At 47.8% G+C, this 55,000-nt stretch overlaps 1 protein-coding gene across 1 annotated transcript; it reads left to right on the top strand.

Annotated features, from left to right (window-relative positions):
- Positions 1 to 22,116: 22,116 nt before the first annotated feature.
- Positions 22,117 to 52,342, top strand: LOC124027243 (RNA-binding motif, single-stranded-interacting protein 3-like; the record flags this gene model as incomplete). The annotated part of the gene is made up of 3 exons (XM_046339705.1): positions 22,117 to 22,285; positions 32,103 to 32,161; positions 52,245 to 52,342. Coding segments are annotated over exons 1-3 (306 nt in total), but the record flags the coding sequence as incomplete, so codon positions are not given.
- Between the last annotated feature and the right edge of the window lie 2,658 nt (positions 52,343 to 55,000).

Genomic DNA, 55,000 nt, shown 5'->3' on the forward strand with positions numbered 1-55,000 from the left:
GTGTGATGTGTTGGTCCAGCAGACTCTCTATTGGTTAATGAAGGTGTGATGTGTTGGTCTCAGCAGACTCTCTATTGGTTAATGAAGGTGTGATGTGTTGGTCCAGCAGACTCTCTATTGGTTAATGAAGGTGTGATGTGTTGGTCCAGCAGACTCTCTATTGGTTAATGAAGGTGTGATGTGTTGGTCCCAGCAGACTCTCTATTGGTTAATGAAGGTGTGATGTGTTGGTCCCAGCAGACTCTCTATTGGTTAATGAAGGTGTGATGTGTTGGTCCCAGCAGACTCTCTATTGGTTAATGAAGGTGTGATGTGTTGGTCCCAGCAGACTCTCTATTGGTTAATGAAGGTGTGATGTGTTGGTCCAGCAGACTCTTTCTCTATTGGTTAATGAAGGTGTGATGTGTTGGTCCAGCAGACTCTCTATTGGTTAATGAAGGTGTGATGTGTTGGTCCAGCAGACTCTCTCTCTATTGGTTAATGAAGGTGTGATGTGTTGGTCCAGCAGACTCTCTCTCTATTGGTTAATGAAGGTGTGATGTGTTGGTCCAGCAGACTCTCTCTCTATTGGTTAATGAAGGTGTGATGTGTTGGTCCCAGCAGACTCTCTATTGGTTAATGAAGGTGTGATGTGTTGGTCCCAGCAGACTCTCTCTCTATTGGTTAATGAAGGTGTGATGTGTTGGTCCAGCACTGATAGACTGGTATAGGGATTGATTGAATATGTCCGTAAACACACTCTCTATTGGCCAGCTGGTCTGCGGTCCCAGAGACTCTGAGGCGCGGCTGGGGATGCCGTCTGGGCCTGCAGCCTTGCGAGAGTTGACACGTTTAAATGTTTTCCTCTCGTCGGCTGCAGTGAAAGAGAGTCCGCATGTTTTGGTTGCAGACCGTGTCAGTGGCACTGTATTGTCCTCAAAGCGGGCAAAGAAGTTATTTTAGTCTGCCTGGGACGGTGCTGGTTTCCTTTTTGTAATCCGTGATTGACTGTAGACCCTGCCACATACCTCTTGTGTCTGAGCCCGTTGAATTGAGATTCTACTTTGTCTCTGTACTGACGCTTAGCTTGTTTGATAGCCTTGCGGAGGAATAGCTGCACTGTTTATATTCAGTCATGTTGCCAGACACCTTGCCCTGATTAAAAGCAGTGGTTCGCAGACTTTCAGTTTCAAGGTGAATGCTGCCATCAATCCACGGTTTCTGGTTTGGGAATGTTTTAATGGTTGATGTGTTGGAAGCGACTCTCTTCAATGAAGGTGTGATGTGTTGGTCCAGCAGTTCTAATGAAGGTGTGATGTGTTGGTCCAATCAGACTCTCTATTGGTCAATGAAGGTGTGTGTGTCTGTCAGCAGACTCTCGGAACATATCCCAGTCTCTATTGGTTATGGAAGGTGTGATGTCTTGGAGTCTCTGTGGAATCAGATTGATGTCGGACCAGCAGTTGGACAGACTTGTGATGTGTTGGTTCAGCCTCTTGTTTTAGTTTCTGTCTGTAGGCAGGGATCAACAAAATGGAGTCAAGGTCAGCTTTTCCGAAAGGAGGGCGGGCAGGGCCTTATATGCGTTAATATTTGAAGTTAGAATAACAATGATCTCAAGATTTTTCCACCTGGTTGCGAATCGATATGCTGATACAATTTAGGGAGTCTTGTTTTCAGATTAGCCTTGTTAAAATCCCCAGCTCTCTATTGGTTAATGAATGCAGCCTCCGGTTATATGGATTCCATGTTTGCAAAGAGTCAAATAAAGTTCGTTCAGAGCCCCTCGATGTCTGCTTAATGAAGGGGAATATATCCCACGGCTGTGATTATAATGAAGAGAATTCCCTTGGTAGATAATGTGGTCTAAATTTGATTGTGAGGAATTCTAAATCAGGTGAACAGAAGGACTTTGAGTTCTCTGTTATGTTGATTGTTGGCCACACCACGTCACGTTAACCATAAAGCATTGGTCCCAGCCCCTCTTCTACCAGAAAGATGTTTGTTTCTGTAGGCGCGGTATGCGTGGAGAAACCCCGGCTGGCTGCACCCGCCTCCGATAGCGTCTCTCAGTGAGCCATGTTTCCGTGAAGCAAAGAACGTTACAGTCTCTGATGTCCTCTGGAATGCTACCCTTGCTCGGTTTTCATCAACCTTGATTGTCTAGAGACTGGACATTGGCGAGGAGAATGCTAGGGAGTGGTGCACGGTGTGCCCGTCTCCCAGAGTCTGACTAGAAGACCGCGTTTTCCCCTTTTTCAAAGTAATTTTTCGTCTGGTGTGTGTGTGATGAGATGTGTGTGATGAGATGTGTGTTGGTGTGTGTGTGATGAGATGTGTGTGTTTTGGTGTGTGTGTGATGAGATGTGTGTGATAAGATGTGTGTGTTGGTGTGTGTGTGATGAGATGTGTGTGTGATGAGATGTGTGTGTTAGTGTGTGTGTGATGAGATGTGTGTGTGATGAGATGTGTGTGATGAGATGTGTGTGTGATAGATGGCTGTGTGTGATGAGATGTGTGTGTGATGAGATGTGTGTGTGATGAGATGTGTGTGTGATGAGATGTGTGTGATGAGATGTGTGTGATGAGATGTGTCTGTTGGTGTGTGTGTGATGAGATGTGTGTGTGATGAGATGTGTGTGATGAGATGTGTGTGTGATGAGATGTGTGTGTGATGAGATGTGTGTGTGATGAGATGTGTGTGTGATGAGATGTGTGTGATGAGATGTGTGTGATGAGATGTGTGTGATGAGATGTGTGTGTGATGAGATGTGTGTGATTAGAGGTGTGTGATGAGATGTGTTTGTGATGAGACGTGTGTGATGAGACGTGTGTGATGAGATGTGGGTGATGAGATGTGTGTGTTGGTGTGTGTGTGATGAGATGTGTGTGTGATGAGATGTGTGTGATGAGATGTGTGTGTGATTAGAGGTGTGTGATGAGATGTGTGTGTGATTAGAGGTGTGTGATGAGATGTGTTTGTGATGAGACGTGTGTGATGAGATGTGTCTGTTGGTGTGTGTGTGATGAGATGTGTGTGATGAGATGTGTCTGTTGGTGTGTGTGTGATGAGATGTGTGTGATGAGATGTGTGTGATGAGATGTGTCTGTTGGTGTGTGTGTGATGAGATGTGTGTGATGAGACGTGTGTGTGTGTGTGTGTGTGTGTGTGTGATGAGATGTGTGTGATGAGATGTGGGTGTGATGAGATGTGTCTGTTGGTGTGTGTGTGATGAGATGTGTATGATGAGACGTGTGTGTGTGTGATGAGATGTGTGTGATGAGATGTGTGTGATGAGATGTGGGTGATGAGATGTGGGTGATGAGATGTGTGTGATGAGATGTGGGTGATGAGATGTGGGTGATGAGATGTGGGTGTGTGTATGATGAGTTTTGTGTGTGTATTGAGATATGTCTTTGGGTGTGTTTGATGAGAAGTGGGTGTGTGTGATGAGATCTGTGTGTGGCACCGGGGTGTTTATAGTCCCTTCCTCAGTTCCTTCCTCAGTCTCTTCCTCAGTCCCTTCCTCAGTTCCTTCCTCAGTCCCTTCCTCAGTTCATTCCTTGGTCTCTTCCTCGGTCCCTTCCCCGGTCCCTTCCTCGGTCCCTTCCTCTGTCTCTTCCTCGGTCCCTTCCTCGGTCCCTTCCTCGGTCCCTTCCTCGGTCCCTTCCTCAGTCCCTTCCTCAGTCACTTCCTCAGTTTCGGCCTCAGTCTGTTCCTCAGTCCCTTCCTCAGTTCCTTCCTCAGTCCTTTCCTCAGTCCCTTACTCAGTTCCTTTCTCAGTCCCTTCCTCAGTTCCTTACTCAGTCTCTTCCTCATTCTCTTCCTCATTTCCTTCCTCAGTCCCTTCCTCAGTACTTTCCTCAGTCTCTTCCTCAGTCTCTTCCTCAGTCTCTTCCTCAGTCTCTTCCTCTGCCTCAGTCCCTTTCTCAACTGTTCCTCTGAGAGAAAGGAAAGGATTGCAGCTCAGATCCTAAAATAGACTCAATTATTTCCTCAGCCTTTCTTCAGGAAGCTGTGGACATGTCCAGAACAGCTCTCTCTCTCTCTCTCTCTCTCTCTCTCTCTCTCTCTCTCTCTCTCTCTCTCTCTCTCTCTCTCTCTCTCTCTCTCTCTCTCTCTCTCTCTCGCTCATTCTTCCTCTCTCTCTCTCTCTCTCTCTCTCTCTCTCTCTCTCTCTCTCTCTCTCTCTCTCTCTCTCTCTCTCGCTCATTCTTCCTCTCTCTCAATGCATGCCGGGAGTGCTTGTAGTTGAGAGGTTGTGTGGAGGTTTCTGTCCTTACTTAATTTCTTTATTCTTTCCTTGGTCTTTTCTTTCAATGTAATTTTCTATGGTGTAGATTCAACGTACTGTCAGTTAGCGGTACCCTCTGTTTCCGTTCAAAGTTAAGGAGGAAGAGGAAGGAGTTTTAGTTTCCTGGGGTTTGAACGGTGTGGTGTGCACGAGGGCTTTGCAGCATAGCACGGAGGAGATGCTGTCTCCTGAGAATGGAGTTAAGGTGGAGGAGGCTCTGCTCGCGGTCGGTGAAAAGGTGGGAGCTGAATTTATAAATTCTGCTTTCAGAATGAACAAAGCAGTTGTTGTGTTCATGGAGAGAGTATGTTTAGTGGGCAGGCTGATTGCTAGTGGAATATTTGTAAGGGATGTGTTGGTGCCGATTTCTCCTCTTTCAACTCCTTAGATTAGGTGGTAGTTGACAAATCTACTTCTGTTCATTGCGGATGATCAGATGGTTTGGTAGGTTTGGTAAGTTTGGTAGGTTTGGTAAGTTTGGTAGGTTTGGGGACAGGTGAAGGGAGAGGCAGGGGGAGAGATGAAGGGAGAGGGAGGAGGTGAGAGGTGAAGGGAGAGGAGGAGGGGAGAGATGAAGGGAGAGGAGGAGGAGAGGTGAAGGGAGGGGTGAAGGGAGAGTGAAGGGAGAGGAGGGAGGGGAGAGATGAAGGGAGAGGAGGAGGGGAGAGATGGAGGAGAGGAGGGGAGAGATGAAGGGAGGGAGGGGGGAGAGATGAAGGGAGAGGAGGAGGGGAGAGATGCAGGGAGAGGAGGAGGGGAGAGATGAAGGGAGGGGAGGAGGGGAGAGGTGAAGGGAGGGGTAAAGGGAGAGGAGGAGGTGAGAGATGAAGGGAGAGGAGGAGGGGAGGGCAGGGCAGTTGAGGAGGGAGGTGACTGTCAACAAACAAGTGACCTGTGTGCTCAGTTGGCAGGGTAGCCTAGTGGTTAGAGCGTTGGACTAGTAACCGAAAGGTTGCAAGTTCAATCCCCGGAGCTGACAAGGTACAAATCCCCTGTTACCCCTCCATACTATATCCTCCCCTGTTACGCCTCCATACTATATCCTCCCCTGTTACCCCTCCATACTATATCCTCCCCTGTTACCCCTCCATACTATATCCTGTTACCCCTCCATACTATATCCTGTTACCCCTCCATACTATATCCTCCCTGTAACCCCTCCATACTATATCCTGTTACCCCTCCATACTATATCCTCCCTGTTACCCCTCCATACTATATCCTGTTACCCCTCCATACTATATCCTCCCCTGTTACCCCTCCATACTATATCCTCCCCTGTTACCCCTCCATACTATATCCTCCCCTGTTACCCCTCCATGCTATATCCTCCCTGTTACCCCTCCATACTATATCCTCCCCTGTTACCCCTCCATGCTATATCCTCCCCTGTTACCCCTCCATACTATATCCTCCCCTGTTACCCCTCCATACTATATCCTCCCTGTTACCCCTCCATACTATATCCTCCCCTGTTACCCCTCCATACTATATCCTCCCCTGTTACCCCTCCATACTATATCCTCCCCTGTTACCCCTCCATACTATATCCTGTTACCCCTCCATACTATATCCTCCCCTGTTACCCCTCCATACTATATCCTGTTACCCCTCCATACTATATCCTGTTACCCCTCCATACTATATCCTGTTACCCCTCCATACTATATCCTGTTACCCCTCCATACTATATCCTGTTACCCCTCCATACTATATCCTCCCCTGTTACCCCTCCATGCTATATCCTGTTACCCCTCCATACTATATCCTGTTACCCCTCCATACTATATCCTGTTACCCCTCCATACTATATCCTCCCCTGTTACCCCTCCATACTATATCCTCCCCTGTTACCCTTCCATACTATATCCTCCCCTGTTACCCCTCCATACTATATCCTCCCTGTTACCCCTCCATACTATATCCTCCCCTGTTACCCTCCATACTATATCCTGTTACCCCTCCATACTATATCCTCCCCTGTTACCCCTCCATACTATATCCTGTTACCCCTCCATACTATATCCTGTTACCCCTCCATACTATATCCTGTTACCCCTCCATACTATATCCTCCCCTGTTACCCTCCATGCTATATCCTGTTACCCCTCCATACTATATCCTGTTACCCCTCCATACTATATCCTGTTACCCCTCCATACTATATCCTCCCCTGTTACCCCTCCATACTATATCCTCCCCCTGTTACCCCTCCATGCTATATCCTCCCTGTTACCCCTCCATACTATATCCTGTTACCCTCCATACTATATCCTGTTACCCCTCCATACTATATCCTGTTACCCCTCCATACTATATCCTCCCCTGTTACCCCTCCATACTATATCCTCCCCTGTTACCCCTCCATGCTATATCCTGTTACCCCTCCATACTATATCCTGTTACCCCTCCATACTATATCCTGTTACCCCTCCATACTATATCCTCCCCTGTTACCCCTCCATACTATATCCTCCCCTGTTACCCCTCCATACTATATCCTGTTACCCCTCCATACTATATCCTCCCCTGTTACCCTCCATACTATATCCTCCCCTGTTACCCCTCCATACTATATCCTGTTACCCCTCTATACTATATCCTCCCTGTTACCCTCCATACTATATCCTCCCCTGTTACCCCTCCATACTATATCCTGTTACCCCTCCATACTATATCCTGTTACCCCTCCATACTATATCCTGTTACCCCCTCCATACTATATCCTGTTACCCCTCCATACTATATCCTGTTACCCCTCCTTACTATATCCTGTTACCCCTCCATACTATATCCTCCCCCCTGTTACCCCTCCATACTATATCCTGTTACCCCTCCATACTATATCCTGTTACCCCTCCATACTATATCCTGTTACCCCTCCATACTATATCCTCCCCTGTTACCCCTCCATACTATATCCTGTTACCCCTCCATACTATATCCTCCCCTGTTACCCCTCCATACTATATCCTCCCCTGTTACCCCTCCATACTATATCCTGTTACCCCTCCATACTATATCCTCCCCTGTTACCCCTCCATACTATATCCTCCCCTGTTACCCCTCCATACTATATCCTCCCCTGTTACCCCTCATGCTATATCCTCCCCTGTTACCCCTCCATACTATATCCTCCCTGTTACCCCTCCATACTATATCCTCCCCTGTTACCCCTCCATACTATATCCTCCCCTGTTACCCCTCCATACTATATCCTGTTACCCCTCCATACTATATCCTCCCCTGTTACCCCTCCATACTATATCCTCCCCTGTTACCCCTCCATACTATATCCTGTTACCCCTCCATACTATATCCTCCCCTGTTACCCCTCCATACTATATCCTCCCCTGTTACCCCTCCATACTATATCCTCCCCTGTTACCCCTCCATACTATATCCTCCCCTGTTACCCCTTCATGCTATATCCTCCCCTGTTATTGCTCATTGAGGACATATTTGTTAGAGGGGATGGAATGTTGTTCAGTCTCTGCTCTTACTGTTCTGGGTCGTACTGCTGAGAACTTAATCCATTCTGTTATAGTACTACCATCGAAGCCTCAGGCACACTGGCGAGTGTGTGTGTGTGTTTGGTCTGTCTGGGACAGTAATTGTATGGTTGGGTAAGTACAGGCAATAAATTAATATCAGGGCTCAGCCTCTCTGCAGAGAGTGGTGACAACTAGTCCATTATCACACACACACACACACACACACACACACACACACACACACACACACACACACACACACACACACACACACACACACACACACACACACACACACACACACACACACACACACACACACACACACACACACACACATAACCACTCTGTCTCTGAGAGGAGGGAGTCAGTGTAGTGCTCCCCTGTATAACCACTCTGTTTCTGAGAGGGAGTCAGTGTAGTGCTCCCTCTCTATAACCACTCTGTCTCTGAGAGTCAGTGTAGTGCTCCCCTCTATAACCACTCTGTCTCTGAGAGGAGTCAGTGTAGTGCTCCCCTCTATAACCACTCTGTCTCTGAGAGGGAGTCAGTGTAGTGCTCCCCTCTATAACCACTCTGTCTCTGAGAGGGAGTCAGTGTAGTGCTCCCCTCTATAACCACTCTGTCTCTGAGAGGGAGTCAGTGTAGTGCTCCCCTCTATAACCACTCTGTCTCTGAGAGTCAGTGTAGTGCTCCCCTCTATAACCACTCTGTCTCTGAGAGGGAGTCAGTGTAGTGCTCCCTCTATAACCACTCTGTCTCTGAGAGTCAGTGTAGTGCTCCCCTCTATAACCACTCTGTCTCTGAGAGTCAGTGTAGTGCTCCCCTCTATAACCACTCTGTCTCTGAGAGGGAGTCAGTGTAGTGCTCCCCTCTATAACCACTCTGTCTCTGAGAGTCAGTGTAGTGCTCCCCTCTATAACCACTCTGTCTCTGAGAGGAGTCAGTGTAGTGCTCCCCTCTATAACCACTCTGTCTCTGAGAGTCAGTGTAGTGCTCCCCTCTATAACCACTCTGTCTCTGAGAGTCAGTGTAGTGCTCCCCTCTATAACCACTCTGTCTCTGAGAGTCAGTGTAGTGCTCCCCCTATAACCTCTGTCTCTGAGAGGGAGTCAGTGTAGTGCTCCCCTCTATAACCACTCTGTCTCTGAGAGTCAGTGTAGTGCTCCCCTCTATAACCACTCTGTCTCTGAGAGTCAGTGTAGTGCTCCCCTCTATAACCACTCTGTCTCTGAGAGTCAGTGTAGTGCTCCCCTCTATAACCACTCTGTCTCTGAGAGTCAGTGTAGTGCTCCCCTCTATAACCACTCTGTCTCTGAGAGTCAGTGTAGTGCTCCCCCTCTATAACCACTCTGTCTCTGAGAGGGAGTCAGTGTAGTGCTCCCCTCTATAACCACTCTGTCTCTGAGAGGGAGTCAGTGTAGTGCTCCCCTCTATAACCACTCTGTCTCTGAGAGTCAGTGTAGTGCTCCCCTCTATAACCACTCTGTCTCTGAGAGTCAGTGTAGTGCTCCCTCTATAACCACTCTGTCTCTGAGAGTCAGTGTAGTGCTCCCCTCTATAACCACTCTGTCTCTGAGAGTCAGTGTAGTGCTCCCCTCTATAACCACTCTGTCTCTGAGAGGAGTCAGTGTAGTGCTCCCCTCTATAACCACTCTGTCTCTGAGAGTCAGTGTAGTGCTCCCCTCTATAACCACTCTGTCTCTGAGAGTCAGTGTAGTGCTCCCCTCTATAACCACTCTGTCTCTGAGAGTCAGTGTAGTGCTCCCCTCTATAACCACTCTGTCTCTGAGAGGGAGTCAGTGTAGTGCTCCCCTCTATAACCACTCTGTCTCTGAGAGGGAGTCAGTGTAGTGCTCCCCTCTATAACCACTCTGTCTCTGAGAGGGAGTCAGTGTAGTGCTCCCCTCTATAACCACTCTGTCTCTGAGAGTCAGTGTAGTGCTCCCCTCTATAACCACTCTGTCTCTGAGAGTCAGTGTAGTGCTCCCCTCTATAACCACTCTGTCTCTGAGAGTCAGTGTAGTGCTCCCCTCTATAACCACTCTGTCTCTGAGAGGGAGTCAGTGTAGTGCTCCCCTCTATAACCACTCTGTCTCTGAGAGTCAGTGTAGTGCTCCCTCTATAACCACTCTGTCTCTGAGAGTCAGTGTAGTGCTCCCCTCTATAACCACTCTGTCTCTGAGAGTCAGTGTAGTGCTCCCCTCTATAACCACTCTGTCTCTGAGAGTCAGTGTAGTGCTCCCCTCTATAACCACTCTGTCTCTGAGAGGGAGTCAGTGTAGTGCTCCCCTCTATAACCACTCTGTCTCTGAGAGGGAGTCAGTGTAGTGCTCCCCTCTATAACCACTCTGTCTCTGAGAGTCAGTGTAGTGCTCCCCTCTATAACCACTCTGTCTCTGAGAGTCAGTGTAGTGCTCCCCTGTCTATAACCACTCTGTCTCTGAGAGTCAGTGTAGTGCTCCCCTCTATAACCACTCTGTCTCTGAGAGTCAGTGTAGTGCTCCCCTCTATAACCACTCTGTCTCTGAGAGTCAGTGTAGTGCTCCCTCTATAACCACTCTGTCTCTGAGAGTCAGTGTAGTGCTCCCCTCTATAACCACTCTGTCTCTGAGAGTCAGTGTAGTGCTCCCCTCTATAACCACTCTGTCTCTGAGAGTCAGTGTAGTGCTCCCCTCTATAACCACTCTGTCTCTGAGAGTCAGTGTAGTGCTCCCCTCTATAACCACTCTGTCTCTGAGAGTCAGTGTAGTGCTCCCTCTATAACCACTCTGTCTCTGAGAGTCAGTGTAGTGCTCCCCTCTATAACCACTCTGTCTCTGAGAGTCAGTGTAGTGCTCCCCTCTATAACCACTCTGTCTCTGAGAGGAGTCAGTGTAGTGCTCCCTCTATAACCACTCTGTCTCTGAGAGGGAGTCAGTGTAGTGCTCCCCTCTATAACCACTCTGTCTCTGAGAGTCAGTGTAGTGCTCCCCTCTATAACCACTCTGTCTCTGAGAGGGAGTCAGTGTAGTGCCCCCTCTATAACCACTCTGTCTCTGAGAGGGAGTCAGTGTAGTGCTCCCCTCTATAACCACTCTGTCTCTGAGAGTCAGTGTAGTGCTCCCCTCTATAACCACTCTGTCTCTGAGAGGAGTCAGTGTAGTGCTCCCCTCTATAACCACTCTGTCTCTGAGAGGAGTCAGTGTAGTGCTCCCTCTATAACCACTCTGTCTCTGAGAGTCAGTGTAGTGCTCCCCTCTATAACCACTCTGTCTCTGAGAGGGAGTCAGTGTAGTGCTCCCCTCTATAACCACTCTGTCTCTGAGAGGAGTCAGTGTAGTGCTCCCCTCTATAACCACTCTGTCTCTGAGAGTCAGTGTAGTGCTCCCCTCTATAACCACTCTGTCTCTGAGAGTCAGTGTAGTGCTCCCCTCTATAACCACTCTGTCTCTGAGAGGGAGTCAGTGTAGTGCTCCCCTCTATAACCACTCTGTCTCTGAGAGGGAGTCAGTGTAGTGCTCCCCTCTATAACCACTCTGTCTCTGAGAGTCAGTGTAGTGCTCCCTCTATAACCACTCTGTCTCTGAGAGGGAGTCAGTGTAGTGCTCCCCTCTATAACCACTCTGTCTCTGAGAGGGAGTCAGTGTAGTGCTCCCCTCTATAACCACTCTGTCTCTGAGAGGGAGTCAGTGTAGTGCTCCCCTCTATAACCACTCTGTCTCTGAGAGTCAGTGTAGTGCTCCCCTCTATAACCACTCTGTCTCTGAGAGTCAGTGTAGTGCTCCCCTCTATAACCACTCTGTCTCTGAGAGGGAGTCAGTGTAGTGCTCCCCTCTATAACCACTCTGTCTCTGAGAGTCAGTGTAGTGCTCCCCTCTATAACCACTCTGTCTCTGAGAGTCAGTGTAGTGCTCCCCTCTATAACCACTCTGTCTCTGAGAGTCAGTGTAGTGCTCCCCTCTATAACCACTCTGTCTCTGAGAGTCAGTGTAGTCATAACCACTCTGTCTCTGAGAGTCAGTGCTCCCCTCTATAACCACTCTGTCTCTGAGAGGGAGTCAGTGTAGTGCTCCCCTCTATAACCACTCTGTCTCTGAGAGTCAGTGTAGTGCTCCCCTCTATAACCACTCTGTCTCTGAGAGTCAGTGTAGTGCTCCCCTCTATAACCACTCTGTCTCTGAGAGTCAGTGTAGTGCTCCCCTCTATAACCACTCTGTCTCTGAGAGTCAGTGTAGTGCTCCCCTCTATAACCACTCTGTCTCTGAGAGTCAGTGTAGTGCTCCCCTCTATAACCACTCTGTCTCTGAGAGTCAGTGTAGTGCTCCCCTCTATAACCACTCTGTCTCTGAGAGTCAGTGTAGTGCTCCCCTCTATAACCACTCTGTCTCTGAGAGGAGTCAGTGTAGTGCTCCCCTCTATAACCACTCTGTCTCTGAGAGTCAGTGTAGTGCTCCCCTCTATAACCACTCTGTCTCTGAGAGTCAGTGTAGTGCTCCCCTCTATAACCACTCTGTCTCTGAGAGGAGTCAGTGTAGTGCTCCCCTCTATAACCACTCTGTCTCTGAGAGTCAGTGTAGTGCTCCCCTCTATAACCACTCTGTCTCTGAGAGTCAGTGTAGTGCTCCCCTCTATAACCACTCTGTCTCTGAGAGGTCAGTGTAGTGCTCCCCTCTATAACCACTCTGTCTCTGAGAGGAGTCAGTGTAGTGCTCCCCTCTATAACCACTCTGTCTCTGAGAGTCAGTGTAGTGCTCCCCTCTATAACCACTCTGTCTCTGAGAGGGAGTCAGTGTAGTGCTCCCCTCTATAACCACTCTGTCTCTGAGAGGAGTCAGTGTAGTGCTCCCCTCTATAACCACTCTGTCTCTGAGAGTCAGTGTAGTGCTCCCCTCTATAACCACTCTGTCTCTGAGAGGGAGTCAGTGTAGTGCTCCCCTCTATAACCACTCTGTCTCTGAGAGGAGTCAGTGTAGTGCTCCCCTCTATAACCACTCTGTCTCTGAGAGTCAGTGTAGTGCTCCCCTCTATAACCACTCTGTCTCTGAGAGTCAGTGTAGTGCTCCCTCTATAACCACTCTGTCTCTGAGAGTCAGTGTAGTGCTCCCCTCTATAACCACTCTGTCTCTGAGAGTCAGTGTAGTGCTCCCCTCTATAACCACTCTGTCTCTGAGAGGGAGTCAGTGTAGTGCTCCCCTCTATAACCACTCTGTCTCTGAGAGTCAGTGTAGTGCTCCCCTCTATAACCACTCTGTCTCTGAGAGTCAGTGTAGTGCTCCCCTCTATAACCACTCTGTCTCTGAGAGTCAGTGTAGTGCTCCCCTCTATAACCACTCTGTCTCTGAGAGTCAGTGTAGTGCTCCCCTCTATAACCACTCTGTCTCTGAGAGTCAGTGTAGTGCTCCCCTCTATAACCACTCTGTCTCTGAGAGTCAGTGTAGTGCTCCCCTCTATAACCACTCTGTCTCTGAGAGTCAGTGTAGTGCTCCCCTCTATAACCACTCTGTCTCTGAGAGGGAGTCAGTGTAGTGCTCCCCTCTATAACCACTCTGTCTCTGAGAGGGAGTCAGTGTAGTGCTCCCCTCTATAACCACTCTGTCTCTGAGAGTCAGTGTAGTGCTCCCCTCTATAACCACTCTGTCTCTGAGAGGGAGTCAGTGTAGTGCTCCCCTCTATAACCACTCTGTCTCTGAGAGTCAGTGTAGTGCTCCCCTCTATAACCACTCTGTCTCTGAGAGTCAGTGTAGTGCTCCCTCTATAACCACTCTGTCTCTGAGAGTCAGTGTAGTGCTCCCCTCTATAACCACTCTGTCTCTGAGAGTCAGTGTAGTGCTCCCCTCTATAACCACTCTGTCTCTGAGAGTCAGTGTAGTGCTCCCCTCTATAACCACTCTGTCTCTGAGAGTCAGTGTAGTGCTCCCCTCTATAACCACTCTGTCTCTGAGAGTCAGTGTAGTGCTCCCCTCTATAACCACTCTGTCTCTGAGAGGGAGTCAGTGTAGTGCTCCCCTCTATAACCACTCTGTCTCTGAGAGTCAGTGTAGTGCTCCCCTCTATAACCACTCTGTCTCTGAGAGGGAGTCAGTGTAGTGCTCCCTCTCTATAACCACTCTGTCTCTGAGAGGGAGTCAGTGTAGTGCTCCCCTCTATAACCACTCTGTCTCTGAGAGTCAGTGTAGTGCTCCCCTCTATAACCACTCTGTCTCTGAGAGGGAGTCAGTGTCAGTGCTCCCCTCTATAACCACTCTGTCTCTGAGAGGGAGTCAGTGTAGTGCTCCCCTCTATAACCACTCTGTCTCTGAGAGGGAGTCAGTGTAGTGCTCCCCTCTATAACCACTCTGTCTCTGAGAGGGAGTCAGTGTAGTGCTCCCCTCTATAACCACTCTGTCTCTGAGAGGGAGTCAGTGTAGTGCTCCCCTCTATAACCACTCTGTCTCTGAGAGTCAGTGTAGTGCTCCCCTCTATAACCACTCTGTCTCTGAGAGTCAGTGTAGTGCTCCCTCTATAACCACTCTGTCTCTGAGAGGGAGTCAGTGTAGTGCTCCCCTCTATAACCACTCTGTCTCTGAGAGTCAGTGTAGTGCTCCCCTCTATAACCACTCTGTCTCTGAGAGTCAGTGTAGTGCTCCCCTCTATAACCACTCTGTCTCTGAGAGGGAGTCAGTGTAGTGCTCCCTCTATAACCACTCTGTCTCTGAGAGGGAGTCAGTGTAGTGCTCCCCTCTATAACCACTCTGTCTCTGAGAGGGAGTCAGTGTAGTGCTCCCCTCTATAACCACTCTGTCTCTGAGAGGGAGTCAGTGTAGTGCTCCCCTCTATAACCACTCTGTCTCTGAGAGTCAGTGTAGTGCTCCCCTCTATAACCACTCTGTCTCTGAGAGTCAGTGTAGTGCTCCCCTCTATAACCACTCTGTCTCTGAGAGGGAGTCAGTGTAGTGCTCCCCTCTATAACCACTCTGTCTCTGAGAGTCAGTGTAGTGCTCCCCTCTATAACCACTCTGTCTCTGAGAGTCAGTGTAGTGCTCCCCTCTATAACCACTCTGTCTCTGAGAGTCAGTGTAGTGCTCCCCTCTATAACCACTCTGTCTCTGAGAGTCAGTGTAGTGCTCCCCTCTATAACCACTCTGTCTCTGAGAGTCAGTGTAGTGCTCCCCTCTATAACCACTCTGTCTCTGAGAGTCAGTGTAGTGCTCCCCTCCACTATAACCACTCTGTCTCTGAGAGTCAGTGTAGTGCTCCCCTCTATAACCACTCTGTCTCTGAGAGTCAGTGTAGTGCTCCCCTCTATAACCACTCTGTCTCTGAGAGTCAGTGTAGTGCTCCCCTCTATAACCACTCTGTCTCTGAGAGTCAGTGTAGTGCTCCCCTCTATAACCACTCTGTCTCTGAGAGTCAGTGTAGTGCTCCCCTCTATAACCACTCTGTCTCTGAGAGTCAGTGTAGTGCTCCCCTCTATAACCACTCTGTCTCTGAGAGTCAGTGTAGTGCTCCCCTCTATAACCACTCTGTCTCTGAGAGGGAGTCAGTGTAGTGCTCCCCTCTATAACCACTCTGTCTCTGAGAGTCAGTGTAGTGCTCCCCTCTATAACCACTCTGTCTCTGAGAGTCAGTGTAGTGCTCCCCTCTATAACCACTCTGTCTCTGAGAGTCAGTGTAGTGCTCCCCTCTATAACCACTCTGTCTCTGAGAGGGAGTCAGTGTAGTGCTCCCCTCTATAACCACTCTGTCTCTGAGAGTCAGTGTAGTGCTCCCTCTATAACCACTCTGTCTCTGAGAGGGAGTCAGTGTAGTGCTCCCCTCTATAACCACTCTGTCTCTGAGAGTCAGTGTAGTGCTCCCCTCTATAACCACTCTGTCTCTGAGAGTCAGTGTAGTGCTCCCCTCTATAACCACTCTGTCTCTGAGAGGGAGTCAGTGTAGTGCTCCCCTCTATAACCACTCTGTCTCTGAGAGGGAGTCAGTGTAGTGCTCCCCTCTATAACCACTCTGTCTCTGAGAGTCAGTGTAGTGCTCCCCTCTATAACCACTCTGTCTCTGAGAGGGAGTCAGTGTAGTGCTCCCCTCTATAACCACTCTGTCTCTGAGAGTCAGTGTAGTGCTCCCCTCTATAACCACTCTGTCTCTGAGAGTCAGTGTAGTGCTCCCCTCTATAACCACTCTGTCTCTGAGAGTCAGTGTAGTGCTCCCCTCTATAACCACTCTGTCTCTGAGAGTCAGTGTAGTGCTCCCCTCTATAACCACTCTGTCTCTGAGAGTCAGTGTAGTGCTCCCCTCTATAACCACTCTGTCTCTGAGAGTCAGTGTAGTGCTCCCCTCTATAACCACTCTGTCTCTGAGAGTCAGTGTAGTGCTCCCCTCTATAACCACTCTGTCTCTGAGAGTCAGTGTAGTGCTCCCCTCTATAACCACTCTGTCTCTGAGAGTCAGTGTAGTGCTCCCCTCTATAACCACTCTGTCTCTGAGAGTCAGTGTAGTGCTCCCCTCTATAACCACTCTGTCTCTGAGAGTCAGTGTAGTGCTCCCCTCTATAACCACTCTGTCTCTGAGAGTCAGTCAGTGTAGTGCTCCCCTCTATAACCACTCTGTCTCTGAGAGTCAGTGTAGTGCTCCCCTCTATAACCACTCTGTCTCTGAGAGTCAGTGTAGTGCTCCCCTCTATAACCACTCTGTCTCTGAGAGTCAGTGTAGTGCTCCCCTCTATAACCACTCTGTCTCTGAGAGGGAGTCAGTGTAGTGCTCCCCTCTATAACCACTCTGTCTCTGAGAGGGAGTCAGTGTAGTGCTCCCCTCTATAACCACTCTGTCTCTGAGAGTCAGTGTAGTGCTCCCCTCTATAACCACTCTGTCTCTGAGAGTCAGTGTAGTGCTCCCCTCTATAACCACTCTGTCTCTGAGAGTCAGTGTAGTGCTCCCCTCTATAACCACTCTGTCTCTGAGAGTCAGTGTAGTGCTCCCCTCTATAACCACTCTGTCTCTGAGAGTCAGTGTAGTGCTCCCCTATAACCACTCTATAACCACTCTGTCTCTGAGAGTCAGTGTAGTGCTCCCCTCTATAACCACTCTGTCTCTGAGAGTCAGTGTAGTGCTCCCCTCTATAACCACTCTGTCTCTGAGAGTCAGTGTAGTGCTCCCCTCTATAACCACTCTGTCTCTGAGAGTCAGTGTAGTGCTCCCCTCTATAACCACTCTGTCTCTGAGAGTCAGTGTAGTGCTCCCCTCTATAACCACTCTGTCTCTGAGAGTCAGTGTAGTGCTCCCCTCTATAACCACTCTGTCTCTGAGAGTCAGTGTAGTGCTCCCCTCTATAACCACTCTGTCTCTGAGAGTCAGTGTAGTGCTCCCCTCTATAACCACTCTGTCTCTGAGAGTCAGTGTAGTGCTCCCCTCTATAACCACTCTGTCTCTGAGAGTCAGTGTAGTGCTCCCCTCTATAACCACTCTGTCTCTGAGAGTCAGTGTAGTGCTCCCTATAACCACTCTCTATAACCACTCTGTCTCTGAGAGGGAGTCAGTGTAGTGCTCCCCTCTATAACCACTCTGTCTCTGAGAGTCAGTGTAGTGCTCCCCTCTATAACCACTCTGTCTCTGAGAGTCAGTGTAGTGCTCCCCTCTATAACCACTCTGTCTCTGAGAGTCAGTGTAGTGCTCCCCTCTATAACCACTCTGTCTCTGAGAGGGAGTCAGTGTAGTGCTCCCCTCTATAACCACTCTGTCTCTGAGAGTCAGTGTAGTGCTCCCCTCTATAACCACTCTGTCTCTGAGAGGGAGTCAGTGTAGTGCTCCCCTCTATAACCACTCTGTCTCTGAGAGTCAGTGTAGTGCTCCCCTCTATAACCACTCTGTCTCTGAGAGTCAGTGTAGTGCTCCCCTCTATAACCACTCTGTCTCTGAGAGGGAGTCAGTGTAGTGCTCCCCTCTATAACCACTCTGTCTCTGAGAGGGAGTCAGTGTAGTGCTCCCCTCTATAACCACTCTGTCTCTGAGAGTCAGTGTAGTGCTCCCCTCTATAACCACTCTGTCTCTGAGAGGGAGTCAGTGTAGTGCTCCCCTCTATAACCACTCTGTCTCTGAGAGTCAGTGTAGTGCTCCCCTCTATAACCACTCTGTCTCTGAGAGTCAGTGTAGTGCTCCCCTCTATAACCACTCTGTCTCTGAGAGTCAGTGTAGTGCTCCCCTCTATAACCACTCTGTCTCTGAGAGTCAGTGTAGTGCTCCCCTCTATAACCACTCTGTCTCTGAGAGTCAGTGTAGTGCTCCCCTCTATAACCACTCTGTCTCTGAGAGTCAGTGTAGTGCTCCCCTCTATAACCACTCTGTCTCTGAGAGGGAGTCAGTGTAGTGCTCCCCTCTATAACCACTCTGTCTCTGAGAGTCAGTGTAGTGCTCCCCTCTATAACCACTCTGTCTCTGAGAGTCAGTGTAGTGCTCCCCTCTATAACCACTCTGTCTCTGAGAGTCAGTGTAGTGCTCCCCTCTATAACCACTCTGTCTCTGAGAGTCAGTGTAGTGCTCCCCTCTATAACCACTCTGTCTCTGAGAGGGAGTCAGTGTAGTGCTCCCCTCTATAACCACTCTGTCTCTGAGAGTCAGTGTAGTGCTCCCCTCTATAACCACTCTGTCTCTGAGAGGGAGTCAGTGTAGTGCTCCCCTCTATAACCACTCTGTCTCTGAGAGTCAGTGTAGTGCTCCCCTCTATAACCACTCTGTCTCTGAGAGGGAGTCAGTGTAGTGCTCCCCTCTATAACCACTCTGTCTCTGAGAGGGAGTCAGTGTAGTGCTCCCCTCTATAACCACTCTGTCTCTGAGAGTCAGTGTAGTGCTCCCCTCTATAACCACTCTGTCTCTGAGAGTCAGTGTAGTGCTCCCCTCTATAACCACTCTGTCTCTGAGAGTCAGTCAGTGTATTGTCATGGATAGTTCCTGGAGTAATCAGGAGTATCTCAATGATAGACGGTGTGTTTTAACAATAGAACATCAGAATATCCTTCTGTAGGTGGTCCTTCTGTAGCTCAGTTGGTAGAGCATGGCGCTTGTAACGCCAGGGTAGTGGGTTCGATCCCCGGGACCACCCATACGTAGAATGTATGCACACATGACTGTAAGTCGCTTTGGATAAAAGCGTCTGCTAAATGGCATATATTATTATTATTATTAATTCCCCTCATTTGTACAACGGATGGGTCTAATGCTGAATGCTGATTGGTTAAAACCGCATTCCAGCCGGTGTCTATTCCATTTTTTTTTCACCTTTATTTAACCTAGTTGAGAACAAGTTCTCATTTATATCTCATATATATCACTAGCCACTTTAAACAATGCTACCTTATATAATGTTACTTACCCTACATTATTCATCTCATATGTATACGTATATACTGTACTCTACAACATCGACTGCATCCTTATGTAATACATGTATCACTAGCCACTTTAACTATGCCACTTTGTTTACTTTGTCTACACACTCATCTCATATGTATACACTGTACTCGATACCATCTACTGCATCTTGCCTATGCCGTTCTGTACCATCACTCATTCATATATCTTTATGTACATATTCTTTACCCCCTTACACTGTGTATAAGACAGTAGTTTTGGAATTGTTAGTTAGATTACTCTGTGGTTATTACTGCATTGTCGGAACTCGAAGCACAAGCATTTCGCTACACTCACATTAACATCTGCTAACCATGTGCATGTGACAAATACAACATGATTTGATTTGATTTACAACTGCAACCTGGCCAAGATAAAGCATAGCAGTGTGAACAGACAACACAGAGTTACACATGGAGTAAACAATTAACAAGTCAATAACACAGAGAAAAAAAGGGGAGTCTATATACAATGTGTGCAAAAGGCATGAGGAGGTAGGCGAATAATTACAATATTGCAGATTAACACTGGAGTGATAAATGATCAGATGGTCATGTACAGGCAGAGATATTGGTGTGCAAAAGAGCAGAAAAGTAAATAAATAAAAACAGTATGGGGATGAGGTAGGTGAAAATGGATGTGCTATTTACCAATAGATTATGTACAGCTGCAGCGATCGGTTAGCTGCTCAGATAGCTGATGTTTGAAGTTGGTGAGGGAGATTTTTGCAATTCGTTCCAGTCACAGGCAGCAGAGAACTGGAACGAAAGGCGGCCAAATGAGGTGTTGGCTTTAGGGATGATCAATGAGATACACCTGCTGGAGCGCGTGCTACGGGTGGGTGTTGCCATCGTGACCAGTGAACTGAGATAAGGCGGAGCTTTACCTAGCATGGACTTGTAGATGACCTGGAGCCAGTGGGTCTGGCGACGAATATGTAGCGAGGGCCAGCCGACTAGAGTTACCATAAGTTACCACCCGCTAAATCTATGATGTTATAATGCCTATTTACTCTGTTCCATCTGACTGCTGCAATCAACTGTCTCATCAGCCCAGCCAGGCAATTTATAAACATTGATCTCCACTATAAAAATAATCTAGACATTATCTCACATTTCTTTTTAGACTAACATTTTGTTTTCATCAGTGGAGATTTGTATAAACCTTGCTGTCTGTCTCCCAGACATTTGACCACATTGTTTAAATATTCAGATTCTATCTCCATAGTAACGAACGTGGATATATATACAATGAAATGTCAATTTGGAAGAGAAAAAGGTCAAACGAAACGGTGCAGCTGGTTTTGCAGTCTTTCCAGGTTCAGTTTGAAGTGATTGTGTGAGCTGTGTTGTTGTCTAGCTCCTATTAAACAACCGTGTCCCGATGAGAAGGCACCTTTTCTACGACAGGTGAAATCACACCTCGTTAGCTCATTGTTATGGATGTTTCCAAATAAGTGTCGCTAGAAAAAGAGCTGAAATTAACGCAAATGTGGCTATTCTGCTCTTATTCTGACAGCGCTGTTTGATCTGACTGTAAGTTAGCCGTAGTTGGCTAGCTAGCAAGGGATAAGAACGTTGCTAACCAGTACGGCAATGGAACATGAAGAAGGAACGACTGGGTCTCGTCACTAGTAACCAGAACCAATAGATCAAACGACTGGGTCGCATCTCTAGTAACTGAACCAATAGATCAAACGACTGGGTCGCATCTCTAGTAACCAGAACCAATAGAGCAAACGTCTCTAGTAACCGAACGAATAGATCAAACGACTGGGTCGTGTCTCTAGTAACCAGAACCAATAGAACAAACGTCTCTAGTAACCAGAACCAATAGAGCAAACGTCTCTAGTAACCAGAACCAATAGAACGAACGACTGGGTCGCATCTCTAGTAACCGGAACCAATAGAATGAACGACTGGGTCGCGTCTCTAGTAACCGAACCAATAGAACGAACGACTGGGTCGTGTCTCTAGTAACCGGAACCAATAGAACGAATGACTGGGTCGTGTCTCTAGTAACCGAACCAATAGATCAAACGACTGGGTCGCATCTCTAGTAACCAGAACCAATAGAGCAAACGTCTCTAGTAACCGGAACGAATAGATCAAACGACTGGGTCGTGTCTCTAGTAACCAGAACCAATAGAACAAACGACTGGGTCGCATCTCTAGTAACCAGAACCAATAGAACAAACGTCTCTAGTAACCAGAACCAATAGAACAAACGTCTCTAGTAACCAGAACCAATAGACTGAACGAGCAGCCAGCTTGGGTAGCAACCCTAGATTTGTGTCGGGACTATATTGATGAAATAGTAAGACAAAATTCATTAAAAGAACAGTTTTAATAAAATATGTCAATAATTATTATTTGAATATTATTATTTAGATTTATTGGAATATTATTATTTGAATATAATTATTATTTGAATATTATTATTTGATATTATTTGAACATGTTGGTAATGCCCTCGAAGCCGGCGTTTGGAGGACTGCAGTGACCTTTTGGTTACTGGCCCAACGCTCTAACCACTACGCTGCCTGCTGCCCCTGTTATATGTTACTGTGTATTATTCTGTATTGTAATCACCATCTCTCTCTCTCTCTCTCTCTCTCTCTCTCTCTCTCTCTCTCTCTCTCTCTCTCTCTCTCTCTCTCTCTCTCTCTCTCTCTCTCTCTCTCTCTCTCTCTCTCTCTCTCTCTCTGTCTCTCTCTCTTCCTGTCTCTCTCTCTCTCTCTCTCTCTCTCTCTCTCTCTCTCTCTCTGTCTCTCTCTCTCTGTCTCTCTCTCTCTCTCTGTCTCTCTGTCTCTCTCTGTCTCTCTGCCTCTCTGTCTCTCTCTGTCTCTCTGTCTCTCTCTTTCTGTCTCTCGCTCTCTGTCTCTCTCTCTCTCTCTCTCTGTCTCTCTGCCTCTCTGTCTCTCTCTGTCTCTCTGTCTCTCTCTTTCTGTCTCTCGCTCTCTGTCTCTGTCTCTCTCTCTTAGCAGTCCTATGCCCCTCCCCCGTCCACCATGGTCCCTCCCAGTCCCATCCCTAACAACAGTCACCACAGAGGAGGAGGAGGAGGCTGTAGTATGGAGCAGCTCAGTCAAACTAACCTGTACATCAGAGGACTGCCCTCTGGGACCAGTGACCAGGACCTCATCAAACTATGTCAACCGTAAGTGGAGATTTCACTCTATTAGTGAACTGGACATATCATTACTTTACTACCACCACTGACTGGACTAAACAGGTGAATCCAGGTGAGAGCTATGATCGCTTATTGATGTCACCTGTTAATTCCACATCAATCAGTGTAGATGAAGGTGTTCCCAAACTGGGGTAGGCAGGGGTATGCGCAATGCAGTCGGGGTTATGCCAAAAAAAATGTATTTAAACATATATATATAAATCAAAAAACAGTCCATTTATATTTTCCAACGGGGCTTTACGTTTGGGTTTTTCTCCTCGCAGGAGTAGCCTTGTTTCACTGCCAAAAATACAATTCAACCATCTAGTGTTCAGCGAAAAAACATCAAAATATCAAATACAGGTGGCCTAGTCAAATAATGAACATCCAATCACATTAACCGTTACTCTCTGCTAGGACATTATACTGCTACTACTAGTAGGACATCATACTGCTACTACCAGCAGTACTACACCTGCACCTGTCGACCACACAAGTTGTTCTGCGTCCGCGAGCACATCCAATGCTGGCATCAGTAATTCTACATTTGTTGTTAGCCCAGCTAGCATGGACACTGACAGGTGTGAATCTGATGCAGCCGAAGAGCTAACACCCCTTACCCGGAAAGCCCCAAGCTACTGCCCCTCACCGGAAAGCCCCAAGCTACTGCCCCCTTACCAAGGAAAGCACCAAGCTACTGTCCCCTTAACCGGGAAAGCCCCAAGCTACTGCCCCTTACCGGGAAAGCCCCAAGATACTGCCCTTTAACTGGGAAAGCACCAAACTACTGCCCCCTTACCCGGGAAAGCACCAAGCTACTGTCCCCTTACCCGGGAAAGCACCAAACTACTGCCCCTTACCATGGAAAGCACCAAGCTACTGCCCCTTATCCAGGAAAGCCCCAAGTTACTGCCCCCTTACCAAGGAAAGCACCAAGCTACTGTTCCCTTACCCGGGAAAGCCCCAGGCTACTGCCCCTTACCCGGGAAAGCCTCAAGCTACTGCCCCCTCACCCGGGAAAGCCCCAAGCTACTGCCCTTTACCTGGGAAAGCACCAAACTACTGCCCCTTACCCGGGAAAGCACCAAACTACTGCCCCTTACCCGGGAAAGCACCAAGCTACTGTCCCTTACCCGGGAAAGCACCAAACTACTGCCCCTTACCCGGGAAAGCACCAAGCTACTGCCCCTTACCCGGGCAAAGCACTGCCCCTTAAGCTACTGCCCCTTACCCGGGAAAGCACCAAGCTACTGCCCCTTACCCGGGAAAGCACCAAACTACTGCCCCTTACCCGGGAAAGCACCAAGCTACTGTCCCTTACCCGGGAAAGCACCAAACTACTGCCCCTTACCCGGGAAAGCACCAAGCTACTGCCCCTTACCCGGGAAAGCACCAAGCTACTGCCCCTTACCCGGAAAGCACCAAGCTACTGCCCCTTACCCGGGAAAGCACCGAACAACAGACAGGGACGTTGGACCATCGAAGAGGCGCACTCAGCCACAGTGTGTTATATGTGCAAAGGTACTATCTCACAACTCAATGAAACCTTCACCCTTGAGCAGACACTTAGAAACAAAACATGCCAATTTGAAAAACTAAGCTACAGGAGTTGTTTTTTTTTTTTTTTAAACAACTTTCGAGTAGTAAGACAAGTATAAAAACAACAGATACCCTTAATATGAAGAGGCTAGAAGCGTTTTATATTTACATTTACATTTAAGTCATTTAGCAGACGCTCTTATCCAGAGCGACTTACGGTCATCAAACAACACTGTTTCACGAACATCTCAAACTGTAAATACAAAATCAAATCTAATGTATTTATATAGCCCTTCGTAGATCAGCTGATATCTCAAAGTGTTATACAGAAACCCAGCCTAAAACCCCAAACAGCAAGCAACGCAGGTGTAGAAGCACGGTGGCTAGGACTATGTGGGGTGACCAGTCCTCTTCTGGCTGTGCCGGGTGGAGATTATAAACCTAGAGAGGAACCAGACTCTGTGGGGTGACCAGTCCTCTTCTGGCTGTGCTGGGTGGAGATTATAAACCTAGAGAGGAACCAGACTCTGTGGGGTGACCAGTCCTCTTCTGGCTGTGCCGGGTGGAGATTATAAACCTAGAGAGGAACCAGGCTATGAGGGGTGGCCAGTCCTCTTCTGGCTGCCGGGTGGAGATTATAACAGAACAAATGTTCAGAAATGACCAGCATGGTCCAATAATAATAATCACAGTGGTTGTCGAGGGTGCAGCAAGTCAGCACCTCAGGAGTAAATGTCACAGCTATGATACTACGTAGCCTGACTCGGTGTGTTGGTGTTTCCTCCTCCATCTCTCTGTGAACTAGCAGCTATGATACTACGTAGCAGCTATGATACTACATAGCAGCTATGATACTACGTAGCCTGACTCAGTGTGTTGGTGTTTCCTCCTCCATCACTCTGTGAACTAGCAGCTATGATACTACGTAGCAGCTATAGATGATACTACGTAGCCTGACTCAGTCTGTTGGTGTTTCCTCCTCCATCTCTCTGTGAACTAGCAGCTATGATACTACGTAGCAGCTATGATACTACGTAGCAGCTATGATGTGTGTAGGTGTTTTCTGTGTGGGTAGTAGGCTCTGTGAAGCCATGTTATGGTTTATACTGAGTGGGTAGTAGGATCTGTGTAGCCATGTTATGGTTTATACTGAGTGGGTCGTAGGCTCTGTGATGCCATGTTATGGTTTATACTGAGTGGGTCGTATCTCTGTGATGCCATGTTATGGTTTATACTGATTGGGTAGTAGGCTCTGTGAAGCCATGTTATGGTTTATACTGAGTGGGTAGTAGGATCTGTGAAGCCATGTTATGGTTTATACTGAGTGGGTAGTAGGCTCTGTGAAGCCATGTGGGTATGGCTCTGTGAAGCCATGTGGGTAGTAGGCTCTGTGAAGCCATGTTATAATTCATACTGAGTGGGTCGTAGGCTGTGTGTAATGGTTCATGCTGCGTATGTTATCATAGCTGTGTTCTTGACCTCTCTCTGTCACCCCTCCTTTTCCTGTGTAGAGAAGAGAGGAGACACCCCTCCCAGTCAGCCAGCCAGCCCTATCCCATCCACTTGTTCCCACCGCCAGTTCCTTTCCAGAACCTTCCTCACCGACGAACCGCATGGCGGGCTGCTTTGGGGTCCATGACATCATCGATTTGTTTTTAAATGTTTTTAAATGTAATAACTCCTTTTGACAGTAACCCTCCAAAAAGTAATTCCCTAAACATATTTTATTTCCATTTGTACTAGGAAGCTAAGGGTTAGATCAGGAAGGGTAAAAAATGAACAAGACAAAACATATGGATTGAAGGTATGATATGGGGTCAAGGCTATGCGCCGGTGAAATGACCGGCGTTGACTCAGTGTTCGAACGAACATATCAGACCGAGAGTCGAATGCTTCAGGTCGTTATAGTTTTATTTAGAAAAACCACCTACTCAGCAGAAGAGACAGTTACAGGATGGTAAAAAAACAGCGGGATTACCATAGCAACGCAGGGAAACTGGGCGGAAGGGAGGAGGGCTTCAAATGAGCAGTTCTAGAATATCTTTCATTGAGTTTCTCGTTCTCCTTAATTGCTGAAGAGATTAACCGTACAGGAAGCTCTGGGGACAGGTCGTCTGTATACTGGACAGACACGCTACAGGAAGAGATGAACCGTACAGGAAGCTCTGGGAACAGGTCGCCTGGATACTGGACAGACACGTTACAGGAAGAGATGAACCGTACAGGAAGCCCAGTCAGGATACTGGACAGCCGGCCCTAGATGAACCCAGGAAGCCCTGGGAACAGGTCGTCTCCTGGACAGACACGGTACAGGAAGAGATGAACCTTTCCAGAACCTCTCCTCTGGATACTGGTCAGACACGCACAGGAAGAGATGAACCGTACAGGAAGCTCTGGGAACAGGTCGTCTGGATACTTTCAACACGTTCCAGGGGTCCATCTGGGGACAGGTCCTGTCTGGACAGACACGGTACGGGAGAGATGAACCGTCAGGAAGCTCTGGGAACAGGTCGTTGGATTGGACAGAACGCTGGAAGAGATGAAAACGTACAGGAAGCTCTGGGGACAGGTCGTCTGGATACTGGACAGAACGCTACAGGAAGAGATGAACCGTACAGGAAGCTCTGGGAACAGGTCGTCTGGATACTGGACAGAAACGGTATTGAACCTTATCTGGGGACAGGTTTGGATACTGGAAGACTAAGGAAGCTCTGGGGACAGGTCGTCTGGATAATGGACAGACAATACATGTCCAGATGCAATCAGATTATCAAAACAAAAACATTTTATTGAGGGCTTTGAACAACAAACAAAAGAAAAAGTGTTTTGGGATTTTGTTGATAGTGGTGAACCAGCATATGAGTTCTGTGGTTGAATATCAACAGTCCCTTATCTCTCTGGTAAACGTTGGTCCCTTATCTCTGGTATTCGTCCTTATCTCTCTGGTAAACGTTGGTCCCTTATATCAGGTATTCGTTGGTCCCTTAGTCTCTGGTATACATTGGTCCCTTATCTCTCTGGTAAACGTTGGTCCCTTATCTCTCTGGTAAACGTTGGTCCCTTATCTCTCTGGTATAAAACGTTGGTCCCTTATCTCTCTGGTAAACGCCGGTCCTTTATCTCTCTGGTATAGTTGGTCCCTTATCTCTCTGGTAAAATCTCTCTGGTAGTTGGTCCCTTATTACTCTGGTAAACGTTGGTCCCTTATCTCTCTGGTAAACGTTGGTCCCTTATCTCTCTGGTATACGTTGGTCCCTTATCTCTCTGGTATTTGTTGGTATGTATCATTCCAGACCACTTTTAAATCGTGTCCAGTGCAATGGGCATCTAATGTATAATGTCTGGAAAGACGGTCTGGGTTTGCGAAAGTCAGTATAGAAAACAGTCAGGCCGACAACCTGGACCTCAAAGCCTTGGTGAAAACAGTCAGGCCCACAGTCTGGACCTCAAAGCCTTGGTGAAAACAGTCAGGCCGACAACCTGGACCTCAAAGCCTTGGTGAAAACAGTCAGGCCCACAGTCTGGACCTCAAAGCCTTGGTGAAAACAGTCAGGCCCTCAACCTGGACTTCTAGGCCTTGGTGAAAACAGTCAGGCCCACAGTCTGGACCTCAAAGCCTTGGTGAAAACAGTCAGGCCCACAACCTGGACTTCAAAGCCTTGGTGAAAACAGTCAGGCCCCCAACGTCTGACCTCAGGCCTTGGTGAAAACAGTCAGGCCCACAGTCTGGACCTCAAAACCTTGGTGAAAACAGTCAGGCCCCCAACCTGGACATCCAGGTCTTGGTGAAAACAGTCAGGCCCACAGTCTGGACCACAAAGCCTTGGTGAAAACAGTCAGGCCCACAACCTGGACGTCCAGGCCTAGTCTGGACCACAAAGCCTTGGTGAAAACATTTGCACACAAAAAAAAGGACTTCAGGACACCAGGGGAGTCTCTCAAGTTGGATTTAATTGAATTCACCTTGAATACTGCAGTTCATTGTGTAGGCTTTTAGCCAGACAAAAACCCTGCTGAGTTCAACAAGAAATAGTGTCTGGATTTATCTTCAAGCTGACTACTTGCTTCCTCATTGTTTGGCTATTTGATTAATGTTTATCAAAACAAGGGTTTGATTAATGCATCATGAAACAATATCAAAACATACTGTATTTTTTTTGCAATAGACTGGTATTCTATCCAGGCTAGAGATAGTACATTGCATAATGAAACAATCAATAAACATAAACATTCAACAGTCAATAAACATTTATCCATTTAGCTAAATCAATGCTAAGCCTTGGCGCCAGGTAGCCTATCATTGATTCGAAAGGCATACAGTCGCATAGACATGTCGCGATTTCAGCACCATGGACAGCAATCGGTAGAGAAAATGCGTTACGCCAGTGCCCGTAGTCCCTCGTGGTCTCCCTGGCTGGTCCCAGGTCCTTTCTAGTCCCGTAGTCCATCGTTTCCCTGGCTGGTCCCAGGTCCTTTCTAGTCCCGTAGTCCCTCGTCTCCCTGGCTGGTCCCAGGTCCTTTCTAGTCCCGTAGTCCCTCGTCTCCCTGGCTGGTCCCAGGTCCTTTCTAGTCCCGTAGTCCCTCGTCTCCCTGGCTGGTCCCAGGTCCCAGGTCCTTCTAGTCCCGTAGTCCCTCGTCTCCCTGGCTGGTCCCAGGTCCTTTCTAGTCCTAGAGAGTCCCTCGAGAGAGGCTGGTCCCTCGTAGAGAGGCTGGTCCCAGGTCCTTTCTAGTCCCATAGTCCCTCGACTCCCTGGCTGGTCCAAACAGAGTAACACAAACAGAGAGAGAGAGGGAGAGAGGCTGGTCACAGAGAGAGAGAGGCTGGTCCACAGAGAGAGAGAGGCTGGTCCCAGGAGAGAGAGACTCCCGTAGTCCCTCGAGAGGTCCCAGGGAGAGTCCCTCGTCTCCCTGGCTGGTCCCAGGTCCTTTCTAGAGAGAGAGGCTGGTCCCAGAGAGAGAGAGACTAACACAGAGAGAGAGAGGGAGAGGCTGGTCCCAGGAGAGACTAACACAGAGAGAGAGAGGGAGAGGGAGAGAGAGAGAGAGACTAACACAGAGAGAGAGAGGGAGAGGGAGAGAGAGAGAGAGAGACTAACACAGAGAGAGAGAGAGAGAGAGAGAGAGAGAGAGAGAGACTAACACAAACAGAGACAGAACAGAGAGAGAGAGAGAGAGAGAGAGAGAGAGAGAGACTAACACAAACAGAGAGAGAGAGAGAGAGAGAGAGACTAACACAAACAGAGAGAGAGAGAGAGGAGAGAGAGAACACAAAGAGAGAGAGAGGGAGAGAGAGAGAGAGAGAACACAAACAGAGAGAGAGAGAGAGAGAGAGACTAACACAGAGAGAGAGAGGGAGAGGGAGAGAGAGAGAGAGAGACTAACACAGAGAGAGAGAGGGAGAGGGAGAGAGAGAGAGAGAGACTAACACAGAGAGAGAGAGGGAGAGGGAGAGAGAGAGAGAGAGACTAACACAAACAGAGAGAGAGGGAGAGAGAGAGAGAGAGAGAGAGAGAGAGAGAGAGAGAGAGAGAGAGAGAGAGAGAGAGAGAGAGAGAGAGAGAGAGAGAGAGAGAGAGAGAGAGAGAGAGAGAGAGAGAGAGAGAGAGAGAGAGAGAGAGAGACTAACACAAACAGAGAGAGAGAGGGAGAGAGAGAGAGAGACTAACACAGAGAGAGAGAGGGAGAGGGAGAGAGAGAGAGAGACTAACACAGAGAGAGAGAGGGAGAGGGAGAGAGAGAGAGAGAGACTAACACAAACAGAGGGAGAGGGAGAGGGAGAGAGAGAGAGAGAGAGAGAGAGAGAGAGAGAGAGAGAGAGAGAGACTAACACAAACAGAGAGAGAGAGGGAGAGAGAGAGAGAGACTAACACAGAGAGAGAGAGGGAGAGGGAGAGAGAGAGAGAGACTAACACAGAGAGAGAGAGGGAGAGGGAGGAGAGAGAGAGAGAGACTAACACAAACAGAGGGAGAGGGAGAGGGAGAGAGAGAGAGAGAGAGAGGGAGAGAGAGAGAGAGAGAGAGAGAGAGAGACTAACACAAACAGAGAGAGAGAGGGAGAGAGAGAGAGAGACTAACACAAACAGAGAGGGAGAGAGAGAGAGAGACTAACACAAACAGAGAGAGAGAGGGAGAGGGAGAGAGAGAGAGAGACTGACTGTTCCAGAGAGAGAGGGAGAGGGAGAGGGAGAGAGAGAGACTAACACAAACAGAGAGAGAGAGGGAGAGTTCCTGTAATAGACCTGAGAGAGAGAGAGACTAACACAAACAGAGAGAGAGGGAGAGAGAGAGAGAGAGAGAGAGATAGACAGAGAGGAGAGAGAGAGAGAGAGAGAGAGAGAGAGAGAGAGAGAGAGAGAGAGAGAGAGAGAGAGAGAGAGAGAGAGACTTAGCACAAACAGAGAGATAGGGAGGGAGAGAGAGAGAGGGAGACAGAGAGGAGAGAGACTAACACAAACAGAGAGAGAGTTGAGGGAGAGCCTGAGTTCCTGAGAGAGAGAGAGAGGAGAGACACTAGAGAGACTGAGTTGTGTGTTGAGGGAGAGAGAGAGAAGAGAGAGAGAGAGAGAGAGAGAGAGAGAGAGAGAGAGAGACTTACACAAACAGAGAGAAAGGGAGAGAGAGAGAGAGGGGGAGAGAGAGAGACTAACACAAACAGAGAGAGAGGGAGAGAGAGAGAGAGGGGGAGAGAGAGAGACTAACACAAACAGAGAGAGAGAGGGAGAGAAAGAGAGGAATAGATGGGTAGATGGTGTAATAGACAGAAGGATTGAGAGACTAGCAGATGACTGTGTTGTGTGTTGTAGGGTGGCCTGACTGTTCCTGTAATAGACAGAATGATTGAGAGACTAGCAGATGACTGTGTTGTGTGTTGTAGGGTGGCCTGACTGTTCCTGTAATAGACAGAAGGATTGAGAGACTAGCAGATGACTGTGTTGTGTGTTGTAGGGTGGCCTGACTGTTCCTGTAATAGACAGAAGGATTGAGACACTAGCAGATGACTGTGTTGTGTGTTGTAGGGTGGCCTGACTGTTCCTGTAATAGACAGAAGGATTGAGAGACTAGCAGATGACTGTGTTGTGTGTTGTAGGGTGGCCTGACTGTTCCTGTAATAGACAGAAGGATTGAGAGACTAGCAGATGATTGTGTTGTGTGATGTTATATTTCTGCTGTATTATCTGAAGTCCATTTGGTTTAGGCTCTGAGGTCAACTCTCTGTTTACAGCCAGGCAGTATTCAGTAGAGAAATGAACACAGCAGCAGCATTACAGCATGGAACACCCACATCCTGCCACTGGAAGGTCAGGCTGGAAAATGTATAAAAACAATGATCTCTTGGGCCAGTTATGAAATATTTACCAACAAAAAACAACTTTTGTTTTTTATTACTGAATCTAAGACAACTTGTGAACAATCTGGGTCATGAATTGTGTCTGTATAATAATTTAAACATGATTGTAGCATGAAAACATTCACAGATCTTGGTCGAATTAATATCTCCCTGCTTACCATGCTAACATTTCTAAACATATTTTACCCTCCCTCCCTCCCTCCCTCCCTCCCTCCCTCCCTCCCTCCCTCCCTCCCTCCCTCCCTCCCTCCCTCCCTCCCTCCCTCCCTCCCTCCCTCCCTCCCTCCCTCCTGACTCTGCCCGCCCTCCTTCCTTCTGCCCGCCCTCCCTCCCTCCTTCCCTGACTGCTGCCCTCCCCCCCTCCCTGACTTCTGCCCGCCCTCCCTCCCTCCCTCTGTCCCTCCCTCCTCCCTCCTGCCCTCCCATCCTCCCTCCCTGATTCCTGCCCGCCCTCCCTCCCTCCTTCCCTGACTGCTGCCCTCCCTCCCTCCATGACTTCTGCCCGCCCTCCTTCCCGAGTTTGATTTAAAAACCGTAGTCAGATGACTGATCTGCCATTACAGTGTTACATTAGCAGTATATATATATATATAGTGTTGCAGTATAATACTGTGATGGATGTGTTCTCCTTACGGCAACAGAACAAATGATCCCTCCTTTATTAAACGCCTCCGTCCAGGTAATATAGAGTCTCTCTCCCTCTCTCTCCTCTCACTCCCCCTCTCTCTCTCTCTCTCTCTCTCTCTCTCTCTCTCTCTCTCTCTCTCTCTCTCTCTCTCTCTCTCTCTCTCTCTCTCTCTCTCTCTCTCTCTCTCTCTCTCTCTCTCTCTCTCTCTCTCTCTCTCTCTCTCTCTCTCTGAGAATTCTGCAGAGACTTATGTAAGAAGTGCTCACCAGTTGTTCTGTTGTGTTTTACAGATATGGGAAAATAGTGTCAACCAAGGCCATACTGGACAAGAACACTAATCAATGCAAAGGTACGCTGGAATCCCCATATAACACTCAGATCCACATTGATCATGTTTAGTGTTTAGATGAAGCAATCAATATTATAGCACCTTGTGTTTACACACACACACACACACACACACACACACACACACACACACACACACACACACACACACACACACACACACACACACACACACACACACACACACACACACACACACACACACACACACACACACACACACACACACACACACACACACACACACACACACACACACACACACACACACACACACAGCTGGTACTACAAATCTATAACACTGCACTATGAGTGTCTGGGGGAGTCTGGAAGTGTTTCCAACAGGACATGCTTGTTGACATGATTGTTTGAGAGTTTAGTCAAACAGGCGGCATATTTTTTAGGTTGGGATATGGAATTATTATTGTCGTCTTTTTAGAAATGCTAAGTGTTTCCAGTAGTCCTCTCTACAATGGGATGAGTGTCAGCTAGATGGTTGGAGTATTCTACAGGATGAGTGTTAGCTAGATGGTTGGAGTATTCTACAGGATGAGTGTCAGCTAGATGGTTGGAGTATTCTACAGGATGAGTGTCAGCTAGATGGTTGGAGTATTCTACAGGATGAGTGTCAGCTATATGGTTGGAGTATTCTACAGGATGAGTGTCAGCTAGATGGTTGGAGTATTCTACAGGATGAGTGTCAGCTAGATGGTGTGCTAGAGGTATTTCTACAGGATGAGTGTCAGCTAGATGGTGGGAGTATTCTACAGGACAGGATGAGTGTCAGCTAGATGGTTGGAGTATTCTACAGGACAGGATGAGTGTTAGCTAGATGGTTGGAGTATTCTACAGGATGAGTGTCAGCTAGATGGTTGGAGTATTCTACAGGACAGGATGAGTGTCAGCTAGATGGTTGGAGTATTCTACAGGACAGGATGAGTGTCAGCTAGATGGTTGGAGTATTCTACAGGATGAGTGTCAGCTAGATGGTTGGAGTATTCTACAGGATGAGTGTCAGCTAGATGGTTGGAGTATTCTACAGGATGAGTGTCAGCTAGATGGTTGGAGTATTCTACAGGACAGGATGAGTGTCAGCTAGATGGTTGGAGTATTCTACAGGACAGGATGAGTGTTAGCTAGATGGTTGGAGTATTCTACAGGATGAGTGTCAGCTAGATGGTTGGGGTATTCTACAGGATGAGTGTTAGCTAGATGGTTGGAGTATTCTACAGGATGAGTGTTAGCTAGATCGTTGGAGTATTCTACAGGATGAGTGTCAGCTAGATGGTTGGAGTATTCTACAGGATGAGTGTTAGCTAGATGGTTGGAGTATTCTACAGGATGAGTGTCAGCTACAAGGTTGGATTATTCTACAGGACAGGATGAGTGTCAGCTAGATGGTTGGAGTATTCTACAGGACAGGATGAGTGTCAGCTAGATGGTTGGAGTATTCTACAGGATGAGTGTTAGCTAGATGGTTGGAGTATTCTACAGGATGAGTGTCAGCTAGATGGTTGGAGTATTCTACAGGATGAGTGTCAGCTAGATGGTTGGAGTATTCTACAGGACAGGATGAGTGTCGGCTAGATGGTTGGAGTATTCTACAGGACAGGATGAGTGTTAGCTAGATGGTTGGAGTATTCTACAGGACAGGATGAGTGCTAGCTAGATGGTTGGAGTATTCTACAGGACAGGATGAGTGCTAGCTAGATGGTTGGAGTATTCTACAGGATAGGATGAGTGTCAGCTATAAGGTTGGAGTATTCTACAGGATGAGTGTTAGCTAGATGGTTGGAGTATTCTACAGGACAGGATGAGTGTCAGCTATAAGGTTGGAGTATTCTACAGGATGAGTGTTAGCTAGATGGTTGGAGTATTCTACAGGATGAGTGTTAGCTAGATAGTTGGAGTATTCTACAGGATGAGTGTCAGCTAGATGGTTGGAGTATTCTACAGGATGAGTGTTAGCTAGATGGTTGGAGTATTCTACAGGACAGGATGAGTGTCAGCTAGATGGTTGGAGTATTCTACAGGATGAGTGTTAGCTAGATGGTTGGAGTATTCTACAGGACAGGATGAGTGTCAGCTAGATGGTTGGAGTATTCTACAGGATGAGTGTCAGCTATAAGGTTGGAGTATTCTACAGGACAGGATGAGTGTCAGCTAGATGGTTGGAGTATTCTACAGGATGAGTGTTAGCTAGATGGTTGGAGTGTTCTACAGGATGAGTGTCAGCTATAAGGTTGGAGTATTCTACAGGACAGGATGAGTGTCAGCTAGATGGTTGGAGTATTCTACAGGATGAGTGTCGGCTAGATGGTTGGAGTATTCTACAGGATGAGTGTTAGCTAGATGGTTGGAGTATTCTACAGGATGAGTGTCAGCTAGATGGTTGGAGTATTCTACAGGACAGGATGAGTGTTAGAGGGACTGAAGAGTTGGCATCGGCAAGACGAGCTCTGCCCCCCCGACCCTCCTAACGGGGACAGTAAAAATAGTCTGAGGAAGAGAGGGAGGAAGGAAAGAGCAGGAGGGACGAGAGAGGGAGAGGAAGGTAGAGGGAAATTATGAGAGCGAGGGTGAGAGGGGAAGAGAGAGAGAGAGAAAAAGTGTGAGTGAGGGAGGGAGGAGAGGGATTGTGGGACCGGAGGGAGGGAGGGGAACCCTTGAAACTGATGAATTAGCAGACAGCCTCTCCCTCTTTTCAGGAAACACACACAGAGAGAGAAACAGAAGCAAATAATTCCTCTTCCTACACATTCTGCTGAGAGCCTCTCCTGTGTGTGTGTCTGTCTGTGTGTGAGGAGTGCAGACCCAGGAGCTGTACAGCACAGGAGCCTAGAAGGGCTCCATGTGTACAAGAGACATGTAGGGCCTGACTGTTCCTACATGTAGGGTGGCCTGACTGTTCCTACATGTAGGGCCTGACTGTTCCTACATGTAGGGCCTGACTGTTCCTACATGTAGGGCCTGACTGTTCCTACATGTAGGGCCTGACTGTTCCTACATGTAGGGCCTAACTGTTCCTACATGTAGGGCCTGACTGTTCCTACATGTAGGGCCTGACTGTTCCTACATGTAGGGTGGCCTGACTGTTCCTACATGTAGGGTGGCCTGACTGTTCCATCATGTAGGGTGGCCTGACTGTTCCTACATGTAGGGTGGTCTGACTGTTCCTACATGTAGGGTGGTATGACTGTTCCTATATGTAGCATGTAGGGTGGCCTGACTGTTCCTACATGTAGGGTGGCCTGACTGTTCCTACATGTAGGGTGGCATGACTGTTCCTACATGTAGGGTGGCCTGACTGTTCCTACATGTAGGGTGTTCTGACTGTTCCTACATGTAGGGTGGTCTGACTGTTCCTACATGTAGGGTGGTCTGACTGTTCCTACATGTAGGGTGGTCTGACTGTTCCTACATGTAGGGTGGCCTGGCTGTTCCTACATGTAGGGTGGCCTGACTGTTCCTACATGTAGGGTGGCCTGGCTGTTCCTACATGTAGGGTGGTCTGACTGTTCCTACATGTAGGGTGGCCTGACTGTTCCTACATGTAGGGTGGTCTGACTGTTCCTACATGTAGGGTGGCCTGACTGTTCCTACATGTAGGGTGGTCTGACTGTTCCTACATGTAGGGTGGCCTGACTGTTCCTACATGTAGGGTGGTCTGACTGTTCCTATATGTAGGGTGGTCTGACTGTTCCTACATGTAGGGTGGCCTGACTGTTCCTACATGTAGGGTGGTCTGACTGTTCGTACATGTAGGGTGGCCTGACTGTTCCTACATGTAGGGTGGTCTGACTGTTCCTATATGTAGGGTGGTCTGACTGTTCCTACATGTAGGGTGGTCTGACTGTTCGTACATGTAGGGTGGCCTGACTGTTCCTACATGTAGGGTGGTCTGACTGTTCCTACATGTAGGGCATGACTGTTCCTACATGTAGGGTGGTCTGACTGTTCCTACATGTAGGGGGGCCTGACTGTTCCTACATGTAGGGTGGTCTGACTGTTCCTACATGTAGGGTGGTCTGACTGTTCCTATATGTAGCATGTAGGGTGGTCTGACTGTTCCTACATGTAGGGTGGCCTGACTGTTCCTACATGTAGGGTGGTCTGACTGTTCCTACATGTAGGGTGGTCTGACTGTTCCTACATGTAGGGTGGCCTGACTGTTCCTACATGTAGGGTGTTCTGACTGTTCCTACATGTAGGGTGGTCTGACTGTTCCTACATGTAGGGTGTTCTGACTGTTCCTACATGTAGGGTGGCCTGGCTGTTCCTACATGTAGGGTGGCCTGACTGTTCCTACATGTAGGGTGGCCTGGCTGTTCCTATATGTAGGGTGGTCTGACTGTTCCTACATGTAGGGTGGTCTGACTGTTCCTACATGTAGGGTGGTCTGACTGTTCCTACATGTAGGGTGGTCTGACTGTTCCTACATGTAGGGTGGTCTGACTGTTCCTACATGTAGGGTGGCCTGGCTGTTCCTACATGTAGGGTGGCCTGACTGTTCCTACATGTAGGGTGGCCTGGCTGTTCCTACATGTAGGGTGGTCTGACTGTTCCTACATGTAGGGTGGCCTGACTGTTCGTACATGTAGGGTGGCCTGACTGTTCCTACATGTAGGGTGGTCTGACTGTTCCTACATGTAGGGTGGTCTGACTGTTCCTACATGTAGGGTGGCCTGACTGTTCCTACATGTAGGGTGGTCTGACTGTTCGTATATGTAGGGTGGTCTGACTGTTCCTACATGTAGGGTGGCCTGACTGTTCCTACATGTAGGGTGGTCTGACTGTTCGTACATGTAGGGTGGCCTGACTGTTCCTACATGTAGGGTGGTCTGACTGTTCCTATATGTAGGGTGGTCTGACTGTTCCTACATGTAGGGTGGTCTGACTGTTCGTACATGTAGGGTGGCCTGACTGTTCCTACATGTAGGGTGGTCTGACTGTTCCTACATGTAGGGCATGACTGTTCCTACATGTAGGGTGGTCTGACTGTTCCTACATGTAGGGGGGCCTGACTGTTCCTACATGTAGGGTGGTCTGACTGTTCCTACATGTAGGGTGGTCTGACTGTTCCTATATGTAGCATGTAGGGTGGTCTGACTGTTCCTACATGTAGGGTGGCCTGACTGTTCCTACATGTAGGGTGGTCTGACTGTTCCTACATGTAGGGTGGTCTGACTGTTCCTACATGTAGGGTGGCCTGACTGTTCCTACATGTAGGGTGTTCTGACTGTTCCTACATGTAGGGTGGTCTGACTGTTCCTACATGTAGGGTGTTCTGACTGTTCCTACATGTAGGGTGGCCTGGCTGTTCCTACATGTAGGGTGGCCTGACTGTTCCTACATGTAGGGTGGCCTGGCTGTTCCTACATGTAGGGTGGTCTGACTGTTCCTACATGTAGGGTGGCCTGACTGTTCCTACATGTAGGGTGGTCTGACTGTTCCTACATGTAGGGTGGCCTGACTGTTCCTACATGTAGGGTGGTCTGACTGTTCCTACATGTAGGGTGGCCTGACTGTTCCTACATGTAGGGTGGTCTGACTGTTCCTATATGTAGAGTGGTCTGACTGTTCCTACATGTAGGGTGGTCTGACTGTTCGTACATGTAGGGTGGCCTGACTGTTCCTACATGTAGGGTGGTCTGACTGTTCCTATATGTAGGGTGGTCTGACTGTTCCTACATGTAGGGTGGCCTGACTGTTCCTACATGTAGGGTGGTCTGACTGTTCGTACATGTAGGGTGGCCTGACTGTTCCTACATGTAGGGTGGTCTGACTGTTCCTACATGTAGGGCCTGACTGTTCCTACATGTAGGGTGGTCTGACCGTTCCTACATGTAGGGGGGCCTGACTGTTCCTACATGTAGGGTGGTCTGACTGTTCCTACATGTAGGGTGGCCTGACTGTTCCTACATGTAGGGTGGTCTGACTGTTCCTACATGTAGGGTGGTCTGACTGTTCCTATATGTAGCATGTAGGGTGGTCTGACTGTTCCTACATGTAGGGTGGCCTGACTGTTCCTACATGCTTATTCCCTATCTATACAATGGTCCTCTCATTCGATCCCCATGGAATCTGTTTTTCATCAATATAGCCACCACAGGAGTCTGGTGGCACCTTAATTGGAGAGGGGAAGAGAGGGAGAGGGGGAGAGAGGGAGGGAGAGAGATGGAGGGAGAGAGAGGGGAGGGGAGGGGGAGAGAGGGAGGGGGAGGGAGAGAGAGGGAGAGGGAGAGAGAGAGAGGGAGAGGGAGAGAGAGGGTGGGAGGGGAGGGAGAGAGGGAGAGGGAGAGGGAGAGAGAGGGTGGGAGGGGAGGGAGAGAGGGAGAGGGAGAGAGAGGGTGGGAGGGGAGGGAGAGAGGGAGAGGGAGAGAGGGAGAGGTAGAGGGTGAGAGGGAGAGGGAGAGGCAAGATAAACCACCTAAGTATTTAAAGGACTTCATTTTCCCAGAGATAACCTCCCTTTACTCTACACAGCCTCCCCACCCACTATCCCATGCTTCCCTGGCTGTGTTCTTAAGGGTTTCCCTATTGGCCCTGGTCTACAGTAGTGTTCCCTATTTCCTATGGGCCCTGGTCTACAGTAGTGTTCCCTATTTCCTATGGGTCCTGGTCTACAGTAGTGTACCCTATTTCCTATGGGCCCTGGTCTACAGTAGTGTTCCCTATTTCCTATGGGCCCTGGTCTACAGTAGTGTTCCCTATTTCCTATGGGCCCTGGTCTACAGTAGTGTTCCCTATTTCCTATGGGCCCTGGTCTACAGTAGTGTTCCCTATTTCCCTATGGGCCCTGGTCTACAGTAGTGTTCCCTATTTCCTATGGGCCCTGGTCTACAGTAGTGTTCCCTATTTCCTATGGGCCCTGGTCTACAGTAGTGTACCCTATTTCCTATGGGCTCTGGTCTAAAGTAGTGTACCCTATTTCCTATGGGCTCTGGTCTAAAGTAGTACACTATAAAGTGAATAGGGTAGCATTTAGGACACAGCCTCTCCATGCCCATGATGTGCCCCACGCCAGACTGTCAGAACTCTGGAGATTAGGCTGCAACGGGGGATGGGGTTGGATGAGGGCGATAAGGGTGGAGGAGGGGGGAGGGATAAGGTGGAGGAGGAGGAGGGGTAAGGGGTGGACGAGGGGGAGGGGTTAAGGGTGGAGGAGGAGGGGAGGAGGAGGAGGAGGGGTAAGGGTGGAGGAGGAGGGGTTAAGGGTGGAGGAGGAGGGGTAAGGGTGGAGGAGGAGGGAGTAAGGGTGGAGGAGGAGGGGAGGAGGAGGAGGAGGGGTAAGGGTGGAGGAGGGGTAAGGGTGGAGGAGGAGGGGTTAAGGGTGGAGGAGGAGGGGTAAGGGTGAAGGAGGAGGGTGTAAGGGTGGATGAGGAGGGGGTAAGGGTGGAGGAGGGAAAATAAAGGTTGTTCAGGCTTCACTGACCTCTGAGTTGTATCACTGACCTCTGAGTTGTATCACTGACCTCTGACCTCTGAGTTGTATTACTGACCTCTGAGTTGTGTCACTGACCTCTGACCTCTGAGTTGTATCACTGACATCTGACCCCTGAGTTGTATTACTGACCTCTGAGTTGTATTACTGACCTTTGAGTTGTATCACTGACCTCTGAGTTGTATCACTGACCTCTGACCTCTGAGTTGTATCACTGACCTCTGAGTTGTATTACTGACATCTGACCCCTGAGTTGTATTACTGACCTCTGAGTTGTGTCACTGACCTCTGACCTCTGAGTTGTATCACTGACCTCTGAGTTGTATCACTGACCTCTGAGTTGTATTACTGACATCTGACCCCTGAGTTGTATTACTGACCTCTGAGTTGTGTCACTGACCTCTGACCTCTGAGTTGTATCACTGACATCTGACCCCTGAGTTGTATTACTGACCTCTGAGTTGTATTACTGACCTTTGAGTTGTATCACTGACCTCTGAGTTGTATCACTGACCTCTGAGTTGTATCACTGACCTTTGACCCCTGAGTTGTATCACTGACCTCTGAGTTGTATCACTGACCTCTGACCTCTGAGTTGTATCACTGACATCTGACCGCTGAGTTGTATTACTGACCTCTGAGTTGTATTACTGACCTCTGAGTTGTATTACTGACCTCTGAGTTGTATTACTGAGTTGTGTCACTGACCTCTGACCTCTGAGTTGTATCACTTACATCTGACCTCTGAGATGTATCACTGACCTCTGAGTTGTATTACTGAGTTGTGTCACTGACCTCTGACCTCTGAGTTGTATCACTGACATCTGACCTCTGAGTTGTATTACTGACCTCTGAGATGTATCACTGACCTCTGAGTTGTATCACTGACCTCTGAGTTGTATTACTGAGTTGTGTCACTGACCTCTGACCTCTGAGTTGTATTACTGACCTCTGAGTTGTATCACTGACCTCTGAGTTGTATCACTGACCTCTAAGTTGTATCACTGACCTCTGAGTTGTATCACTGACCTCTGAGTTGTATCACTGACCTCTGACCTCTGAGTTGTATCACTGACCTCTGAGTTGTATCAATGACCTCTGAGTTGTATTACTGACCTCTGAGTTGTATCACTGACCTCTGACTTGTATCACTGACTGTCATTATAGAAGATACAGAGTCTTCAGGAAGGATTCACTGACCTCTGAGTTGTATCACTGACCTCTGAGTTGTATCATTGACCTCTGAGTTGTATCACTGACCTCTGAGTTGTATCACTGACCTCTGAGTTGTATCACTGACTGTCATTATAGAAGATACAGAGTCTTCAGGAAGGATTCACACCTCTGGACTTGTTACACATTTTGTTGTCTTACAGCATGAAGGAAATAGAGACGTTGTGTCTCTACACAAAATACCCCATCATGTCAAAGTGTAATTATATGTTTTTAGAAATGTTTACAAATTAATAAAAAATGAAAAGATGAAATGTCTTTAGTCAGTAAGTACCTTTTGTAGTGACTGGTTGTATTGAAAAAACATGCCTTGGAAAGAAGGGCACCTATTGGTAGATAGGTACAACAACAACAAAAACAGACACTGAATATCCCTCTGAGGTGAAGTTATTAATTACACCTTGGATGGTGTATCAATACACCCAGTCACAATAAAGATACAGGTATCCCTTCCTAACTCAGTAGATAGTGTATTAATACACCCAGTCACTACAAAGATACAGGTATCCTTCCTAACTCAGTTGCCGGAGAGGAAGGAAACCGCTCAGGGATTTCACCATGAGGCCGATGGTGACTTTAAAGCAGTTAGTGAAATGGCTGTGATATCAGAAGAACTGAGGATAAATCAACAACATTGTGTTTACTCTACAATACTAACCTAATTCACAGAGTGGAAAGGCAGAAGCCTGTTCAGAATACAAATATTTCAATACGTGCATCCTGTTTGCAACAAGGAACTAAAGTAATACTGCAATAAATCTGGTTCAGTCTGCTTTTACACCAGATACTAGGAGATTAATTCACCTTTCTGCAGGACAATACATTTAAACACAAGGTCAAATCTAAACTGGAGTTTCTTACCAAGAAGACAGGGAATGTTTCGAATTGGCCCGAGTTACAGTTTTGACTTAAATCTGCATGAGAACTTGTTTTAAATGACAATGGGCAAATATTGTATATTCCAGGTATGCAAAGCTCTTAGTCTTACCCAATAAGAATCACAGCTGAATATTGAATCTAATCGAGGAATATTCTCTCTCTCCCCATCGCTCTCTCTCTCTATCTCTGTCTCTCTGTCTCTCTCTATCTCTGTCTCTCTCTCTCTCTCTGTCTCTCTCTCTCTCTCTCTCTCTCTCTCTCTCTCTCTCTCTCTCTCTCTCTCTCTCTCTCTCTGTCTCTCTGTCTGTCTGTCTCTCTCTCTCTCTCTCTCTCTCTCTCTCTCTCTCTCTCTCTCTCTCTCTCTCTCTCTCTGTCTCGCTCTCGCTCTCTCTCTCTGTCTCTCTGTCTCTCTGTCTGTCTCTGTCTGTCTCTCTGTCTGTCTCTGTCTGTCTCTCTCTCTCTCTCTCTCTCTCTCTCTCTCTCTCTCTCTCTCTCTCTCTCTCTCTCTCTCTCTCTCTCTCTCTCTCTCTCTGTCTCTCTGTCTGTCTCCCTCTCTCTCTCTCTCTCTCTCTCTCTCTCTCTCTATCTCTGTCTCTCTGTCTCTCTGTCTCTCTGTCTCTCTGTCTCTCTCTCTCTCTCTCTCTCTCTCTCTCTCTCTCTCTCTCTCTCTCTCTCTCTCTCTCTCTCTATCTCTGTCTCTCTGTCTGTCTCTCTCTCTCTCTCTCTCTCTCTCTCTCTCTCTCTCTGTCTCGCTCTCGCTCTCGCTCTCGCTCTCTCTCTGTCTCTCTGTCTGTCTCTGTCTGTCTCTCTCTCTCTCTCTCTCTCTCTCTCTCTCTCTCTCTCTCTCTCTCTCTCTCTCTCTCTAAACTCTTAGTCTTACCCAATAAGAATCACAGCTGAATACTTAATCTAATTGAGGAATATTCCTTACTTTTTAAGAAATGGTAGAATTTCTTTCCCCACTTTGACATATGACTGAATTCCATGGCTATGATTTCACACACACACACACACACACACACACACACACACACACACACACACACACACACACACACACACACACACACACACACACACACACACACACACACACACACACACACACACACACACACACACACACACACACACACACACACACACACACACACACACACACACACACACACACACACACACGGCTCTAGCATGTTATGTCTGTCCTCAGTTCCGTGCTCCACCCCTCTCCTGTTCCCCAGTTAAACTGGGCAGGACGCTGTAAATAGACATCAATCTGAACAACCTTCACCTTTTGTCCCCGGAACGCTTCCTGTAGAACTCTTGGATGGCCAGCCAATGGGGTCAACGACTTGACGAACACACTCCAGGCCAGACCACATCCTTATACACGAACACACTCCGGGCCAGACCACATCCTCATAGACGAACACACTCCAGGCCAGATCACATCCTCATAGACGAACACACTCCAGGCCAGAGCACATCCTCATAGACGAACACACTCCAGGCCAGAGCACATCCTCATAGACGAACACACTCCAGTCCATAGAGACGCAGAGTTAGAGACTGAGATGGAGAGTTAGAGACTGAGAGACTGAGAGACTGAGCGTTAGAGACTGAGAGACTGAGACGGAGAGTTAGAGACTGAGTGTTAGAGACTGAGATACTGAGCGTTAGAGACTGAGCATTAGAGACTGAGAGACTGAGCGTTAGAGATTGAGAGACTGAGCATTAGAGACTGAGAGACTGAGCGGTAGAGACTGAGATACTGAGCGTTAGAGACTGAGAGACTGAGCGGTAGAGACTGAGCGGTAGAGACTGAGAGACTGAGCGGTAGAGACTGAGCGGTAGAGACTGAGAGACTGAGCATTAGAGACTGAGAGACTGAGCGGTAGAGACTGAGCGGTAGAGACTGAGCGGTAGAGACTGAGAGACTGAGCGGTAGAGACTGAGAGACTGAGCATTAGAGACTGAGAGACTGAGCGGTAGAGACTGAGCGGTAGAGACTGAGCGGTAGAGACTGAGAGACTGAGCATTAGAGACTGAGAGACTGAGCGGTAGAGACTGAGCGGTAGAGACTGAGCGGTAGAGACTGAGAGACTGAGCGGTAGAGACTGAGCGGTAGAGACTGAGAGACTGAGCGGTAGAGACTGAGCGGTAGAGACTGAGAGACTGAGCGGTAGAGACTGAGAGACTGAGCGGTAGAGACTGAGAGACTGAGCGGTAGAGACTGAGCGGTAGAGACTGAGCGGTAGAGACTGAGAGACTGAGCGGTAGAGACTGAGCGGTAGAGACTGAGAGACTGAGCGGTAGAGACTGAGCGGTAGAGACTGAGAGACTGAGCGGTAGAGACTGAGAGACTGAGCGGTAGAGACTGAGAGACTGAGCGGTAGAGACTGAGCGGTAGAGACTGAGAGACTGAGCGGTAGAGACTGAGCGGTAGAGACTGAGAGACTGAGCGGTAGAGACTGAGCGGTAGAGACTGAGATACTGAGCGGTAGAGACTGAGCGGTAGAGACTGAGAGACTGAGCGGTAGAGACTGAGCGGTAGAGACTGAGCATTAGAGACTGAGAGACTGAGCGGTAGAGACTGAGAGACTGAGCGGTAGAGACTGAGAGACTGAGCGGTAGAGACTGAGCGGTAGAGACTGAGATACTGAGCGGTAGAGACTGAGCGGTAGAGACTGAGCATTAGAGACTGAGAGACTGAGCGGTAGAGACTGAGCATTAGAGACTGAGAGACTGAGCGGTAGAGACTGAGCGGTAGAGACTGAGCATTAGAGACTGAGAGACTGAGCGGTAGAGACTGAGCGGTAGAGACTGAGCATTAGAGACTGAGAGACTGAGCGGTAGAGACTGAGCGGTAGAGACTGAGAGACTGAGCGGTAGAGACTGAGCGGTAGAGACTGAGAGACTGAGCGGTAGAGACTGAGCTGTAGAGACTGAGCGTTAGAGACTGAGAGACTGAGCGGTAGAGACTGAGCGGTAGAGACTGAGCATTAGAGACTGAGAGACTGAGCAGTAGAGACTGAGCATTAGAGACTGAGAGACTGAGCGGTAGAGACTGAGCGGTAGAGACTGAGCGGTAGAGACTGAGAGACTGAGCGGTAGAGACTGAGCTGTAGAGACTGAGCGTTAGAGACTGAGAGACTGAGCGGTAGAGACTGAGCGGTAGAGACTGAGCATTAGAGACTGAGAGACTGAGCAGTAGAGACTGAGCATTAGAGACTGAGAGACTGAGCGGTAGAGACTGAGCGGTAGAGACTGAGCATTAGAGACTGAGAGACTGAGCGGTAGAGACTGAGCATTAGAGACTGAGAGACTGAGCGGTAGAGACTGAGCATTAGAGACTGAGAGACTGAGCGGTAGAGACTGAGCATTAGAGACTGAGAGACTGAGCGGTAGAGACTGAGCGGTAGAGACTGAGCATTAGAGACTGAGAGACTGAGCGGTAGAGACTGAGCGGTAGAGACTGAGCATTAGAGACTGAGATACTGAGCGGTAGAGACTGAGATACTGAGCGGTAGAGACTGAGCATTAGAGACTGAGATACTGAGCGTTAGAGACTGAGCATTAGAGACTGAGATACTGAGCGTTAGAGACTGAGAGACTGAGATACAGAGCGTTAGAGACTGAGAGACTGAGATACTGAGAGACTGAGAGACTGAGAGACTGAGCGTTAGAGACTGAGAGACTGAGATACTGAGGGATAGAGACTGAGAGACTGAGAGACTGAGATACAGAGCGTTAGAGACTGAGAGACTGAGATACTGAGAGACTGAGCGTTAGAGACTGAGAGACTGAGATACTGAGGGATAGAGACTGAGAGACTGAGAGTTAGAGACTGAGAGACTGAGAGACTGAGATACTGAGCGTTAGAGACTGAGAGACTGAGAGACTGAGATACTGAGCGTTAGAGACTGAGAGACTGAGAGACTGAGATACTGAGCGTTAGAGACTGAGCGTTAGAGACTGAGACGGAGCGTTAGAGACTGAGAGACTGAGCGTTAGAGACTGAGACGGAGCGTTAGAGACTGAGATACTGAGCGTTAGAGACTGAGAGACTGAGCGTTAGAGACTGAGCATTAGAGACTGAGCGTTAGAGACTGAGATACTGAGCGTTAGACTGAGCGTTAGAGACTGAGAGACTGAGAGACTGAGCGTTAGAGACTGAGATACTGAGCGTTAGACTGAGCGTTAGAGACTGAGCGTTAGAGACTGAGCGTTAGAGACTGAGCGTTAGAGACTGAGCGTTAGAGACTGAGCGTTAGAGACTGAGCGTTAGAGACTGAGCGTTAGAGACTGAGCGTTAGAGACTGAGCATTAGAGACTGAGCATTAGAGACTGAGCATTAGAGACTGAGATACTGAGCGTTAGAGACTGAGAGACTGAGCGTTAGAGACTGAGCATTAGAGACTGAGAGACTGAGCGTTAGAGACTGAGAGGTTCAGTGGCTTGCGAAGCTATTCACTCCCTATTCACCCCCTATTCACCCCTATTCACTCCCTATTCACCCCCTATTCACCCCTATTCACTCCCTATTCACCCCCTATTCACCCCCTTCGTTTTTTCCCTATTTTGTCGCCTTACAACCTGGAATTAAAACTTTTTTTGGGGGGGGGTGGGTTGTATCATTTGATTTACACACCATGCCTACAACTTTGAAGATGCAAAATATGTTTTATTCTGAAACAAACAAGAAATACATTTTTTTTAAACAAAAAACTTGAGCGTGCAAAACTATTCACCGCCCAAAAGTCAATACTTTGTATAGACACCTTTTGCAACCATTAGAGCTGCAAGTCTCTTGGGGTATGTCTCTATAAGCTTGGCACATCTAGCCACTTGGATGTTTGCCCATTCTTCAAGGAAAAACTGCTCCAGCTCCTTCAAGTTGGTTGGGTTCCGCTGGTGTGCAGCAATCTTCAAGTCATACCACAGATTTGCAATTGGAATGAGGTCTGGGCTTTGACTAGGCCATTCCAAGACATTTAAATGTTTCCCCTTAAACCACCCGAGTGTTGCTTTAGAAGTATGCTTTTGTCATTGTCCTGCTAGAAGGTGAACCTCCGTCCCAGGCTCAAATGTCTGGAAGACAGAAACTGGTTTCCTTCAAGAATTTCCCTATATTTAGCGCCATCCCCACAGCATGATGACGCCACCAACATGCTTCACTGTGGGGATGGTGTTATCAGGTTGATGAGAGGTGTTGGGTTTGTGCCAGACATAACGTTTTCCTTGATGGCCGAAAAGCTCAATTTTAGTCTCATCTGACCAGAGTACCTTCTTCTATATGTTTGGGGAGTCTCCCACATGCCTTTTGGCAAACACCAAGCATGTTTGCTTATTTCTTTCTTTAAGCATCAGCTTTTTTCTGGCCACTTCCGTAAAGCCCAGCTCTGTGGAGTGTACGGCTTAAAGTGGTCCTATGGAGATATACTAGAGACTGAGAGATAGAGACTGAGTTAGAGACTGAGACCGAGAGTTAGAGACCGAGAGTTAGAGACTGAGAGTTAGAGACTGAGAGTTAGAGACTGAGAGTTAGAGACTGAGAGTTAGAGGCTGAGAGATAGAGACTGAGTTAGAGACTGAGAGTTATAGACCGAGCTAGAGATTGAGTTAGAGACTGACTTAGAGACTGGGAGTTAGAGACCGAGAGTTAGAGACCGAGAGTTAGAGACTGAGAGTTAGAGACTGAGAGATAGAGACTGAGTTAGAGACTGAGAGTTATAGACCGAGCTAGAGATTGAGTTAGAGATGGAGTTAGAGACTGACTTAGAGACTGAGAGTAAGAGACTGAGAGTAAGAGACTGAGAGTAAGAGACTGAGAGTAAGAGACTGAGAGTAAGAGACTGAGAGATAGAGACTGAGTTAGAGACTGAGAGTTATAGACTGAGCTAGAGATTGAGTTAGAGACTGAGTTAGAGACTGATACTGAGAGATAGAGACTGAGTTAGAGACTGAGACTGAGAGTTAGAGACTGAGTTAGAGACTGATACTGAGAGATAGAGATTGAGTTAGAGACTGAGAGTTAGAGACTGAGTTAGATACTGACTTAGAGACTGAGAGTTAGAGACTGAGAGTTAGAGACTGGGAGTTAGAGACTGAGAGTTAGAGACTGAGAGATAGAGACTGAGTTAGAGACTGAGAGTTATAGACTGAGCTAGAGATTGAGTTAGAGACTGAGTTAGAGACTGATACTGAGAGATAGAGACTGAGTTAGAGACTGAGACCGAGTTAGAGCCTGAGTTAGAGACTGAGTTAGACACTTAGTTAGAGACTGAGTTAGCGACTGAGCTAGAAATTGATTGTGAGTTAGAGACTGATTGTGAGTTAGAGACTGATTGTGAGTTAGAGACAGAGTTGGAGTTAGAGATAGAGTTGGAGTTAGAGACTGATTGTGAGTTAGAGACTGATTGTGAGTTAGAGATAGAGTTGGAGTTAGAGACTGAGTTGGAGTTAGAGACTGTGTTGGAGTTAGAGACTGAGTTGGAATTTAGAGACTGAGTTGGAGTTAGAGACTGAGCTGGAATTAGAGACTGAACTGGAGTTAGAGACTGAGCTGGACTTAGAGACTGTGTTGGAGTTAGAGACTGAGTTAGTGTTAGAGACTGAGAGTTAGAGACAGAGTTAGAGACTGAGTTAGATACCGAGTTGAAGTTAGAGACTGAGTTGGAGTTAAAGACTGAGAGTTAGAGACTTAGTTAGAGACTGAGGGTTAGAGACTGAGTTAGAGACTGAGTTAGAGTTAAAGACTGAGAGTTAGAGATGGAGTTAGAGACTGAGTTAGAGACTGAGGGTTAGAGACTGAGTTAGAGACTGAGTTAGAGACTTAGAGAGGTGACCGCTTCAGTCCTCATATCATAATGGAAACAGTCTGATCTGTGAAACACTCCAGTCCACACAGAGAGACAGCGTTATAGTCAGACACAGTCAGGAAGACCTGCTCTAGTCCTCATAGTGAAAACAATCTGCAGGAGAAACCACAGTTCCAACATCACCAGACCCCAGATCTCCAAGTGCTTCAGTCAGTCCCTCCTCCAACATGGCACAATGATGATAGCCATACTGTACGACGATGATAGTGAGAGGAACGTTGTTGGCTGAAGTACTGAGAGGTCTTAGTTCTCACTGGACCTGTGACACATCTATGGAAACATCTGTGTGTCTCCTCTGCAATGTGGAGGATGTCAGGAACATATGAACCCTCTGAAATACACCAAGCTAATAAACAGCTGCAGACACAATCTGAAACAGCTGCACGCTCTAGAGTCTAGCAGGTACTGTAGTGTAGACACAATGACTGCCTGCTAGAAACACACTCTAGAGTCTAGCAGGTACTGTAGTGCAGACACGATGACTGCATGCTAGAAACACACTCTAGAGTCTAGCAGGTACTGTAGTGCAGACACGATGACTGCCTGCTAGAAACACACTCTAGAGTCTAGCAGGTACTGTAGTGCAGACACTATGACTGCCTGCTAGAAACACACTCTAGAGTCTAGCAGGTACTGTAGTGCAGACACGATGACTGCCTGCTAGAAACACACTCTAGAGTCTAGCAGGTACTGTAGTGCAGACACGATGACTGCCTGCTAGAAACACTAGAGTCTAGTATGTACTGTAGTGTAGACACGATGACTGCCTGCTAGAAACACACTAGAGTCTAGTATGTACTGTATTGTAGACACGATGACTGCCTGCTAGAAACACACTCTAGAGTCTAGCAGGTACTGTAGTGCAGACACGATGACTGCCTGCTAGAAACACTAGAGTCTAGTATGTACTGTAGTGTAGACACGATGACTGCCTGCTAGAAACACACTAGAGTCTAGTATGTACTGTATTGTAGACACGATGACTGCCTGCTAGAAACACTAGAGTCTAGTATGTACTGTATTGTAGACACGATGACTGCCTGCTAGAAACACACTCTAGAGTCTAGTATGTACTGTATTGTAGACACGATGACTGCCTGCTAGAAACACTCACTGTAGCTGCTAGAAACACAGTCTAGTATGTACCCAGTACATTCTAGAACACATATACATTACATTTTACATTTAAGTCATTTAGCAGACGCTCTTATCCAGAGCGACTTACAAATTGGTGCATTCACCTTATGACATCCAGTGGAACAGTCACTTTACAATAGTGCATCTAAAACTTAAGGGGGGGGTGAGAGGGATTACTTATCCTATCCTAGGTATTCCTTAAAGAGGTGGGGTTTCAGGTGTCTCCGGAAGGTGGTGATTGACTCCGCTGTCCTGGCGTCGTGAGGGAGTTTGTTCCACCATTGGGGGGCCAGGGCAGCGAACAGTTTTGACTGGGCTGAGCGGGAGCTGTACTTCCTCAGTGGTAGGGAGGCGAGCAGGCCAGAGGTGGATGAACGCAGTGCCCTTGTTTGGGTGTAGGGCCTGATCAGAGCCTGGAGGTACTGAGGTGCCGTTCCCCTCACAGCTCCGTAGGCAAGCACCATGGTCTTGTAGCGGATGCGAGCTTCAACTGGAAGCCAGTGGAGAGAACGGAGGAGCGGGGTGACGTGAGAGAACTTGGGAAGGTTGAACACCAGACGGGCTGCGGCGTTCTGGATGAGTTGAAGGGGTTTAATGGCACAGGCAGGGAGCCCAGCCAACAGCGAGTTGCAGTAATCCAGACGGGAGATGACAAGTGCCTGGATTAGGACCTGCGCCGCTTCCTGTGTGAGGCAGGGTCGTACTCTGCGGATGTTGTAGAGCATGAACCTACAGGAACGGGCCACCGCCTTGATGTTGGTTGAGAACGACAGGGTGTTGTCCAGGATCACGCCAAGGTTCTTGGCGCTCTGGGAGGAGGACACAATGGAGTTGTCAACCGTGATGGCGAGATCATGGAATGGGCAGTCCTTCCCCGGGAGGAAGAGCAGCTCCGTCTTGCCGAGGTTCAGCTTGAGGTGGTGATATAGTCTAGTATGTACCCAGTATGTTCTAGAACACATATAGTCTAGTATGTATCCAGTATGTTCTAGAACACATACCGTCTAGTATGTACCCAGTATGTTCTAGAACACATATAGTCTAGTGTGTACCAAGTACGTTCTAGAACACATATAGTCTAGTATGTACCCAGTATGTTCTAGAACACATATAGTCTAGAATGTACCCAGTATGTTCTAGAACACATACCGTTTAGTATTTACCCAGTACATTCTAGAACACATATAGTCTAGTATGTACCCAGTACATTCTAGAACACATATAGTCAAGTATGTACCCAGTACGTTCTAGAACACATATAGTCTAGTGTGTACCCAGTACATTCTAGAACACTCACAGTCTAGTATGTACCCAGTACGTTCTAGAACACATATAGTCTAGTATGTACCCAGTATGTTCTAGAACACATACTGTCTAGTATATACCCAGTATGTTCTAGAACACAAATAGTCTAGTATGTACCCAGTATGTTCTAGGACACATATAGTCTAGTGTGTACCCAGTATGTTCTAGAACACATATAGTCTAGTGTGTACCCAGTATGTTCTAGAACACACATAGTCTAGTGTGTACCCAGTACGTTCTAGAACACATACAGTCTAGTATGTACCCAGTATGTTCTAGAACACATTCAGTCTTGTGTGTACCCAGTATGTTCTAGAACACATACCGTCTAGTATGTACCCAGTATGTTCTAGAACACATTCAGTCTAGTATGTACCCAGTATGTTCTAGAACACATACAGTCTAGTATGTACCCAGTACGTTCTAGAACACATATAGTCTAGTATGTACCCAGTATGTTCTAGAACACATATAGTCTAGTATGTACCCAGTACGTTCTAGAACACATATAGTCTAGTATGTACCCAGTATGTTCTAGAACACATTCAGTCTAGTATATACCCAGTATGTTCTAGAACACATATAGTCTAGTATGTACCCAGTACGTTCTAGAACACATATAGTCTAGTATGTACTGTTGAACAGTTCAACTCCTAGACGGATCAAAAGGAAAACCACAGAGCATCACCCTGTTCCAGAGGAAATCGTTGACAGCCATAAACAACACACAAAATAGTCGTTTCCTGTTCCTCCCCTGGATTTAACTGGATTTAGCTGGACAGACTCTTGGGAGAAAGGCAACATTACTGGGCGTTTTGAGTCTAGACACTTTACATGGTGCGATAATCCACTTAGACTGTTGCTCATGTGAACCTCTGTGTCTCTCCCTCTGTGTCTCTCCCTCTGTGTCTCTCCCTCTGTGTCTCTCCCTCTGTGTCTCTGTGTCTCTGTGTCTCTGTGTCTCTGTGTCTCTGTGTCTCTCCCTCTGTGTCTCTCCCTCTGTGTCTCTCCCTCTGTGTCTCTCCCTCTGTGTCTCTCCCTCTGTGTCTCTGTGTCTCTCCCTCTGTGTCTCTCCCTCTGTGTCTCTCCCTCTGTGTCTCTCCCTCTGTGTCTCTCCCTCTGTGTCTCTGTGTCTCTCCCTCTGTGTCTCTGTGTCTCTCCCTCTGTGTCTCTCCCTCTGTGTCTCTGTGTCTCTCCCTCTGCAGGATATGGCTTTGTGGACTTCGACACCCAGACAGCAGCCCAGAAAGCTGTAGCCTCTCTAAAGGCCAGCGGAGTCCAGGCACAGATGGCCAAGGTACAGGTACTCACTGTGATGAGGATGAGGTACAGGTACAAACTGTGATGAGGATGAGGGTGAGGTACAAACTGTGATGAGGATGAGGGTGAGGTACAGGTACTCACTGTGATGAGGATGAGGTACAGGTACTCACTGTGATGAGGGTGAGGTACAGGTACTCACTGTGATGAGGATGAGGGTGAGGTACAGGTACTCACTGTGATGAGGGTGAGGTACAGGTACTCACTGTGATGAGGAGGAGGTACAGGAACTCACTGTGATGAGGATGAGGGTGAGGTACAGGTACTCACTGTGATGAGGGTGAGGTACAGGTACTCACTGTGATGAGGAGGAGGTACAGGAACTCACTGTGATGAGGATGAGGTACAGGTACTCACTGTGATGAGGAGGAGGTACAGGTACTCACTGTGATGAGGATGAGGTACAGGTACTCACTGTGATGAGGATGAGGTACAGGTACTCACTGTGATGAGGATGAGGTACAGGTACTCACTGTGATGAGGGTGAGGTACAGGTACTCACTGTGATGAGGAGGAGGTACAGGAACTCACTGTGATGAGGATGAGGTACAGGTACTCACTGTGATGAGGATGAGGTACAGGTACTCACTGTGATGAGGATGAGGTACAGGTACTCAATGTGATGAGGATGAGGGTGAGGTACAGGAACTCAATGTGATGAGGATGAGGGTGAGGTACAGGAACTCACTGTGATGAGGGTGAGGTACAGGTACTCACTGTGATGAGGAGGAGGTACAGGTACTCACTGTGATGAGGACGAGGGTGAGGTACAGAACTCACTGTGATGAGGATGAGGGTGAGGTACATGTACTCACTGTGATGAGGAGGAGGTACAGGTACTCACTGTGATGAGGACGAGGGTGAGGTACATGTACTCACTGTGATGAGGAGGAGGTACAGGTACTCACTGTGATGAGGACGAGGGTGAGGTACAGAACTCACTGTGATGAGGACGAGGGTGAGGTACAGAACTCACTGTGATGAGGATGAGGGTGAGGTACATGTACTCACTGTGATGAGGAGGAGGTACAGGTACTCACTGTGATGAGGAGGAGGGTGAGGTACAGAACTCACTGTGATGAGGATGAGGGTGAGGTACATGTACTCACTGTGATGAGGAGGAGGTACAGGTACTCACTGTGATGAGGACGAGGGTGAGGTACAGCTACTCACTGTGATGAGGAGGAGATACAGGTTCTCACTGTGATGAGGATGAGGGTGAGGGACAGCTACTCACTGTGATGAGGAGGAGGTACAGGTTCTCACTGTGATGAGGATGAAGTATAGGTACTCGCTAGGATGAGGGTGATGGTGAGAGATTCAGACCTCTTGACTTTTTCCACATTTTGTTACGTTACATCCTTATTCTAACATGTATTAAATCATCCCCCCCCCCTCATCAAGCTACACACAATACCCCCCATAATGACATCACAACACCCCGTAATGACATCACAACACCCCATTATGACATCACAATACCCCATAATGACAGCACAATACCCCATACTGACAAAGCAAACAGGTTTTTAAAAATGTTTGCAAATGTGTAAAAAAAATACAAAAGTTAATATAACATTTCCATAAGTATTCTGACCCTTTACTCAGTACTTTGTTGAAGCACCTTTGGCAGCGATTACAGACTCAAGTCTTCTTGGGTATGACGCTACAAGCTTGGCACACCTGTATTTGGGGAGTTTCTCCCATTCTTCTCTGCAGATCCTCTCAAGCTCTGTCAGGTTGGATGGGGAGTGTCGCTGCACAGCTATTCTCAGGTCTCTCCAGAGATGTTAGATCAGGTTTCAAAGAAGGTATTTCATTTTTTTTGTTTTTTTACATATGCTAAAATTAGCTTTGTCATTATGGGGTATTGTATTGTGTGTATATTGATGAGGACAAACATTAATTCAATCCATTTTAGAATAAGGCTGTAATGTAACAAAATGTGAAAAAAGTCAAGGGGTCTGAATACCTACGGAATGCACGGTATCTTCATATTCAGTAGAAACTATTGACCAGTACACTGTAGTATACAGTCAGTATAAACTATTGACCAGTACACTGTAGGATACAGTCAGTAGAACCTATTGACCAGTACACTGTAGGATACAGTCAGTATAACCTATTGACCAGTACACTGTAGGATACAGTCAGTAGAACCTATTGACCAGTACACTGTAGGATACAGTCAGTAGAACCTATTGACCAGTACACTGTAGGATACAGTCAGTAGAACCTATTGACCAGTACACTGTAGGATACAGTCAGTAGAACCTATTGACCAGTACACTGTAGGATACAGTCAGTAGAACCTATTGACCAGTACACTGTAGGATACAGTCAGTAGAACATATTGACCAGTACACTGTAGGATACAGTCAGTAGAACCTATTGACCAGTACACTGTAGGATACAGTCAGTAGAACCTATTGACCAGTACACTGTAGGATACAGTCAGTAGAACATATTGACCAGTACACTGTAGGATACAGTCAGTAGAACATATTGACCAGTACACTGTAGGATACAGTCAGTAGAACCTATTGACCAGTACACTGTAGGATACAGTCAGTAGAACCTATTGACCAGTACACTGTAGGATACAGTCAGTAGAACCTATTGACCAGTACACTGTAGGATA

Source organism: Oncorhynchus gorbuscha, unplaced genomic scaffold (genome assembly GCF_021184085.1).
Source record: "Oncorhynchus gorbuscha isolate QuinsamMale2020 ecotype Even-year unplaced genomic scaffold, OgorEven_v1.0 Un_scaffold_3032, whole genome shotgun sequence".
Classification (NCBI taxonomy): Eukaryota; Metazoa; Chordata; class Actinopteri; order Salmoniformes; family Salmonidae; genus Oncorhynchus; species Oncorhynchus gorbuscha.